Raw genomic sequence first — 67,641 nt, 5'->3', positions numbered from 1 at the left:
AGGTCAGCAGAGCTGCTCTAGAGCCTAAGAACCAGGTTAGCACAGCTGCTCTAGAGCCAGAAAACCAGGTCATCAGAGCTTCTGTAGAGCCAGAGAACCAGGTCAGCAGAGCTGCTGTAGAGCCAGAGAAACCACATCAGAAGAGCAGCTTTAGAGGGAGAGAACCAGGTCAGCAGAGCTGCTCTAGAGCCTAAGAACCAGGTCAGCACAGCTGCTCTAGAACCAGTGAACCAGGTCAGCAGATCTGCTTTAGAGCCAGAGAACTAGGTCAGAAGATCTGCTTTAGAGCCAGAGAACCAGGTCAGAAGAGCTCCTCTAGAGCCTGAGAACCAGGTCATTAGAGCTGCTGTAGAGCCAGAGAACCAGGTCAGCAGAGCTGCTGTAGAGCCAGAGAAATCAGGTCAGCAGAGCTGCTTTAGAGCCAGAGAACCATGTCAGTAGAGCTGCTCTAGAGCCTAAGAACCAGGTCGTCAGAGCTGCTCTAGAGCCAGAGAACCAGGTCAGCAGAGCTGCTCTAGAGCCAGAGAACCAGGTCAGCAGAGCTGCTGTAGAGCCAGAGAAACCAGGTCAGCAGAGCTGCTTTAAAAGGAGAGAACCAGGTCAGCAGAGCTGCTCTAGAGCCTAAGAACCAGGTCAGCACAGCTGCTATAGAGCCAGAGAGCCAGGTCAGCAGAGCTGCTTTAGAGCCTAAGAACCAGGTCAGCAGAGCTGCTCTAGAGCCTAAGAACCAGGTCAGCAGATCTGCTCTAGAGCCAGAGAACCAGGTCAGCAGAGCTGCTTTAGAGCCAGAGAACAATGTCAGAAGAGCTGTTTTAGAGCCTAAGAACCAAGTCAGCAGAGCTGCTCTTGAGCCAAAAAACCAGGTCAGCAGAGCTGCTTTTGAGGCAGAGAACCAGGTCATCAGAGCTGCTTTAGAGCCTAAGAACCAGGTCAGCAGAGCTGCTCTAGAGACTAAGAACAAGGTCAGAAGATCTGCTCTGGAGCTAGAGAACCAGGTCAGCAGAGCTGTTTTAGAGCCAGAGAACCAGGCCAGCAGAGCTGATCTAGAACCTGAGAGCCAGGTCAGCAGTGCTGCTCTAGAGGCAGAGAACCAGGTCAGCAGAGCTGCTTTAGAGCTAGAGAACCAGGGCAGCAGAGCTGCTCTCGAACCAGAGAACCAGGTCAGCAGAGCTGATTTAGAGCCATAGAACCAGGTCAGCAGAGCTGCTTTAGAGCCAGAGAACCAGGTCAGCCGAGCTGCTGTAGAGCCAGAGAAACCAGGTCAGCAGAGCTGCTTTAGAGGGAGAGAACCAGGTCAGGAGAGCTGCTTCAGAGGGAGAGAACCAGGTCAGCAGAGCTGCTCTAGAGCCTAGGAACCAGGTTAGCACAGCTGCTCTAGAGCCAGAGAACCAGGTCATCAGAGCTGCTGTAGAGCCAGAGAACCAGGTCAGCAGAGCTGCTGTAGAGCCAGAGAAACCACATCAGAAGAGCAGCTTTAGAGGGAGAGAACCAGGTCAGCAGAGCTGCTCTAGAGCCTAAGAACCAGGTCAGCACAGCTGCTCTAGAGCCAGTAAACCAGGTCAGCAGATCTGCTTTAGAGCCAGAGAACTAGGTCAGAAGAGCTGCTTTAGAGCCAGAGAACCAGGTCAGCACAGCTCCTCTAGAGCCTGAGAACCAGGTCATTAGAGCTGCTGTAGAGCCAGAGAACCAGGTCAGCAGAGCTGCTGTAGAGCCAGAGAAAGCAGGTCAGCAGAGCTGCTTTGGAGCCAGAGAACCAGGTCAGTAGAGCTGCTCTAGAGCCTAAAAACCAGGTCAGCAGAGCTGCTCTAGAGCCAGAGAACCAGGTCAGCCGAGCTGCTGTAGAGCCAGAGAAACCAGGTCAGCAGAGCTGCTCTAGAGGGAGAGAACCAGGTCAGCAGAGCTGCTCTAGAGCCTAAGAACCAGGTCAATAGAGCTACTCTAGAGCCAGAGAACAAGGTCAGCAGAGCTGTTTTAGAGCCACACAACCAGGTCAGCAGAGCTGCTCTAGAGGCAGACAACCAGGTCAGCAGAGCTGCTTTAGAGCCAGAGAACCAGGGCAGCAGACCTCCTCTAGAACCAGAGAACCATGTCAGCAGAGCTGCTGTAGAGCCAGAGAAACCAGGTCAGCAGTGCTGCTGTAGAGGGAGAGAACCAAGTCAGCAGAGCTGCTTTAGAGCCTAAGAACCAGGTCAGCAGAGCTGCTCTAGACCCAGTGAACCAGGTCAGCTGAGCTGCTGTAGAGCCAGAGAAAAAAGGTCAGCAGAGATGCTTTAGAGGGAGAGAACCAGGTCAGCAGAGCTGCTTTAGAGACAGAGAACCAGGTCAGCAGAGCTGCTCTAGAGCCAGAGTACCAGGTCAGCAGAGCTGCTGTAGAGCCAGAGAAACCAGGTCAGCAGAGCTGCTTTAGAGGGAGAGAACCAGGTCAGCAGAGCTGCTCTGGAGCCTAAGAACCAGGTCAGCAGAGCTGCTCTAGAGCCTAAGAACCAGGTCAATAGAGCTACTCTAGAGCCAGAGAACAAGGTCAGCAGAGCTGTTTTAGAGCCACACAACCAGGTCAGCAGAGATGCTCTAGAGCCTGAGAACCAGGTCAGCAGAGCTGCTCTAGAGGCAGAGAACCAGGTCAGCAGAGCTGCTTTAGAGCCAGAGAACCAGGGCAGCAGACCTCCTCTAGTACCAGAGAACCATGTCAGCAGAGCTGCTGTAGAGCCAGAGAAACCAGGTCAGCAGTGCTGCTGTAGAGGGAGAGAACCAAGTCAGCAGAGCTGCTTTAGAGCCTAAGAACCAGGTCAGCAGAGCTGCTCTAGACCCAGTGAACCAGGTCAGCTGAGCTGCTGTAGAGCCAGAGAAACCAGGCCAGCAGAGATGCTTTAGAGGGAGAGAACCAGGTCAGCAGAGCTGCTTTAGAGACAGAGAACCAGGTCAGCAGAGCTGCTCTAGAGCCAGAGAACCAGGTCAGCAGAGCTGCTGTAGAGCCAGAGAAACCAGGTCAGCAGAGCTGCTTTAGAGGGAGAGAACCAGGTCAGCAGAGCTGCTCTAGAGCCTAAGAACCAGGTCAGCACAGCTGCTATAGAGCCAGAGAGCCAGGTCAGCAGAGCTTATTTGGATCCTAAGAACCAGGTCAGCAGAGCTGTTCTAGAGCCTAAGAACCAGGTCAGCAGATCTGCTCTAGAGCCAGAGAACCAGGTCAGCAGAGCTGCTTTAGAGCCAGAGAACAATGTCAGAAGAGCTGTTTTAGAGCTTAAGAACCAAGTCAGCACAGCTGCTCTTGAGCCAGATAACCAGGTCAGGAGAGCTGCTTTTGAGGCAGAGAACCAGGTCATCAGAGCTGCTTTAGAGCCTAAGAACCAGGTCAGCAGAGCTGCTTTAGAGCCTAAGAACCAGGTCAGCAGAGCTGCTCTAGACCCAGTGAACCAGGTCAGCTGAGCTGCTGTAGAGCCAGAGAAACCAGGTCAGCAGAGCTGCTTTAGAGGGAGAGAACCAGGTCTGCAGAGCTGCTTTAGAGCCAGAGAACCAGGTCAGCAGAGCTGCTCTAGAGCCAGAGAACCAGGTCAGCAGAGCTGCTGTAGAGCCAGAGAAACCAGGTCAGCAGAGCTGCTTTAGAGGGAGAGAACCAGGTCAGCAGAGCTGCTCTAGAGCCTAAGAACCAGGTCAGCACAGCTGCTATAGAGCCAGAGAGCCAGGTCAGCAGAGCTGCTTTAGAGCAGTGTGGCTCACTGGTTAGAGCAGGCAGACCCTGAAGCAGAGGTCAGACCCGGGACCAGGGTTCAATTTCCGACGCGGCAGGGTCTTGAGCTCAAATGTCCATGGACTCGATAATTCTCGCTTCGCTGCCTGACCTAATCATGGGTTCACACTCTGCAACTCTGGGCATTAAGCTTGCTTAATCTCCACAACGGCCCCCGCGGCGGGATGCCTGGCTTTCACCTTGGGGATGCCCTGTAGGGGCTATCTCACAGGGAAAAGTTAGGACGGGTTCCCAAGGCAAGCGCGGAGATACCCCTTCGGGGGTCGATTCAGGAGCTATATAAGAAACATAATAATAATAATAATAACCAGGTCAGCAGAGCTGCTCTAGAACCTAAGAACCAGGTCAGCAGATCTGCTCTAGAGCCAGAGAACCAGGTCAGCAGAGCTGCTTTAGAGCCAGAGAACAATGTAAGAAGAGCTGTTTTAGAGCCTAAGAACCAAGCCAGCACAGCTGCTCTTGAGCCAGATAACCAGGTCAGCAGAGCTGCTTTTGAGGCAGAGAACCAGGTCATCAGAGCTGCTTTAGAGCCTAAGAACCAGGTCAGGAGAGCTGCTCTAGAGACTAAGAACAAGGTCAGCAGATCTGCTCTGGAGCTAGAGAACCAGGTCAGCAGAGCTGTTTTAGAGCCAGAGAACCAGGCCAGCAGAGCTGATCTAGAACCTGAGAACCAGGTCAGCAGAGCTGCTCTAGAGGCAGAGAACCAGGTCAGCAGAGCTGCTTTAGAGCTAGAGAACCAGGGCAGCAGAGCTGCTCTCGAACCAGAGAACCAGGTCAGCAGAGCTGATTTAGAGCCATAGAACCAGGTCAGCAGAGCTGCTTTAGAGCCACAGAACCAGGTCAGCCGAGCTGCTGTAGAGCCAGAGAAAACAGGTCAGCAGAGCTGCTTTAGAGGGAGAGAACAAGGTCAGGAGAGCTGCTTCAGAGGGAGAGAACCAGGTCAGCAGAGCTGCTCTAGAGCCTAAGAACCAGGTTAGCACAGCTGCTCTAGAGCCAGAGAACCAGGTCATCAGAGCTGCTGTAGAGCCAGAGAACCAGGTCAGCAGAGCTGCTGTAGAGCCAGAGAAAGCAGGTCAGCAGATCTGATTTAGAGCCAGAGAACCAGGTCAGTAGAGCTGCACTAGAGCCTAAGAACCAGGTCATTAGAGCTGCTGTAGAGCCAGAGAACCAGGTCATTAGAGCTGCTGTAGAGCCAGAGAACCAGGTCAGCAGATCTGATTTAGAGCCAGAGAACCAGGTCATCAGAGCTGCTCTAGAGCCAGAGAACCAGGTCATTAGAGCTGCTGTAGAGCCAGAGAACAAGGTCAGCAGAGCTGCTGTAGAGGCAGAGAAAGCAGGTCAGCAGAGCTGCTTTAGAGCCAGAGAACCAGGTCAGTAGAGCTGCTCTAGAGCCTAAGAACCAGGTCAGCAGAGCTGCTCTAGAGCCAGAGAACCAGGTCAGCCGAGCTACTGTAGAGCCAGAGAAACCAGGTTAGCAGAGCTGCTCTAGAGCCAGAGAACCAGGTCAGCCGAGCTGCTGTAGAGCCAGAGAACCAGGTCAGCAGAGCTGCTGTAGAGCCAGAGAAACCACATCAGAAGAGCAGCTTTAGAGGGAGAGAACCAGGTCAGCAGAGCTGCTCTAGAGCCTAAGAACCAGGTCAGCACAGCTGCTCTAGAGCCAGTGAACCAGGTCAGCAGATCTGCTTTAGGGCCAGAGAACTAGGTCAGAAGAGCTGCTTTAGAGCCAGAGAACCAGGTCAGCAGAGCTCCTCTAGAGCCTGAAAACCAGGTCTTTAGAGCTGCTGTAGAGCCAGAGAACCAGGTCAGCAGAGCTGCTGTAGAGCCAGAGAAAGCAGGTCAGCAGAGCTGCTTTAGAGCCAGAGAACCAGGTCAGTAGAGCTGCTCTAGAGCCTAAGAACCAGGTCATCAGAGCTGCTCTAGAGCCAGAGAACCAGGTCAGCAGAGCTGCTGTAGAGCCAGAGAAACCAGGTCAGCAGAGCTGCTCTAGAGGGAGATACCCAGGTCAGCAGAGCTGCTCTAGAGCCTAAGAACCAGGTCAGCACAGCTGCTCTAGAGCCAGAGAACCAGGTCAGCAGATCTGCTTTATAGCCAGAGAACTAGGTCAGCAGAGCTGCTTTTGAGCCAGAGAACCAGGTCAGCACAGCTGCTTTAGAGCCAGAGAACTAGGTCAGCAGAGCTGCTGTAGAGCCAGAGAACCAGGTCAGCACAGCTGCTCTAGAGCCTGAGAACCAGGTCATTAGAGCTGCTGTAGAGCCAGAGAACCAGGTCAGCAGAGCTGCTGTAGAGGCAGAGAAAGCAGGTCAGCAGAGCTGCGTTAGAGCCAGAGAACCAGGTCAGTAGAGCTGCTCTAGAGCCTAAGAACCAGGTCAGCAGAGCTGCTCTAGAGCCAGAGAACCAGGTCAGCCGAGCTGCTGTAGAGCCAGAGAAACCAGGTCAGCAGAGCTGCTTTAGAGGGAGAGAACCAGGTCAGGCGAGCTGCTTCAGAGGGAGAGAACCAGGTGAGCAGAGCTGCTCTAGAGCCTAAGAACCAGGTCAGCACAGCTGCTCTAGAGCCAGAGAACCAGGTCATCAGAGCTGCTGTAGAGCCAGAGAACCAGATCAGCAGAGCTGCTGTAGAGCCAGAGAAACCACATCAGAAGAGCAGCTTTAGAGGGAGACAACCAGGTCAGCAGAGCTGCTCTAGAGCCTAAGAACCAGGTCAGCACAGCTGCTCTTGAGCCAGATAACCAGGTCAGCCGAGCTGCTTTTGAGGCATAGAACCAGGTCATCAGATTTGCTTTAGAGCCTAAGAACCAGGTCAGCAGAGCTGCTCTAGGGACTAAGAACAAGGTTAGCAGATCTGCTCTGGAGCTAGAGAACCAGGTCAGCAGAGCTGTTTTAGAGCCAGAGAACCAGGCCAGCAGAGCTGATCTAGAACCTGAGAACCAGGTCAGCAGAGCTGCTCTAGAGGCAGAGAACCAGGTCAGCAGAGCTGCTTTAGAGCTAGAGAACCAGGGCAGCAGAGCTGCTCTCGAACCAGAGAACCAGGTCAGCAGAGCTGATTTAGAGCCATAGAACCAGGTCAGCAGAGCTGCTTTAGAGCCAGAGAACCAGGTCAGCCGAGCTGCTGTAGAGCCAGAGAAACCAGGTCAGCAGAGCTGCTTTAGAGGGAGAGAACCAGGTCAGGAGAGCTGCTTCAGAGGGAGAGAACCAGGTCAGCAGAGCTGCTCTAGAGCCTAAGAACCAGGTTAGCACAGCTGCTCTAGAGCCAGAGAACCAGGTCATCAGAGCTGCTGTAGAGCCAGAGAACCAGGTCAGCAGAGCTGCTGTAGAGCCCGAGAAACCACATCAGAAGAGCAGCTTTAGAGGGAGAGAACCAGGTCAGCAGAGCTGCTCTAGAGCCTGAGAACTAGGTCAGAAGAGCTGCTTTAGAGCCAGAGAACCAGGTCAGCAGAGCTCCTCTAGAGCCTGAGAACCAGGTCGTTAGAGCTGCTGTAGAGCCAGAGAACCAGGTCAGCAGAGCTGCTGTAGAGCCAGAGAAAGCAGGTCAACAGAGCTGCTTTAGAGCCAGAGAACCAGGTCAGTAGAGCTGCTCTAGAGCCTAAGAACCAGGTCATCAGAGCTGCTCTAGAGCCAGAGAACCAGGTCAGCAGAGCTGCTCTAGAGCCAGAGAACCAGGTCAGCAGAGCTGCTGTAGAGCCAGAGAAACCAGGTCAGCAGAGCTGCTTTAAAAGGAGAGAACCAGGTCAGCAGAGCTGCTCTAGAGCCTAAGAACCAGGTCAGCACAGCTGCTATAGAGCCAGAGAGCCAGGTCAGCAGAGCTGCTTTAGAGCCTAAGAACCAGGTCAGCAGAGCTGCTCTAGAGCCTAAGAACCAGGTCAGCAGATCTGCTCTAGAGCCAGAGAACCAGGTCAGCAGAGCTGCTTTAGAGCCAGAGAACAATGTCAGAAGAGCTGTTTTAGAGCCTAAGAACCAAGTCAGCACAGCTGCTCTTGAGCCAGATAACCAGGTCAGCAGAGCTGCTTTTGAGGCAGAGAACCAGGTCATCAGAGCTGCTTTAGAGCCTAAGAACCAGGTCAGCAGAGCTGCTCTAGAGACTAAGAACAAGGTCAGCAGATCTGCTCTGGAGCTAGAGAACCAGGTCAGCAGAGCTGTTTTAGAGCCAGAGAACCAGGCCAGCAGAGCTGATCTAGAACCTGAGAGCCAGGTCAGCAGTACTGCTCTAGAGGCAGAGAACCAGGTCAGCAGAGCTGTTGTAGAGCTAGAGAACCAGGGCAGCAGAGCTGCTCTCGAACCAGAGAAGCAGGTCAGCAGAGCTGATTTAGAGCCATAGAACCAGGTCAGCAGAGCTGCTTTAGAGCCAGAGAACCAGGTCAGCCGAGCTGCTGTAGAGCCAGAGAAAACAGGTCAGCAGAGCTGCTTTAGAGGAAGAGAACCAGGTCAGGAGAGCTGCTTCAGAGGGAGAGAACCAGGTCAGCAGAGCTGCTCTAGAGCCTAAGAACCAGGTTAGCACAGTTGCTCTAGAGCCAGAGAACCAGGTCATCAGAGCTGCTGTAGAGCCAGAGAACCAGGTCAGCAGAGCTGCTCTAGAGCCTAAGAACCAGGTTAGCACAGCTGCTCTAGAGCCAGAGAACCAGGTCAGCAGATCTGCTTTAGAGCCAGAGAACTAGGTCAGAAGAGCTGCTTTAGAGCCAGAGAACCAGGTCAGCAGAGCTCCTCTAGAGCCTGAGAACCAGGTCATTAGAGCTGCTGTAGAGCCAGAGAACCAGGTCAGAAGAGCTGCTGTAGAGCTAGAGAAAGCAGGTCAGCAGAGCTGCTTTAGAGCCAGAGAACCAGGTCATCAGATTTGCTTTAGAGCCTAAGAACCAGGTCAGCAGAGCTGCTCTAGAGACTAAGAACAAGGTCAGCAGATCTGCTCTGGAGCTAGAGAACCAGGTCAGCAGAGCTGTTTTAGAGCCAGAGAACCAGGCCAGCAGAGCTGATCTAGAACCTGAGAACCAGGTCAGCAGAGCTGCTCTAGAGGCAGAGAACCAGGTCAGCAGAGCTGCTTTAGAGCTAGAGAACCAAGGCAGCAGAGCTGCTCTCGAACCAGAGAACCAGGTCAGCAGAGCTGATTTAGAGCCATAGAACCAGGTCAGCAGAGCTGCTTTAGAGCCAGAGAACCAGGTCAGCCGAGCTGCTGTAGAGCCAGAGAAACCAGGTCAGCAGAGCTGCTTTAGAGGGAGAGAACCAGGTCAGGAGAGCTGCTTCAGAGGGAGAGAACCAGGTCAGCAGAGCTCCTCTAGAGCCTGAGAACCAGGTCATTAGAGCTGCTGTAGAGCCAGAGAACCAGGTCAGAAGAGCTGCTGTAGAGCTAGAGAAAGCAGGTCAGCAGAGCTGCTTTAGAGCCAGAGAACCAGGTCATCAGATTTGCTTTAGAGCCTAAGAACCAGGTCAGCAGAGCTGCTCTAGTGACTAAGAACAAGGTCAGCAGATCTGCTCTGGAGCTAGAGAACCAGGTCAGCAGAGCTGTTTTAGAGCCAGAGAACCAGGCCAGCAGAGCTGATCTAGAACCTGAGAACCAGGTCAGCAGAGCTGCTCTAGAGGCAGAGAACCAGGTCAGCAGAGCTGCTTTAGAGCTAGAGAACCAAGGCAGCAGAGCTGCTCTCGAACCAGAGAACCAGGTCAGCAGAGCTGATTTAGAGCCATAGAACCAGGTCAGCAGAGCTGCTTTAGAGCCAGAGAACCAGGTCAGCCGAGCTGCTGTAGAGCCAGAGAAACCAGGTCAGCAGAGCTGCTTTAGAGGGAGAGAACCAGGTCAGGAGAGCTGCTTCAGAGGGAGAGAACCAGGTCAGCAGAGCTGCTCTAGAGCCTAAGAACCAGGTTAGCACAGCTGCTCTAGAGCCAGAAAACCAGGTCATCAGAGCTGCTGTAGAGCCAGAGAACCAGGTCAGCAGAGCTGCTGTAGAGCCAGAGAAACCACATCAGAAGAGCAGCTTTAGAGGGAGAGAACCAGGTCAGCAGAGCTGCTCTAGAGCCTAAGAACCAGGTCAGCACAGCTGCTCTAGAACCAGTGAACCAGGTCAGCAGATCTGCTTTAGAGCCAGAGAACTAGGTCAGAAGAGCTGCTTTAGAGCCAGAGAACCAGGTCAGAAGAGCTCCTCTAGATCCTGAGAACCAGGTCATTAGAGCTGCTGTAGAGCCAGAGAACCAGGTCAGCAGAGCTGCTGTAGAGCCAGAGAAATCAGGTCAGCAGAGCTGCTTTAGAGCCAGAGAACCATGTCAGTAGAGCTGCTCTAGAGCCTAAGAACCAGGTCATCAGAGCTGCTCTAGAGCCAGAGAACCAGGTCAGCAGAGCTGCTCTAGAGCCAGAGAACCAGGTCAGCAGAGCTGCTGTAGAGCCAGAGAAACCAGGTCAGCAGAGCTGCTTTAAAAGGAGAGAACCAGGTCAGCAGAGCTGCTCTAGAGCCTAAGAACCAGGTCAGCACAGCTGCTATAGAGCCAGAGAGCCAGGTCAGCAGAGCTGCTTTAGAGCCTAAGAACCAGGTCAGCAGAGCTGCTCTAGAGCCTAAGAACCAGGTCAGCAGATCTGCTCTAGAGCCAGAGAACCAGGTCAGCAGAGCTGCTTTAGAGCCAGAGAACAATGTCAGAAGAGCTGTTTTAGAGCCTAAGAACCAAGTCAGCACAGCTGCTCTTGAGCCAGATAACCAGGTCAGCAGAGCTGCTTTTGAGGCAGAGAACCAGGTCATCAGAGCTGCTTTAGAGCCTAAGAACCAGGTCAGCAGAGCTGCTCTAGAGACTAAGAACAAGGTCAGAAGATCTGCTCTGGAGCTAGAGAACCAGGTCAGCAGAGCTGTTTTAGAGCCAGAGAACCAGGCCAGCAGAGCTGATCTAGAACCTGAGAGCCAGGTCAGCAGTGCTGCTCTAGAGGCAGAGAACCAGGTCAGCAGAGCTGCTTTAGAGCTAGAGAACCAGGGCAGCAGAGCTGCTCTCGAACCAGAGAACCAGGTCAGCAGAGCTGATTTAGAGCCATAGAACCAGGTCAGCAGAGCTGCTTTAGAGCCAGAGAACCAGGTCAGCCGAGCTGCTGTAGAGCCAGAGAAAACAGGTCAGCAGAGCTGCTTTAGAGGGAGAGAACCAGATCAGGAGAGCTGCTTCAGAGGGAGAGAACCAGGTCAGCAGAGCTGCTCTAGAGCCTAAGAACCAGGTTAGCACAGCTGCTCTAGAGCCAGAGAACCAGGTCATCAGAGCTGCTTTAGAGCCAGAGAATCAGGTCAGCAGAGCTGCTCTAGAGCCTAAGAACCAGGTTAGCACAGCTGTTCTAGAGCCAGAGAACTAGGTCAGCAGAGCTGCTGTAGAGCCAGAGAAAGCAGGTCAGCAGAGCTGCTTTAGAGCCAGAGAACCAGGTCAGTAGAGCTGCTCTAGAGCCTAAGAACCAGGTCATCAGAGCTGCTATAGAGCCAGAGAACCAGGTCAGCAGAGCTGCTGTAGAGCCAGAGAAACCAGGTCAGCAGAGCTGCTCTAGAGGGAGAGACCCAGGTCAGCAGAGATGCTCTAAAGTATAAGAACCAGGTCAGCACAGCTGCTCTAGAGCCAGAGAACCAGGTCAGCAGATCTGCTTTAGAGCCAGAGAACTAGGTCATTAGAGCTGCTGTAGAGCCAGAGAACCAGGTCAGCAGAGCTGCTTTAGAGCCAGAGAAAGTAGGTCAGCAGAGCTGCTTTAGAGCCAGAGAACCAGGTCAGTAGAGCTGCTCTAGAGCCTAAGAACCAGGTCATCAGAGCTGCTCTAGAGCCAGAGAACCAGGTCAGCAGAGCTGCTGTAGAGCCAGAGAAACCAGGTCAGCAGAGCTGCTCTAGAGGGAGATACCCAGGTCAGCAGAGCTGCTCTAGAGCCTAAGAACCAGGTCAGCACAGCTGCTCTAGAGCCAGAGAACCAGGTCAGCAGATCTGCTTTATAGCCAGAGAACTAGGTCAGCAGAGCTGCTTTTGAGCCAGAGAACCAGGTCAGCACAGCTGCTTTAGAGCCAGAGAACTAGGTCAGCAGAGCTGCTGTAGAGCCAGAGAACCAGGTCAGCACAGCTGCTCTAGAGCCTGAGAACCAGGTCATTAGAGCTGCTGTAGAGCCAGAGAACCAGGTCAGCAGAGCTGCTGTAGAGGCAGAGAAAGCAGGTCAGCAGAGCTGCGTTAGAGCCAGAGAACCAGGTCAGTAGAGCTGCTCTAGAGCCTAAGAACCAGGTCAGCAGAGCTGCTCTAGAGCCAGAGAACCAGGTCAGCCGAGCTGCTGTAGAGCCAGAGAAACCAGGTCAGCAGAGCTGCTTTAGAGGGAGAGAACCAGGTCAGGCGAGCTGCTTCAGAGGGAGAGAACCAGGTGAGCAGAGCTGCTCTAGAGCCTAAGAACCAGGTCAGCACAGCTGCTCTAGAGCCAGAGAACCAGGTCATCAGAGCTGCTGTAGAGCCAGAGAACCAGATCAGCAGAGCTGCTGTAGAGCCAGAGAAACCACATCAGAAGAGCAGCTTTAGAGGGAGACAACCAGGTCAGCAGAGCTGCTCTAGAGCCTAAGAACCAGGTCAGCACAGCTGCTCTTGAGCCAGATAACCAGGTCAGCCGAGCTGCTTTTGAGGCATAGAACCAGGTCATCAGATTTGCTTTAGAGCCTAAGAACCAGGTCAGCAGAGCTGCTCTAGGGACTAAGAACAAGGTTAGCAGATCTGCTCTGGAGCTAGAGAACCAGGTCAGCAGAGCTGTTTTAGAGCCAGAGAACCAGGCCAGCAGAGCTGATCTAGAACCTGAGAACCAGGTCAGCAGAGCTGCTCTAGAGGCAGAGAACCAGGTCAGCAGAGCTGCTTTAGAGCTAGAGAACCAGGGCAGCAGAGCTGCTCTCGAACCAGAGAACCAGGTCAGCAGAGCTGATTTAGAGCCATAGAACCAGGTCAGCAGAGCTGCTTTAGAGCCAGAGAACCAGGTCAGCCGAGCTGCTGTAGAGCCAGAGAAACCAGGTCAGCAGAGCTGCTTTAGAGGGAGAGAACCAGGTCAGGAGAGCTGCTTCAGAGGGAGAGAACCAGGTCAGCAGAGCTGCTCTAGAGCCTAAGAACCAGGTTAGCACAGCTGCTCTAGAGCCAGAGAACCAGGTCATCAGAGCTGCTGTAGAGCCAGAGAACCAGGTCAGCAGAGCTGCTGTAGAGCCCGAGAAACCACATCAGAAGAGCAGCTTTAGAGGGAGAGAACCAGGTCAGCAGAGCTGCTCTAGAGCCTGAGAACTAGGTCAGAAGAGCTGCTTTAGAGCCAGAGAACCAGGTCAGCAGAGCTCCTCTAGAGCCTGAGAACCAGGTCGTTAGAGCTGCTGTAGAGCCAGAGAACCAGGTCAGCAGAGCTGCTGTAGAGCCAGAGAAAGCAGGTCAACAGAGCTGCTTTAGAGCCAGAGAACCAGGTCAGTAGAGCTGCTCTAGAGCCTAAGAACCAGGTCATCAGAGCTGCTCTAGAGCCAGAGAACCAGGTCAGCAGAGCTGCTCTAGAGCCAGAGAACCAGGTCAGCAGAGCTGCTGTAGAGCCAGAGAAACCAGGTCAGCAGAGCTGCTTTAAAAGGAGAGAACCAGGTCAGCAGAGCTGCTCTAGAGCCTAAGAACCAGGTCAGCACAGCTGCTATAGAGCCAGAGAGCCAGGTCAGCAGAGCTGCTTTAGAGCCTAAGAACCAGGTCAGCAGAGCTGCTCTAGAGCCTAAGAACCAGGTCAGCAGATCTGCTCTAGAGCCAGAGAACCAGGTCAGCAGAGCTGCTTTAGAGCCAGAGAACAATGTCAGAAGAGCTGTTTTAGAGCCTAAGAACCAAGTCAGCACAGCTGCTCTTGAGCCAGATAACCAGGTCAGCAGAGCTGCTTTTGAGGCAGAGAACCAGGTCATCAGAGCTGCTTTAGAGCCTAAGAACCAGGTCAGCAGAGCTGCTCTAGAGACTAAGAACAAGGTCAGCAGATCTGCTCTGGAGCTAGAGAACCAGGTCAGCAGAGCTGTTTTAGAGCCAGAGAACCAGGCCAGCAGAGCTGATCTAGAACCTGAGAGCCAGGTCAGCAGTACTGCTCTAGAGGCAGAGAACCAGGTCAGCAGAGCTGTTGTAGAGCTAGAGAACCAGGGCAGCAGAGCTGCTCTCGAACCAGAGAAGCAGGTCAGCAGAGCTGATTTAGAGCCATAGAACCAGGTCAGCAGAGCTGCTTTAGAGCCAGAGAACCAGGTCAGCCGAGCTGCTGTAGAGCCAGAGAAAACAGGTCAGCAGAGCTGCTTTAGAGGAAGAGAACCAGGTCAGGAGAGCTGCTTCAGAGGGAGAGAACCAGGTCAGCAGAGCTGCTCTAGAGCCTAAGAACCAGGTTAGCACAGTTGCTCTAGAGCCAGAGAACCAGGTCATCAGAGCTGCTGTAGAGCCAGAGAACCAGGTCAGCAGAGCTGCTCTAGAGCCTAAGAACCAGGTTAGCACAGCTGCTCTAGAGCCAGAGAACCAGGTCAGCAGATCTGCTTTAGAGCCAGAGAACTAGGTCAGAAGAGCTGCTTTAGAGCCAGAGAACCAGGTCAGCAGAGCTCCTCTAGAGCCTGAGAACCAGGTCATTAGAGCTGCTGTAGAGCCAGAGAACCAGGTCAGAAGAGCTGCTGTAGAGCTAGAGAAAGCAGGTCAGCAGAGCTGCTTTAGAGCCAGAGAACCAGGTCATCAGATTTGCTTTAGAGCCTAAGAACCAGGTCAGCAGAGCTGCTCTAGAGACTAAGAACAAGGTCAGCAGATCTGCTCTGGAGCTAGAGAACCAGGTCAGCAGAGCTGTTTTAGAGCCAGAGAACCAGGCCAGCAGAGCTGATCTAGAACCTGAGAACCAGGTCAGCAGAGCTGCTCTAGAGGCAGAGAACCAGGTCAGCAGAGCTGCTTTAGAGCTAGAGAACCAAGGCAGCAGAGCTGCTCTCGAACCAGAGAACCAGGTCAGCAGAGCTGATTTAGAGCCATAGAACCAGGTCAGCAGAGCTGCTTTAGAGCCAGAGAACCAGGTCAGCCGAGCTGCTGTAGAGCCAGAGAAACCAGGTCAGCAGAGCTGCTTTAGAGGGAGAGAACCAGGTCAGGAGAGCTGCTTCAGAGGGAGAGAACCAGGTCAGCAGAGCTCCTCTAGAGCCTGAGAACCAGGTCATTAGAGCTGCTGTAGAGCCAGAGAACCAGGTCAGAAGAGCTGCTGTAGAGCTAGAGAAAGCAGGTCAGCAGAGCTGCTTTAGAGCCAGAGAACCAGGTCATCAGATTTGCTTTAGAGCCTAAGAACCAGGTCAGCAGAGCTGCTCTAGTGACTAAGAACAAGGTCAGCAGATCTGCTCTGGAGCTAGAGAACCAGGTCAGCAGAGCTGTTTTAGAGCCAGAGAACCAGGCCAGCAGAGCTGATCTAGAACCTGAGAACCAGGTCAGCAGAGCTGCTCTAGAGGCAGAGAACCAGGTCAGCAGAGCTGCTTTAGAGCTAGAGAACCAAGGCAGCAGAGCTGCTCTCGAACCAGAGAACCAGGTCAGCAGAGCTGATTTAGAGCCATAGAACCAGGTCAGCAGAGCTGCTTTAGAGCCAGAGAACCAGGTCAGCCGAGCTGCTGTAGAGCCAGAGAAACCAGGTCAGCAGAGCTGCTTTAGAGGGAGAGAACCAGGTCAGGAGAGCTGCTTCAGAGGGAGAGAACCAGGTCAGCAGAGCTGCTCTAGAGCCTAAGAACCAGGTTAGCACAGCTGCTCTAGAGCCAGAAAACCAGGTCATCAGAGCTGCTGTAGAGCCAGAGAACCAGGTCAGCAGAGCTGCTGTAGAGCCAGAGAAACCACATCAGAAGAGCAGCTTTAGAGGGAGAGAACCAGGTCAGCAGAGCTGCTCTAGAGCCTAAGAACCAGGTCAGCACAGCTGCTCTAGAACCAGTGAACCAGGTCAGCAGATCTGCTTTAGAGCCAGAGAACTAGGTCAGAAGAGCTGCTTTAGAGCCAGAGAACCAGGTCAGAAGAGCTCCTCTAGATCCTGAGAACCAGGTCATTAGAGCTGCTGTAGAGCCAGAGAACCAGGTCAGCAGAGCTGCTGTAGAGCCAGAGAAATCAGGTCAGCAGAGCTGCTTTAGAGCCAGAGAACCATGTCAGTAGAGCTGCTCTAGAGCCTAAGAACCAGGTCATCAGAGCTGCTCTAGAGCCAGAGAACCAGGTCAGCAGAGCTGCTCTAGAGCCAGAGAACCAGGTCAGCAGAGCTGCTGTAGAGCCAGAGAAACCAGGTCAGCAGAGCTGCTTTAAAAGGAGAGAACCAGGTCAGCAGAGCTGCTCTAGAGCCTAAGAACCAGGTCAGCACAGCTGCTATAGAGCCAGAGAGCCAGGTCAGCAGAGCTGCTTTAGAGCCTAAGAACCAGGTCAGCAGAGCTGCTCTAGAGCCTAAGAACCAGGTCAGCAGATCTGCTCTAGAGCCAGAGAACCAGGTCAGCAGAGCTGCTTTAGAGCCAGAGAACAATGTCAGAAGAGCTGTTTTAGAGCCTAAGAACCAAGTCAGCACAGCTGCTCTTGAGCCAGATAACCAGGTCAGCAGAGCTGCTTTTGAGGCAGAGAACCAGGTCATCAGAGCTGCTTTAGAGCCTAAGAACCAGGTCAGCAGAGCTGCTCTAGAGACTAAGAACAAGGTCAGAAGATCTGCTCTGGAGCTAGAGAACCAGGTCAGCAGAGCTGTTTTAGAGCCAGAGAACCAGGCCAGCAGAGCTGATCTAGAACCTGAGAGCCAGGTCAGCAGTGCTGCTCTAGAGGCAGAGAACCAGGTCAGCAGAGCTGCTTTAGAGCTAGAGAACCAGGGCAGCAGAGCTGCTCTCGAACCAGAGAACCAGGTCAGCAGAGCTGATTTAGAGCCATAGAACCAGGTCAGCAGAGCTGCTTTAGAGCCAGAGAACCAGGTCAGCCGAGCTGCTGTAGAGCCAGAGAAAACAGGTCAGCAGAGCTGCTTTAGAGGGAGAGAACCAGATCAGGAGAGCTGCTTCAGAGGGAGAGAACCAGGTCAGCAGAGCTGCTCTAGAGCCTAAGAACCAGGTTAGCACAGCTGCTCTAGAGCCAGAGAACCAGGTCATCAGAGCTGCTTTAGAGCCAGAGAATCAGGTCAGCAGAGCTGCTCTAGAGCCTAAGAACCAGGTTAGCACAGCTGTTCTAGAGCCAGAGAACTAGGTCAGCAGAGCTGCTGTAGAGCCAGAGAAAGCAGGTCAGCAGAGCTGCTTTAGAGCCAGAGAACCAGGTCAGTAGAGCTGCTCTAGAGCCTAAGAACCAGGTCATCAGAGCTGCTATAGAGCCAGAGAACCAGGTCAGCAGAGCTGCTGTAGAGCCAGAGAAACCAGGTCAGCAGAGCTGCTCTAGAGGGAGAGACCCAGGTCAGCAGAGATGCTCTAAAGTATAAGAACCAGGTCAGCACAGCTGCTCTAGAGCCAGAGAACCAGGTCAGCAGATCTGCTTTAGAGCCAGAGAACTAGGTCATTAGAGCTGCTGTAGAGCCAGAGAACCAGGTCAGCAGAGCTGCTTTAGAGCCAGAGAAAGTAGGTCAGCAGAGCTGCTTTAGAGCCAGAGAACCAGGTCAGTAGAGCTGCTCTAGAGCCTAAGAACCAGGTCATCAGAGCTGCTATAGAGCCAGAGAACCAGGTCAGCAGAGCTGCTCTAGAGCCAGAGAAACCAGGTCAGCAGAGCTGCTCTAGAGGGAGAGACCCAGGTCAGCAGAGCTGCTCTAAAGTATAAGAACCAGGTCAGCACAGCTGCTCTAGAGCCAGAGAACCAGGTCAGCAGATCTGCTTTAGAGCCAGAGAACTAGGTCAGCAGAGCTGCTTTTGAGCCAGAGAACCAGGTCAGCACAGCTGCTTTAGAGCCTGAGAACCAGGTCGTTAGAGCTGCTGTAGAGCCAGAGAACCAGGTCAGCAGAGCTGCTGTAGAGCCAGAGAAAGCAGGTCAGCAGAGCTGCTTTAGAGCCAGGGAACCAGGTCAGTAGAGCTGCTCTAGAGCCTAAGAACCAGGTCAGCAGAGCTGCTTTAGAGCCAGAGAACCAGGTCAGCCGAGCTACTGTAGAGCCAGAGAAACCAGGTTAGCAGAGCTGCTCTAGAGCCAGAGAACCAGGTCAGCCGAGCTGCTGTAGAGCCAGAGAAACCAGGTCATCAGAGCTGCTTTAGAGGGAGAGAACCAGGTCAGGAGAGCTGCGTCAGAGGGAGAGAACCAGGTCAGCAGAGCTGCTCTAGAGCCTAAGAACCAGGTCAGCACAGCTGCTCTAGAACCAGAGAACCAGGACAGCAGAGCTGCTGTAGAGCCAGGGAAACGAAGTCAGCAGAGCTGCTTTAGAGCCTAAGAACCAGGTCAGAAGAGCTGCTCTAGAGTCTAAAAACCAGGTCAGCAGATCTGCTCTAGAGCCAGAGAACCAGGTCAGCAGAGCTGCTTTAGAGCCAGAGAACAATGTCAGAAGAGCTGTTTTAGAGCCTAAGAACCAAGTCAGCACAGCTGCTCTTGAGCCAGATAACCAGGTCAGCAGAGCTGGTTTTGAGGCAGAGAACCAGGTCATCAGAGCTGCTTTAGAGCCTAAGAACCAGGTCAGCAGAGCTGCTCTAGAGACTAAGAACAAGGTCAGCAGATCTGCTCTGGAGCTAGAGAACCAGGTCAGCAGAGCTGTTTTAGAGCCAGAGAACCAGGCCAGCAGAGCTGATCTAGAACCTGAGAGCCAGGTCAGCAGTACTGCTCTAGAGGCAGAGAACCAGGTCAGCAGAGCTGCTGTAGAGCTAGAGAACCAGGGCAGCAGAGCTGCTCTCGAACCAGAGAAGCAGGTCAGCAGAGCTGATTTAGAGCCATAGAACCAGGTCAGCAGAGCTGCTTTAGAGCCAGAGAACCAGGTCAGCCGAGCTGCTGTAGAGCCAGAGAAAACAGGTCAGCAGAGCTGCTTTAGAGGGAGAGAACCAGCTCAGGAGAGCTGCTTCAGAGGGAGAGAACCAGGTCAGCAGAGCTGCTCTAGAGCCTAAGAACCAGGTTAGCACAGCTGCTCTAGAGCCAGAGAACCAGGTCATCAGAGCTGCTGTAGAGCCAGAGAACCAGGTCAGCAACGCTGCTCTAGAGCCTAAGAATCAGGTTAGCACAGCTGCTCTAGAGCCAGAGAACCAGGTCAGCAGATCTGCTATAGAGCCAGAGAACTAGGTCAGAAGAGCTGCTTTAGAGCCAGAGAACCAGGTCAGCAGAGCTCCTCTAGAGCCTGAGAACCAGGTCATTAGAGCTGCTGTAGAGCCAGAGAAACAGGTCAGAAGAGCTGCTGTAGAGCTAGAGAAAGCAGGTCAGCAGAGCTGCTTTAGAGCCAGAGAACCAGGTCATCAGATTTGCTTTAGAGCCTAAGAACCAGGTCAGCAGAGCTGCTCTATAGACTAAGAACAAGGTCAGCAGATCTGCTCTGGAGCTAGAGAACCAGGTCAGCAGAGCTGTTTTAGAGCCAGAGAACCAGCCCAGCAGAGCTGATCTAGAACCTGAGAACCAGGTCAGCAGAGCTGCTCTAGAGGCAGAGAACCAGGTCAGCAGAGCTGCTTTAGAGCTAGAGAACCAAGGCAGCAGAGCTGCTCTCGAAGCAGAGAACCAGGTCAGCAGAGCTGATTTAGAGCCATAGAACCAGGTCAGCAGAGCTGCTTTAGAGCCAGAGAACCAGGTCAGCCGAGCTGCTGTAGAGCCAGAGAAACCAGGTCAGCAGAGCTGCTTTAGAGGGAGAGAACCAGGTCAGGAGAGCTGCTTCAGAGGGAGAGAACCAGGTCAGCAGAGCTGCTCTAGAGCCTAAGAACCAGGTTAGCACAGCTGCTCTAGAGCCAGAGGACCAGGTCATCAGAGCTGCTGTAGAGCCAGAGAACCAGGTCAGCAGAGCTGCTGTAGAGCCAGAGAAACCACATCAGAAGAGCAGCTTTAGAGGGAGAGAACCAGGTCAGCAGAGCTGCTCTAGAGCCTAAGAACCAGGTCAGCACAGCTGCTCTAGAACCAGTGAACCAGGTCAGCAGATCTGCTTTAGAGCCAGAGAACTAGGTCAGAAGAGCTGCTTTAGAGCCAGAGAACCAGGTCAGCAGAGCTCCTCTAGAGCCTGAGAACCAGGTCATTAGAGCTGCTGTAGAGCCAGAGAACCAGGTCAGCAGAGCTGCTGTAGAGCCAGAGAAAGCAGGTCAGCAGAGCTGCTTTAGAGCCAGAGAACCAGGTCAGTAGAGCTGCTCTAGAGCCTAAGAACCAGGTCATCAGAGCTGCTCTAGAGCCAGAGAACCAGGTCAGCAGAGCTACTCTAGAGCCAGAGAACCAGGTCAGCAGAGCTGCTGTAGAGCCAGAGAAACCGGGTCAGCAGAGCTGCTTTAAAAGGAGAGAACCAGGTCAGCAGAGCTGCTCTAGAGCCTAAGAACCAGGTCAGCACAGCTGCTATAGAGCCAGAGAGCCAGGTCAGCAGAGCTGCTTTAGAGCCTAAGAACCAGGTCAGCAGAGCTGCTCTAGAGCCTAAGAACCAGGTCAGCAGATCTGCTCTAGAGCCAGAGAACCAGGTCAGCAGAGCTGCTTTAGAGCCAGAGAACAATGTCAGAAGAGCTGTTTTAGAGCCTAAGAACCAAGTCAGCACAGCTGCTCTTGAGCCAGATAACCAGGTCAGCAGAGCTGCTGTTGAGGCAGAGAACCAGGTCATCAGAGCTGCTTTAGAGCCTAAGAACCAGGTCAGCAGAGTTGCTCTAGAGACTAAGAACAAGGTCAGCAGATCTGCTCTGGAGCTAGAGAACCAGGTCAGCAGAGCTGTTTTAGAGCCAGAGAACCAGGCCAGCAGAGCTGATCGAGAACCTGAGAGCCAGGTCTGCAGTACTGCTCTAGAGGCAGAGAACCAGTTCAGCAGAGCTGCTGTAGAGCTAGAGAACCAGGGCAGCAGAGCTGCTCTCGAACCAGAGAAGCAGGTCAGCAGAGCTGATTTAGAGCCATAGAACCAGGTCAGCAGAGCTGCTTTAGAGTCAGAGAACCAGGTCAGCCGAGCTGCTGTAGAGCCAGAGAAAACAGGTCAGCAGAGCTGCTTTAGAGGAAGAGATCCAGGTCAGGAGAGCTGCTTCAGAGGGAGAGAACCAGGTCAGCAGAGCTGCTCTAGAGCCTAAGAACCAGGTTAGCACAGCTGCTCTAGAGCCAGAGAACCAGGTCATCAGAGCTGCTGTAGAGCCAGAGAACCAGGTCAGCAGAGCTGATCTAGAGCCTAAAAACCAGGTTAGCACAGCTGCTCTAGAGCCAGAGAACCAGGTCAGCAGATCTGCTTTAGAGCCAGAGAACTAGGTCAGAAGAGCTGCTTTAGAGCCAGAGAACCAGGTCAGCAGAGCTCCTCTAGAGCCTGAGAACCAGGTCATTAGAGCTGCTGTAGAGCCAGAGAACCAGGTTAGAAGAGCTGCTGTAGAGCTAGAGAAAGCAGGTCAGCAGAGCTGCTTTAGAGCCAAAGAACCAGGTCATCAGATTTGCTTTAGAGCCTAAGAACCAGGTCAGCAGAGCTGCTCTAGAGACTAAGAACAAGGTCAGCAGATCTGCTCTGGAGCTAGAGAACCAGGTCAGCAGAGCTGTTTTAGAGCCAGAGAACCAGGCCAGCAGAGCTGATCTAGAACCTGAGAACCAGGTCAGCAGAGCTGCTCTAGAGGCAGAGAACCAGGTCAGCAGAGCTGCTTTAGAGCTAGAGAACCAAGGCAGCAGAGCTGCTCTCGAACCAGAGAACCAGGTCAGCAGAGCTGATTTAGAGCCATAGAACCAGGTCAGCAGAGCTGCTTTAGAGCCAGAGAACCAGGTCAGCCGAGCTGCTGTAGAGCCAGAGAAACCAGGTCAGCAGAGCTGCTTTAGAGGGAGAGAACCAGGTCAGGAGAGCTGCTTCAGAGGGAGAGAACCAGGTCAGCAGAGCTGCTCTAGAGCCTAAGAACCAGGTTAGCACAGCTGCTCTAGAGCCAGAAAACCAGGTCATCAGAGCTGCTGTAGAGCCAGAGAACCAGGTCAGCAGAGCTGCTGTAGAGCCAGAGAAAGCAGGTCAGCAGAGCTGCTTTAGAGCCAGAGAACCAGGTCAGTAGAGCTGCTCTAGAGCCTAAGAACCAGGTCATCAGAGCTGCTATAGAGCCAGAGAACCAGGTCAGCAGAGCTGCTGTAGAGCCAGAGAAACCAGGTCAGCAGAGCTGCTCTAGAGGGAGAGACCCAGGTCAGCAGAGCTGCTCTAAAGTATAAGAACCAGGTCAGCACAGCTGCTCTAGAGCCAGAGAACCAGGTCAGCAGATCTGCTTTAGAGCCAGAGAACTAGGTCAGCAGAGCTGCTTTTGAGCCAGAGAACCAGGTCAGCACAGCTGCTTTATAGCCTGAGAACCAGGTCATTAGAGCTGCTGTAGAGCCAGAGAACCAGGTCAGCAGAGCTGCTGTAGAGCCAGAGAAAGCAGGTCAGCAGAGCAGCTTTAGAGCCAGGGAAACAGGTCAGTAGAGCTGCTCTAGAGCCTAAGAACCAGGTCAGCAGAGCTGCTCTAGAGCCAGAGAACCAGGTCAGCCGAGCTACTGTAGAGCCAGAGAAACCAGGTTAGCAGAGCTGCTCTAGAGCCAGAGAACCAGGTCAGCCGAGCTGCTGTAGAGCCAGAGAAACCAGGTCATCAGAGCTGCTTTAGAGGGAGAGAACCAGGTCAGGAGAGCTGCGTCAGAGGGAGAGAACCAGGTCAGCAGAGCTGCTCTAGAGCCTAAGAACCAGGTCAGCACAGCTGCTCTAGAACCAGAGAACCAGGTCAGCAGAGCTGCTGTAGAGCCAGAGAAACAAGGTCAGCAGAGCTGCTTTAGAGCCTAAGAACCAGGTCAGCAACGCTGCTCTAGAGCCTAAGAACCAGGTTAGCACAGCTGCTCTAGAGCCAGAGAACCAGGTCAGCAGATCTGCTATAGAGCCAGAGAACTAGGTCAGAAGAGCTGCTTTAGAGCCAGAGAACCAGGTCAGCAGAGCTCCTCTAGAGCCTGAGAACCAGGTCATTAGAGCTGCTGTAGAGCCAGAGAACCAGGTCAGAAGAGCTGCTGTAGAGCTAGAGAAAGCAGGTCAGCAGAGCTGCTTTAGAGCCAGAGAACCAGGTCATCAGATTTGCTTTAGAGCCTAAGAACCAGGTCAGCAGAGCTGCTCTAGAGACTAAGAACAAGGTCAGCAGATCTGCTCTGGAGCTAGAGAACCAGGTCAGCAGAGCTGTTTTAGAGCCAGAGAACCAGGCCAGCAGAGCTGATCTAGAACCTGAGAACCAGGTCAGCAGAGCTGCTCTAGAGGCAGAGAACCAGGTCAGCAGAGCTGCTTTAGAGCTAGAGAACCAAGGCAGCAGAGCTGCTCTCGAAGCAGAGAACCAGGTCAGCAGAGCTGATTTAGAGCCATAGAACCAGGTCAGCAGAGCTGCTTTAGAGCCAGAGAACCAGGTCAGCCGAGCTGCTGTAGAGCCAGAGAAACCAGGTCAGCAGAGCTGCTTTAGAGGGAGAGAACCAGGTCAGGAGAGCTGCTTCAGAGGGAGAGAACCAGGTCAGCAGAGCTGCTCTAGAGCCTAAGAACCAGGTAAGCACAGCTGCTCTAGAACCAGTGAACCAGGTCAGCAGATCTGCTTTAGAGCCAGAGAACTAGGTCAGAAGAGCTGCTTTAGAGCCAGAGAACCAGGTCAGCAGAGCTCCTCTAGAGCCTGAGAACCAGGTCATTAGAGCTGCTGTAGAGCCAGAGAACCAGGTCAGCAGAGCTGCTGTAGAGCCAGAGAAAGCAGGTCAGCAGAGCTGCTTTAGAGCCAGAGAACCAGGTCAGTAGAGCTGCTCTAGAGCCTAAGAACCAGGTCATCAGAGCTGCTCTAGAGCCAGAGAACCAGGTCAGCAGAGCTACTCTAGAGCCAGAGAACCAGGTCAGCAGAGCTGCTGTAACGCCAGAGAAACCGGGTCAGCAGAGCTGCTTTAAAAGGAGAGAACCAGGTCAGCAGAGCTGCTCTAGAGCCTAAGAACCATGTCAGCACAGCTGCTATAGAGCCAGAGAGCCAGGTCAGCAGAGCTGCTTTAGAGCCTAAGAACCAGGTCAGCAGAGCTGCTCTAGAGCCTAAGAACCAGGTCAGCAGATCTGCTCTAGAGCCAGAGAACCAGGTCAGCAGAGCTGCTTTAAAACCAGAGAACAATGTCAGAAGAGCTGTTTTAGAGCCTAAGAACCAAGTCAGCACAGCTGCTCTTGAGCCAGATAACCAGGTCAGCAGAGCTGCTTTTGAGGCAGAGAACCAGGTCATCAGAGCTGCTTTAGAGCCTAAGAACCAGGTCAGCAGAGCTGCTCTAGAGACTAAGAACAAGGTCAGCAGATCTGCTCTGGAGCTAGAGAACCAGGTCAGCAGAGCTGTTTTAGAGCCAGAGAACCAGGCCAGCAGAGCTGATCTAGAACCTGAGAGCCAGGTCAGCAGTACTGCTCTCGAGGCAGAGAACCAGGTCAGCAGAGCTGCTGTAGAGCTAGAGAACCAGGGCAGCAGAGCTGCTCTCGAAGCAGAGAAGCAGGTCAGCAGAGCTGATTTAGAGCCATAGAACCAGGTCAGCAGAGCTACTTTAGAGCCAGAGAACCAGGTCAGCCGAGCTGCTGTAGAGCCAGAGAAAACAGGTCAGCAGAGCTGCTTTAGAGGAAGAGAACCAGGTCAGGAGAGCTGCTTCAGAGGGAGAGAACCAGGTCAGCAGAGCTGCTCTAGAGCCTAAGAACCAGGTTAGCACTGCTGCTCTATTGCCAGAGAACCAGGTCATCAGAGCTGCTGTAGAGCCAGAGAACCAGGTCAGCAGAGCTGCTCTAGAGCCTAAGAACCAGGTTAGCACAGCTGCTCTAGAGCCAGAGAACCAGGTCAGCAGATCTGCTTTAGAGCCAGAGAACTAGGTCAGAAGAGCTGCTTTAGAGCCAGAGAACCAGGTCAGCAGAGCTCCTCTAGAGCCTGAGAACCAGGTCATTAGAGCTGCTGTAGAGCCAGAGAACCAGGTCAGAGGAGCTGCTGTAGAGCTAGAGAAAGCAGGTCAGCAGAGCTGCTTTAGAGCCAGAGAACAAGGTCATCAGATTTGCTTTAGAGCCTAAGAACCAGGTCAGCAGAGCTGCTCTAGAGACTAAGAACAAGGTCAGCAGATCTGCTCTGGAGCTAGAGAACCAGGTCAGCAGAGCTGTTTTAGAGCCAGAGAACCAGGCCAGCAGAGCTGATCTAGAACCTGAGAACCATGTCAGCAGAGCTGCTCTAGAGGCAGAGAACCAGGTCAGCAGAGCTGCTTTAGAGCTAGAGAACCAAGGCAGCAGAGCTGCTCTCGAACCAGAGAACCAGGTCAGCAGAGCTGATTTAGAGCCATAGAACCAGGTCAGCAGAGCTGCTTTAGAGCCAGAGAACCAGGTCAGCCGAGCTGCTGTAGAGCCAGAGAAACCAGGTCAGCAGAGCTGCTTTAGAGGGAGAGAACCAGGTCAGGAGAGCTGCTTCAGAGGGAGAGAACCAGGTCAGCAGAGCTGCTCTAGAGCCTAAGAACCAGGTTAGCACAGCTGCTCTAGAGCCAGAAAACCAGGTCATCAGAGCTGCTGTAGAGCCAGAGAACCAGGTCAGCAGAGCTGCTGTAGATCCAGAGAAACCACATCAGAAGAGCAGCTTTAGAGGGAGAGAACCAGGTCAGCAGAGCTGCTCTAGAGCCTAAGAACCAGGTCAGCACAGCTGCTCTAGAACCAGTGAACCAGGTCAGCAGATCTGCTTTAGAGCCAGAGAACTAGGTCAGAAGAGCTGTTTAGAGCCAGAGAACCAGGTCAGAAGAGCTCCTCTAGAGCCTGAGAACCAGGTCATTAGAGCTGCTGTAGAGCCAGAGAACCAGGTCAGCAGAGCTGCTGTAGAGCCAGAGAAAGCAGGTCAGCAGAGCTGCTTTAGAGCCAGAGAACCAGGTCAGTAGAGTTGCTCTAGAGCCTAAGAACCAGGTCATCAGAGCTGCTCTAGAGCCAGAGAACCAGGTCAGCAGAGCTGCTCTAGAGCCAGAGAACCAGGTCAGCAGAGCTGCTGTAGAGCCAGAGAAACCAGGTCAGCAGAGCTGCTTTAAAAGGAGAGAACCAGGTCAGCAGAGCGGCTCTAGAGCCTAAGAACCAGGTCAGCACAGCTGCTATAGAGCCAGAGAGCCAGGTCAGCAGAGCTGCTTTAGAGCCTAAGAACCAGGTCAGCAGAGCTGCTCTAGAGCCTAAGAACCAGGTCAGCAGATCTGCTCTAGAGCCAGAGAACCAGGTCAGCAGAGCTGCTTTAGAGCCAGAGAACAATGTCAGAAGAGCTGTTTTAGAGCCTAAGAACCAAGTCAGCACAGCTGCTCTTGAGCCAGATAACCAGGTCAGCAGAGCTGCTTTTGAGGCAGAGAACCAGGTCATCAGAGCTGCTTTAGAGCCTAAGAACCAGGTCAGCAGAGCTGCTCTAGAGACTAAGAACAAGGTCAGAAGATCTGCTCTGGAGCTAGAGAACCAGGTCAGCAGAGCTGTTTTAGAGCCAGAGAACCAGGCCAGCAGAGCTGATCTAGAACCTGAGAGCCAGGTCAGCAGTGCTGCTCTAGAGGCAGAGAACCAGGTCAGCAGAGCTGCTTTAGAGCTAGAGAACCAGGGCAGCAGAGCTGCTCTCGAACCAGAGAACCAGGTCAGCAGAGCTGATTTAGAGCCATAGAACCAGGTCAGCAGAGCTGCTTTAGAGCCAGAGAACCAGGTCAGCCGAGCTGCTGTAGAGCCAGAGAAAACAGGTCAGCAGAGCTGCTTTAGAGGGAGAGAACCAGATCAGGAGAGCTGCTTCAGAGGGAGAGAACCAGGTCAGCAGAGCTGCTCTAGAGCCTAAGAACCAGGTTAGCACAGCTGCTCTAGAGCCAGAGAACCAGGTCATCAGAGCTGCTTTAGAGCCAGAGAATCAGGTCAGCAGAGCTGCTCTAGAGCCTAAGAACCAGGTTAGCACAGCTGTTCTAGAGCCAGAGAACTAGGTCAGCAGAGCTGCTGTAGAGCCAGAGAAAGCAGGTCAGCAGAGCTGCTTTAGAGCCAGAGAACCAGGTCAGTAGAGCTGCTCTAGAGCCTAAGAACCAGGTCATCAGAGCTGCTATAGAGCCAGAGAACCAGGTCAGCAGAGCTGCTGTAGAGCCAGAGAAACCAGGTCAGCAGAGCTGCTCTAGAGGGAGAGACCCAGGTCAGCAGAGATGCTCTAAAGTATAAGAACCAGGTCAGCACAGCTGCTCTAGAGCCAGAGAACCAGGTCAGCAGATCTGCTTTAGAGCCAGAGAACTAGGTCATTAGAGCTGCTGTAGAGCCAGAGAACCAGGTCAGCAGAGCTGCTTTAGAGCCAGAGAAAGTAGGTCAGCAGAGCTGCTTTAGAGCCAGAGAACCAGGTCAGTAGAGCTGCTCTAGAGCCTAAGAACCAGGTCATCAGAGCTGCTATAGAGCCAGAGAACCAGGTCAGCAGAGCTGCTCTAGAGCCAGAGAAACCAGGTCAGCAGAGCTGCTCTAGAGGGAGAGACCCAGGTCAGCAGAGCTGCTCTAAAGTATAAGAACCAGGTCAGCACAGCTGCTCTAGAGCCAGAGAACCAGGTCAGCAGATCTGCTTTAGAGCCAGAGAACTAGGTCAGCAGAGCTGCTTTTGAGCCAGAGAACCAGGTCAGCACAGCTGCTTTAGAGCCTGAGAACCAGGTCGTTAGAGCTGCTGTAGAGCCAGAGAACCAGGTCAGCAGAGCTGCTGTAGAGCCAGAGAAAGCAGGTCAGCAGAGCTGCTTTAGAGCCAGGGAACCAGGTCAGTAGAGCTGCTCTAGAGCCTAAGAACCAGGTCAGCAGAGCTGCTTTAGAGCCAGAGAACCAGGTCAGCCGAGCTACTGTAGAGCCAGAGAAACCAGGTTAGCAGAGCTGCTCTAGAGCCAGAGAACCAGGTCAGCCGAGCTGCTGTAGAGCCAGAGAAACCAGGTCATCAGAGCTGCTTTAGAGGGAGAGAACCAGGTCAGGAGAGCTGCGTCAGAGGGAGAGAACCAGGTCAGCAGAGCTGCTCTAGAGCCTAAGAACCAGGTCAGCACAGCTGCTCTAGAACCAGAGAACCAGGACAGCAGAGCTGCTGTAGAGCCAGGGAAACGAAGTCAGCAGAGCTGCTCTAGAGCCTAAGAACCAGGTCAGCACAGCTGCTCTAGAACCAGAGAACCAGGACAGCAGAGCTGCTGTAGAGCCAGGGAAACGAAGTCAGCAGAGCTGCTTTAGAGCCTAAGAACCAGGTCAGAAGAGCTGCTCTAGAGTCTAAAAACCAGGTCAGCAGATCTGCTCTAGAGCCAGAGAACCAGGTCAGCAGAGCTGCTTTAGAGCCAGAGAACAATGTCAGAAGAGCTGTTTTAGAGCCTAAGAACCAAGTCAGCACAGCTGCTCTTGAGCCAGATAACCAGGTCAGCAGAGCTGGTTTTGAGGCAGAGAACCAGGTCATCAGAGCTGCTTTAGAGCCTAAGAACCAGGTCAGCAGAGCTGCTCTAGAGACTAAGAACAAGGTCAGCAGATCTGCTCTGGAGCTAGAGAACCAGGTCAGCAGAGCTGTTTTAGAGCCAGAGAACCAGGCCAGCAGAGCTGATCTAGAACCTGAGAGCCAGGTCAGCAGTACTGCTCTAGAGGCAGAGAACCAGGTCAGCAGAGCTGCTGTAGAGCTAGAGAACCAGGGCAGCAGAGCTGCTCTCGAACCAGAGAAGCAGGTCAGCAGAGCTGATTTAGAGCCATAGAACCAGGTCAGCAGAGCTGCTTTAGAGCCAGAGAACCAGGTCAGCCGAGCTGCTGTAGAGCCAGAGAAAACAGGTCAGCAGAGCTGCTTTAGAGGGAGAGAACCAGCTCAGGAGAGCTGCTTCAGAGGGAGAGAACCAGGTCAGCAGAGCTGCTCTAGAGCCTAAGAACCAGGTTAGCACAGCTGCTCTAGAGCCAGAGAACCAGGTCATCAGAGCTGCTGTAGAGCCAGAGAACCAGGTCAGCAACGCTGCTCTAGAGCCTAAGAATCAGGTTAGCACAGCTGCTCTAGAGCCAGAGAACCAGGTCAGCAGATCTGCTATAGAGCCAGAGAACTAGGTCAGAAGAGCTGCTTTAGAGCCAGAGAACCAGGTCAGCAGAGCTCCTCTAGAGCCTGAGAACCAGGTCATTAGAGCTGCTGTAGAGCCAGAGAAACAGGTCAGAAGAGCTGCTGTAGAGCTAGAGAAAGCAGGTCAGCAGAGCTGCTTTAGAGCCAGAGAACCAGGTCATCAGATTTGCTTTAGAGCCTAAGAACCAGGTCAGCAGAGCTGCTCTATAGACTAAGAACAAGGTCAGCAGATCTGCTCTGGAGCTAGAGAACCAGGTCAGCAGAGCTGTTTTAGAGCCAGAGAACCAGGCCAGCAGAGCTGATCTAGAACCTGAGAACCAGGTCAGCAGAGCTGCTCTAGAGGCAGAGAACCAGGTCAGCAGAGCTGCTTTAGAGCTAGAGAACCAAGGCAGCAGAGCTGCTCTCGAAGCAGAGAACCAGGTCAGCAGAGCTGATTTAGAGCCATAGAACCAGGTCAGCAGAGCTGCTTTAGAGCCAGAGAACCAGGTCAGCCGAGCTGCTGTAGAGCCAGAGAAACCAGGTCAGCAGAGCTGCTTTAGAGGGAGAGAACCAGGTCAGGAGAGCTGCTTCAGAGGGAGAGAACCAGGTCAGCAGAGCTGCTCTAGAGCCTAAGAACCAGGTTAGCACAGCTGCTCTAGAGCCAGAGGACCAGGTCATCAGAGCTGCTGTAGAGCCAGAGAACCAGGTCAGCAGAGCTGCTGTAGAGCCAGAGAAACCACATCAGAAGAGCAGCTTTAGAGGGAGAGAACCAGGTCAGCAGAGCTGCTCTAGAGCCTAAGAACCAGGTCAGCACAGCTGCTCTAGAACCAGTGAACCAGGTCAGCAGATCTGCTTTAGAGCCAGAGAACTAGGTCAGAAGAGCTGCTTTAGAGCCAGAGAACCAGGTCAGCAGAGCTCCTCTAGAGCCTGAGAACCAGGTCATTAGAGCTGCTGTAGAGCCAGAGAACCAGGTCAGCAGAGCTGCTGTAGAGCCAGAGAAAGCAGGTCAGCAGAGCTGCTTTAGAGCCAGAGAACCAGGTCAGTAGAGCTGCTCTAGAGCCTAAGAACCAGGTCATCAGAGCTGCTCTAGAGCCAGAGAACCAGGTCAGCAGAGCTACTCTAGAGCCAGAGAACCAGGTCAGCAGAGCTGCTGTAGAGCCAGAGAAACCGGGTCAGCAGAGCTGCTTTAAAAGGAGAGAACCAGGTCAGCAGAGCTGCTCTAGAGCCTAAGAACCAGGTCAGCACAGCTGCTATAGAGCCAGAGAGCCAGGTCAGCAGAGCTGCTTTAGAGCCTAAGAACCAGGTCAGCAGAGCTGCTCTAGAGCCTAAGAACCAGGTCAGCAGATCTGCTCTAGAGCCAGAGAACCAGGTCAGCAGAGCTGCTTTAGAGCCAGAGAACAATGTCAGAAGAGCTGTTTTAGAGCCTAAGAACCAAGTCAGCACAGCTGCTCTTGAGCCAGATAACCAGGTCAGCAGAGCTGCTGTTGAGGCAGAGAACCAGGTCATCAGAGCTGCTTTAGAGCCTAAGAACCAGGTCAGCAGAGTTGCTCTAGAGACTAAGAACAAGGTCAGCAGATCTGCTCTGGAGCTAGAGAACCAGGTCAGCAGAGCTGTTTTAGAGCCAGAGAACCAGGCCAGCAGAGCTGATCGAGAACCTGAGAGCCAGGTCTGCAGTACTGCTCTAGAGGCAGAGAACCAGTTCAGCAGAGCTGCTGTAGAGCTAGAGAACCAGGGCAGCAGAGCTGCTCTCGAACCAGAGAAGCAGGTCAGCAGAGCTGATTTAGAGCCATAGAACCAGGTCAGCAGAGCTGCTTTAGAGTCAGAGAACCAGGTCAGCCGAGCTGCTGTAGAGCCAGAGAAAACAGGTCAGCAGAGCTGCTTTAGAGGAAGAGATCCAGGTCAGGAGAGCTGCTTCAGAGGGAGAGAACCAGGTCAGCAGAGCTGCTCTAGAGCCTAAGAACCAGGTTAGCACAGCTGCTCTAGAGCCAGAGAACCAGGTCATCAGAGCTGCTGTAGAGCCAGAGAACCAGGTCAGCAGAGCTGATCTAGAGCCTAAAAACCAGGTTAGCACAGCTGCTCTAGAGCCAGAGAACCAGGTCAGCAGATCTGCTTTAGAGCCAGAGAACTAGGTCAGAAGAGCTGCTTTAGAGCCAGAGAACCAGGTCAGCAGAGCTCCTCTAGAGCCTGAGAACCAGGTCATTAGAGCTGCTGTAGAGCCAGAGAACCAGGTTAGAAGAGCTGCTGTAGAGCTAGAGAAAGCAGGTCAGCAGAGCTGCTTTAGAGCCAAAGAACCAGGTCATCAGATTTGCTTTAGAGCCTAAGAACCAGGTCAGCAGAGCTGCTCTAGAGACTAAGAACAAGGTCAGCAGATCTGCTCTGGAGCTAGAGAACCAGGTCAGCAGAGCTGTTTTAGAGCCAGAGAACCAGGCCAGCAGAGCTGATCTAGAACCTGAGAACCAGGTCAGCAGAGCTGCTCTAGAGGCAGAGAACCAGGTCAGCAGAGCTGCTTTAGAGCTAGAGAACCAAGGCAGCAGAGCTGCTCTCGAACCAGAGAACCAGGTCAGCAGAGCTGATTTAGAGCCATAGAACCAGGTCAGCAGAGCTGCTTTAGAGCCAGAGAACCAGGTCAGCCGAGCTGCTGTAGAGCCAGAGAAACCAGGTCAGCAGAGCTGCTTTAGAGGGAGAGAACCAGGTCAGGAGAGCTGCTTCAGAGGGAGAGAACCAGGTCAGCAGAGCTGCTCTAGAGCCTAAGAACCAGGTTAGCACAGCTGCTCTAGAGCCAGAAAACCAGGTCATCAGAGCTGCTGTAGAGCCAGAGAACCAGGTCAGCAGAGCTGCTGTAGAGCCAGAGAAAGCAGGTCAGCAGAGCTGCTTTAGAGCCAGAGAACCAGGTCAGTAGAGCTGCTCTAGAGCCTAAGAACCAGGTCATCAGAGCTGCTATAGAGCCAGAGAACCAGGTCAGCAGAGCTGCTGTAGAGCCAGAGAAACCAGGTCAGCAGAGCTGCTCTAGAGGGAGAGACCCAGGTCAGCAGAGCTGCTCTAAAGTATAAGAACCAGGTCAGCACAGCTGCTCTAGAGCCAGAGAACCAGGTCAGCAGATCTGCTTTAGAGCCAGAGAACTAGGTCAGCAGAGCTGCTTTTGAGCCAGAGAACCAGGTCAGCACAGCTGCTTTATAGCCTGAGAACCAGGTCATTAGAGCTGCTGTAGAGCCAGAGAACCAGGTCAGCAGAGCTGCTGTAGAGCCAGAGAAAGCAGGTCAGCAGAGCAGCTTTAGAGCCAGGGAAACAGGTCAGTAGAGCTGCTCTAGAGCCTAAGAACCAGGTCAGCAGAGCTGCTCTAGAGCCAGAGAACCAGGTCAGCCGAGCTACTGTAGAGCCAGAGAAACCAGGTTAGCAGAGCTGCTCTAGAGCCAGAGAACCAGGTCAGCCGAGCTGCTGTAGAGCCAGAGAAACCAGGTCATCAGAGCTGCTTTAGAGGGAGAGAACCAGGTCAGGAGAGCTGCGTCAGAGGGAGAGAACCAGGTCAGCAGAGCTGCTCTAGAGCCTAAGAACCAGGTCAGCACAGCTGCTCTAGAACCAGAGAACCAGGTCAGCAGAGCTGCTGTAGAGCCAGAGAAACAAGGTCAGCAGAGCTGCTTTAGAGCCTAAGAACCAGGTCAGCAACGCTGCTCTAGAGCCTAAGAACCAGGTTAGCACAGCTGCTCTAGAGCCAGAGAACCAGGTCAGCAGATCTGCTATAGAGCCAGAGAACTAGGTCAGAAGAGCTGCTTTAGAGCCAGAGAACCAGGTCAGCAGAGCTCCTCTAGAGCCTGAGAACCAGGTCATTAGAGCTGCTGTAGAGCCAGAGAACCAGGTCAGAAGAGCTGCTGTAGAGCTAGAGAAAGCAGGTCAGCAGAGCTGCTTTAGAGCCAGAGAACCAGGTCATCAGATTTGCTTTAGAGCCTAAGAACCAGGTCAGCAGAGCTGCTCTAGAGACTAAGAACAAGGTCAGCAGATCTGCTCTGGAGCTAGAGAACCAGGTCAGCAGAGCTGTTTTAGAGCCAGAGAACCAGGCCAGCAGAGCTGATCTAGAACCTGAGAACCAGGTCAGCAGAGCTGCTCTAGAGGCAGAGAACCAGGTCAGCAGAGCTGCTTTAGAGCTAGAGAACCAAGGCAGCAGAGCTGCTCTCGAAGCAGAGAACCAGGTCAGCAGAGCTGATTTAGAGCCATAGAACCAGGTCAGCAGAGCTGCTTTAGAGCCAGAGAACCAGGTCAGCCGAGCTGCTGTAGAGCCAGAGAAACCAGGTCAGCAGAGCTGCTTTAGAGGGAGAGAACCAGGTCAGGAGAGCTGCTTCAGAGGGAGAGAACCAGGTCAGCAGAGCTGCTCTAGAGCCTAAGAACCAGGTAAGCACAGCTGCTCTAGAACCAGTCAACCAGGTCAGCAGATCTGCTTTAGAGCCAGAGAACTAGGTCAGAAGAGCTGCTTTAGAGCCAGAGAACCAGGTCAGCAGAGCTCCTCTAGAGCCTGAGAACCAGGTCATTAGAGCTGCTGTAGAGCCAGAGAACCAGGTCAGCAGAGCTGCTGTAGAGCCAGAGAAAGCAGGTCAGCAGAGCTGCTTTAGAGCCAGAGAACCAGGTCAGTAGAGCTGCTCTAGAGCCTAAGAACCAGGTCATCAGAGCTGCTCTAGAGCCAGAGAACCAGGTCAGCAGAGCTACTCTAGAGCCAGAGAACCAGGTCAGCAGAGCTGCTGTAACGCCAGAGAAACCGGGTCAGCAGAGCTGCTTTAAAAGGAGAGAACCAGGTCAGCAGAGCTGCTCTAGAGCCTAAGAACCATGTCAGCACAGCTGCTATAGAGCCAGAGAGCCAGGTCAGCAGAGCTGCTTTAGAGCCTAAGAACCAGGTCAGCAGAGCTGCTCTAGAGCCTAAGAACCAGGTCAGCAGATCTGCTCTAGAGCCAGAGAACCAGGTCAGCAGAGCTGCTTTAAAACCAGAGAACAATGTCAGAAGAGCTGTTTTAGAGCCTAAGAACCAAGTCAGCACAGCTGCTCTTGAGCCAGATAACCAGGTCAGCAGAGCTGCTTTTGAGGCAGAGAACCAGGTCATCAGAGCTGCTTTAGAGCCTAAGAACCAGGTCAGCAGAGCTGCTCTAGAGACTAAGAACAAGGTCAGCAGATCTGCTCTGGAGCTAGAGAACCAGGTCAGCAGAGCTGTTTTAGAGCCAGAGAACCAGGCCAGCAGAGCTGATCTAGAACCTGAGAGCCAGGTCAGCAGTACTGCTCTCGAGGCAGAGAACCAGGTCAGCAGAGCTGCTGTAGAGCTAGAGAACCAGGGCAGCAGAGCTGCTCTCGAAGCAGAGAAGCAGGTCAGCAGAGCTGATTTAGAGCCATAGAACCAGGTCAGCAGAGCTACTTTAGAGCCAGAGAACCAGGTCAGCCGAGCTGCTGTAGAGCCAGAGAAAACAGGTCAGCAGAGCTGCTTTAGAGGAAGAGAACCAGGTCAGGAGAGCTGCTTCAGAGGGAGAGAACCAGGTCAGCAGAGCTGCTCTAGAGCCTAAGAACCAGGTTAGCACTGCTGCTCTATTGCCAGAGAACCAGGTCATCAGAGCTGCTGTAGAGCCAGAGAACCAGGTCAGCAGAGCTGCTCTAGAGCCTAAGAACCAGGTTAGCACAGCTGCTCTAGAGCCAGAGAACCAGGTCAGCAGATCTGCTTTAGAGCCAGAGAACTAGGTCAGAAGAGCTGCTTTAGAGCCAGAGAACCAGGTCAGCAGAGCTCCTCTAGAGCCTGAGAACCAGGTCATTAGAGCTGCTGTAGAGCCAGAGAACCAGGTCAGAGGAGCTGCTGTAGAGCTAGAGAAAGCAGGTCAGCAGAGCTGCTTTAGAGCCAGAGAACAAGGTCATCAGATTTGCTTTAGAGCCTAAGAACCAGGTCAGCAGAGCTGCTCTAGAGACTAAGAACAAGGTCAGCAGATCTGCTCTGGAGCTAGAGAACCAGGTCAGCAGAGCTGTTTTAGAGCCAGAGAACCAGGCCAGCAGAGCTGATCTAGAACCTGAGAACCATGTCAGCAGAGCTGCTCTAGAGGCAGAGAACCAGGTCAGCAGAGCTGCTTTAGAGCTAGAGAACCAAGGCAGCAGAGCTGCTCTCGAACCAGAGAACCAGGTCAGCAGAGCTGATTTAGAGCCATAGAACCAGGTCAGCAGAGCTGCTTTAGAGCCAGAGAACCAGGTCAGCCGAGCTGCTGTAGAGCCAGAGAAACCAGGTCAGCAGAGCTGCTTTAGAGGGAGAGAACCAGGTCAGGAGAGCTGCTTCAGAGGGAGAGAACCAGGTCAGCAGAGCTGCTCTAGAGCCTAAGAACCAGGTTAGCACAGCTGCTCTAGAGCCAGAAAACCAGGTCATCAGAGCTGCTGTAGAGCCAGAGAACCAGGTCAGCAGAGCTGCTGTAGATCCAGAGAAACCACATCAGAAGAGCAGCTTTAGAGGGAGAGAACCAGGTCAGCAGAGCTGCTCTAGAGCCTAAGAACCAGGTCAGCACAGCTGCTCTAGAACCAGTGAACCAGGTCAGCAGATCTGCTTTAGAGCCAGAGAACTAGGTCAGAAGAGCTGTTTAGAGCCAGAGAACCAGGTCAGAAGAGCTCCTCTAGAGCCTGAGAACCAGGTCATTAGAGCTGCTGTAGAGCCAGAGAACCAGGTCAGCAGAGCTGCTGTAGAGCCAGAGAAAGCAGGTCAGCAGAGCTGCTTTAGAGCCAGATAACCAGGTCAGTAGAGTTGCTCTAGAGCCTAAGAACCAGGTCATCAGAGCTGCTCTAGAGCCAGAGAACCAGGTCAGCAGAGCTGCTCTAGAGCCAGAGAACCAGGTCAGCAGAGCTGCTGTAGAGCCAGAGAAACCAGGTCAGCAGAGCTGCTTTAAAAGGAGAGAACCAGGTCAGCAGAGCGGCTCTAGAGCCTAAGAACCAGGTCAGCACAGCTGCTATAGAGCCAGAGAGCCAGGTCAGCAGAGCTGCTTTAGAGCCTAAGAACCAGGTCAGCAGAGTTGCTCTAGAGCCTAAGAACCAGGTCAGCAGATCTGCTCTAGAGCCAGCGAACCAGGTCAGCAGAGCTGCTTTAGAGCCAGAGAACAATGTCAGAAGAGCTGTTTTAGAGCCTAAGAACCAAGTCAGAACAGTTGCTCTTGAGCCAGATAACCAGGTCAGCAGAGCTGCTTTTGAGGCAGAGAACCAGGTCATCAGAGCTGCTTTAGAGCCTAAGAACCAGGTCAGCAGAGCTGCTCTAGAGACTATGAACAAGGTCAGCAGATCTGCTCTGGAGCTAGAGAACCAGGTCAGCAGAGCTGTTTTAGAGCCAGAGAAACAGGCCAGCAGAGCTGATCTAGAACCTGAGAGCCAGGTCAGCAGTACTGCTCTAGAGGCAAAGAACCAGGTCAGCAGAGCTGCTTTAGAGCTAGAGAACCAGGGCAGCAGAGCTGCTCTCGAACCAGAGAACCAGGTCAGCAGAGCTGATTTAGAACCATAGAACCAGGTCAGCAGAGCTGCTTTAGAGCCAGAGAACCAGGTCAGCCAAGCTGCTGTAGAGCCAGAGAAAACAGGTCAGCAGAGCTGCTTTAGAGGGAGAGAACCAGATCAGGAGAGCTGCTTCAGAGGGAGAGAACCAGGTCAGCAGAGCTGCTCTAGAGCCTAAGAACCAGGTTAGCACAGCTGCTCTAGAGCCAGAGAACCAGGTCATCAGAGCTGCTTTAGAGCCAGAGAATCAGGTCAGCAGAGCTGCTCTAGAGCCTAAGAACCAGGTTAGCACAGCTGCTCTAGAGCCAGAGAACCAGGTCAGCATATCTGCTTTAGAGCCAGAGAACTAGGTCAGAAGAGCTGCTTTAGAGCCAGAGAACCAGGTCAGCAGAGCTCCTCTAGAGCCAGAGAACCAGGTCAGCACAGCTGCTTTAGAGCCTGAGAACCAGGTCATTAGAGCTGCTGTAGAGCCAGAGAACCAGGTCAGCAGAGCTGCTGTAGAGCCAGAGAAAGCAGGTCAGCAGAGCTGCTTTAGAGCCAGAGAACCAGGTCAGTAGAGCTGCTCTAGAGCCTAAGAACCAGGTCAGCAGAGCTGCTCTAGAGCCAGAGAACCAGGTCAGCCGAGCTACTGTAGAGCCAGAGAAACCAGGTTAGCAGAGCTGCTCTAGAGCCAGAGAACCAGGTCAGCCGAGCTGCTGTAGAGCCAGAGAAACCAGGTCATCAGAGCTGCTTTAGAGGGAGAGAACCAGGTCAGGAGAGCTGCGTCAGAGGGAGAGAACCAGGTCAGCAGAGCTGCTCTAGAGCCTAAGAACCAGGTCAGCACAGCTGCTCTAGAGCCAGAGAACCAGGTCATCAGAGCTGCTGTAGAGCCAGAGAACAAGGTAAGCAGAGCTGCTGTAGAGCCAGAGAAATCACGTCAGAAGAGCAGCTTTAGAGGGAGACAACCAGGTCAGCAGAGCTGCTCTAGAGCCTAAGAACCAGGTCAGCACAGCTGCTCTTGAGCCAGATGACCAGGTAAGCAGAGCTGCTTTTGAGGCAGAGAACCAGGTCATCAGAGCTGCTGTAGAGCCTAAGAACCAGGTCAGCAGAGCTGCTCTAGAGACTAGGAACAAGGTCAGCAGATCTGCCCTGGAGCTAGAGAACCAGGTCAGCAGAGCTGTTTTAGAGCCAGAGAACCAGGCCAGCAGAGCTGATCTAGAACCTGAGAACCAGGTCAGCAGAGCTGCTCTAGAGGCAGAGAACCAGGTCAGCAGAGCTGCTTTAGAGCTAGAGAACCAAGGCAGCAGAGCTGCTCTCGAACCAGAGAACCAGGTCAGCAGAGCTGATTTAGAGCCATAGAACCAGGTCAGCAGAGCTGCTTTAGAGCCAGAGAACCAGGTCAGCCGAGCTGCTGTAGAGCCAGAGAAACCAGGTCAGCAGAGCTGCTTTAGAGGGAGAGAACCAGGTCAGGAGAGCTGCTTCAGAGGGAGAGAACCAGGTCAGCAGAGCTGCTCTAGAGCCTAAGAACCAGGTTAGCACAGCTGCTCTAGAGCCAGAGAACCAGGTCATCAGAGCTGCTGTAGAGCCAGAGAACCAGGTCAGCAGAGCTGCTGTAGAGCCAGAGAAACCACATCAGAAGAGCAGCTTTAGAGGGAGAGAACCAGGTCAGCAGAGCTGCTCTAGAGCCTAAGAACCAGGTCAGCAGATCTGCTCTAGAGCCAGCGAACCAGGTCAGCAGAGCTGCTTTAGAGCCAGAGAACAATGTCAGAAGAGCTGTTTTAGAGCCTAAGAACCAAGTCAGAACAGTTGCTCTTGAGCCAGATAACCAGGTCAGCAGAGCTGCTTTTGAGGCAGAGAACCAGGTCATCAGAGCTGCTTTAGAGCCTAAGAACCAGGTCAGCAGAGCTGCTCTAGAGACTATGAACAAGGTCAGCAGATCTGCTCTGGAGCTAGAGAACCAGGTCAGCAGAGCTGTTTTAGAGCCAGAGAAACAGGCCAGCAGAGCTGATCTAGAACCTGAGAGCCAGGTCAGCAGTACTGCTCTAGAGGCAAAGAACCAGGTCAGCAGAGCTGCTTTAGAGCTAGAGAACCAGGGCAGCAGAGCTGCTCTCGAACCAGAGAACCAGGTCAGCAGAGCTGATTTAGAACCATAGAACCAGGTCAGCAGAGCTGCTTTAGAGCCAGAGAACCAGGTCAGCCAAGCTGCTGTAGAGCCAGAGAAAACAGGTCAGCAGAGCTGCTTTAGAGGGAGAGAACCAGATCAGGAGAGCTGCTTCAGAGGGAGAGAACCAGGTCAGCAGAGCTGCTCTAGAGCCTAAGAACCAGGTTAGCACAGCTGCTCTAGAGCCAGAGAACCAGGTCATCAGAGCTGCTTTAGAGCCAGAGAATCAGGTCAGCAGAGCTGCTCTAGAGCCTAAGAACCAGGTTAGCACAGCTGCTCTAGAGCCAGAGAACCAGGTCAGCATATCTGCTTTAGAGCCAGAGAACTAGGTCAGAAGAGCTGCTTTAGAGCCAGAGAACCAGGTCAGCAGAGCTCCTCTAGAGCCAGAGAACCAGGTCAGCACAGCTGCTTTAGAGCCTGAGAACCAGGTCATTAGAGCTGCTGTAGAGCCAGAGAACCAGGTCAGCAGAGCTGCTGTAGAGCCAGAGAAAGCAGGTCAGCAGAGCTGCTTTAGAGCCAGAGAACCAGGTCAGTAGAGCTGCTCTAGAGCCTAAGAACCAGGTCAGCAGAGCTGCTCTAGAGCCAGAGAACCAGGTCAGCCGAGCTACTGTAGAGCCAGAGAAACCAGGTTAGCAGAGCTGCTCTAGAGCCAGAGAACCAGGTCAGCCGAGCTGCTGTAGAGCCAGAGAAACCAGGTCATCAGAGCTGCTTTAGAGGGAGAGAACCAGGTCAGGAGAGCTGCGTCAGAGGGAGAGAACCAGGTCAGCAGAGCTGCTCTAGAGCCTAAGAACCAGGTCAGCACAGCTGCTCTAGAGCCAGAGAACCAGGTCATCAGAGCTGCTGTAGAGCCAGAGAACAAGGTAAGCAGAGCTGCTGTAGAGCCAGAGAAATCACGTCAGAAGAGCAGCTTTAGAGGGAGACAACCAGGTCAGCAGAGCTGCTCTAGAGCCTAAGAACCAGGTCAGCACAGCTGCTCTTGAGCCAGATGACCAGGTAAGCAGAGCTGCTTTTGAGGCAGAGAACCAGGTCATCAGAGCTGCTGTAGAGCCTAAGAACCAGGTCAGCAGAGCTGCTCTAGAGACTAGGAACAAGGTCAGCAGATCTGCCCTGGAGCTAGAGAACCAGGTCAGCAGAGCTGTTTTAGAGCCAGAGAACCAGGCCAGCAGAGCTGATCTAGAACCTGAGAACCAGGTCAGCAGAGCTGCTCTAGAGGCAGAGAACCAGGTCAGCAGAGCTGCTTTAGAGCTAGAGAACCAAGGCAGCAGAGCTGCTCTCGAACCAGAGAACCAGGTCAGCAGAGCTGATTTAGAGCCATAGAACCAGGTCAGCAGAGCTGCTTTAGAGCCAGAGAACCAGGTCAGCCGAGCTGCTGTAGAGCCAGAGAAACCAGGTCAGCAGAGCTGCTTTAGAGGGAGAGAACCAGGTCAGGAGAGCTGCTTCAGAGGGAGAGAACCAGGTCAGCAGAGCTGCTCTAGAGCCTAAGAACCAGGTTAGCACAGCTGCTCTAGAGCCAGAGAACCAGGTCATCAGAGCTGCTGTAGAGCCAGAGAACCAGGTCAGCAGAGCTGCTGTAGAGCCAGAGAAACCACATCAGAAGAGCAGCTTTAGAGGGAGAGAACCAGGTCAGCAGAGCTGCTCTAGAGCCAGTAAACCAGGTCAGCAGATCTGCTTTAGAGCCAGAGAACTAGGTCAGAAGAGCTGCTTTAGAGCCAGAGAACCAGGTCAGCACAGCTCCTCTAGAGCCTGAGAACCAGGTCATTAGAGCTGCTGTAGAGCCAGAGAACCAGGTCAGCAGAGCTGCTGTAGAGCCAGAGAAAGCAGGTCAGCAGAGCTGCTTTGGAGCCAGAGAACCAGGTCAGTAGAGCTGCTCTAGAGCCTAAAAACCAGGTCAGCAGAGCTGCTCTAGAGCCAGAGAACCAGGTCAGCAGAGCTGCTTTAGAGCCTAAGAACCAGGTCAGCAGAGTTGCTCTAGAGCCTAAGAACCAGGTCAGCAGATCTGCTCTAGAGCCAGCGAACCAGGTCAGCAGAGCTGCTTTAGAGCCAGAGAACAATGTCAGAAGAGCTGTTTTAGAGCCTAAGAACCAAGTCAGAACAGTTGCTCTTGAGCCAGATAACCAGGTCAGCAGAGCTGCTTTTGAGGCAGAGAACCAGGTCATCAGAGCTGCTTTAGAGCCTAAGAACCAGGTCAGCAGAGCTGCTCTAGAGACTATGAACAAGGTCAGCAGATCTGCTCTGGAGCTAGAGAACCAGGTCAGCAGAGCTGTTTTAGAGCCAGAGAAACAGGCCAGCAGAGCTGATCTAGAACCTGAGAGCCAGGTCAGCAGTACTGCTCTAGAGGCAAAGAACCAGGTCAGCAGAGCTGCTTTAGAGCTAGAGAACCAGGGCAGCAGAGCTGCTCTCGAACCAGAGAACCAGGTCAGCAGAGCTGATTTAGAACCATAGAACCAGGTCAGCAGAGCTGCTTTAGAGCCAGAGAACCAGGTCAGCCAAGCTGCTGTAGAGCCAGAGAAAACAGGTCAGCAGAGCTGCTTTAGAGGGAGAGAACCAGATCAGGAGAGCTGCTTCAGAGGGAGAGAACCAGGTCAGCAGAGCTGCTCTAGAGCCTAAGAACCAGGTTAGCACAGCTGCTCTAGAGCCAGAGAACCAGGTCATCAGAGCTGCTTTAGAGCCAGAGAATCAGGTCAGCAGAGCTGCTCTAGAGCCTAAGAACCAGGTTAGCACAGCTGCTCTAGAGCCAGAGAACCAGGTCAGCATATCTGCTTTAGAGCCAGAGAACTAGGTCAGAAGAGCTGCTTTAGAGCCAGAGAACCAGGTCAGCAGAGCTCCTCTAGAGCCAGAGAACCAGGTCAGCACAGCTGCTTTAGAGCCTGAGAACCAGGTCATTAGAGCTGCTGTAGAGCCAGAGAACCAGGTCAGCAGAGCTGCTGTAGAGCCAGAGAAAGCAGGTCAGCAGAGCTGCTTTAGAGCCAGAGAACCAGGTCAGTAGAGCTGCTCTAGAGCCTAAGAACCAGGTCAGCAGAGCTGCTCTAGAGCCAGAGAACCAGGTCAGCCGAGCTACTGTAGAGCCAGAGAAACCAGGTTAGCAGAGCTGCTCTAGAGCCAGAGAACCAGGTCAGCCGAGCTGCTGTAGAGCCAGAGAAACCAGGTCATCAGAGCTGCTTTAGAGGGAGAGAACCAGGTCAGGAGAGCTGCGTCAGAGGGAGAGAACCAGGTCAGCAGAGCTGCTCTAGAGCCTAAGAACCAGGTCAGCACAGCTGCTCTAGAGCCAGAGAACCAGGTCATCAGAGCTGCTGTAGAGCCAGAGAACAAGGTAAGCAGAGCTGCTGTAGAGCCAGAGAAATCACGTCAGAAGAGCAGCTTTAGAGGGAGACAACCAGGTCAGCAGAGCTGCTCTAGAGCCTAAGAACCAGGTCAGCACAGCTGCTCTTGAGCCAGATGACCAGGTAAGCAGAGCTGCTTTTGAGGCAGAGAACCAGGTCATCAGAGCTGCTGTAGAGCCTAAGAACCAGGTCAGCAGAGCTGCTCTAGAGACTAGGAACAAGGTCAGCAGATCTGCCCTGGAGCTAGAGAACCAGGTCAGCAGAGCTGTTTTAGAGCCAGAGAACCAGGCCAGCAGAGCTGATCTAGAACCTGAGAACCAGGTCAGCAGAGCTGCTCTAGAGGCAGAGAACCAGGTCAGCAGAGCTGCTTTAGAGCTAGAGAACCAAGGCAGCAGAGCTGCTCTCGAACCAGAGAACCAGGTCAGCAGAGCTGATTTAGAGCCATAGAACCAGGTCAGCAGAGCTGCTTTAGAGCCAGAGAACCAGGTCAGCCGAGCTGCTGTAGAGCCAGAGAAACCAGGTCAGCAGAGCTGCTTTAGAGGGAGAGAACCAGGTCAGGAGAGCTGCTTCAGAGGGAGAGAACCAGGTCAGCAGAGCTGCTCTAGAGCCTAAGAACCAGGTTAGCACAGCTGCTCTAGAGCCAGAGAACCAGGTCATCAGAGCTGCTGTAGAGCCAGAGAACCAGGTCAGCAGAGCTGCTGTAGAGCCAGAGAAACCACATCAGAAGAGCAGCTTTAGAGGGAGAGAACCAGGTCAGCAGAGCTGCTCTAGAGCCTAAGAACCAGGTCAGCACAGCTGCTCTAGAGCCAGTAAACCAGGTCAGCAGATCTGCTTTAGAGCCAGAGAACTAGGTCAGAAGAGCTGCTTTAGAGCCAGAGAACCAGGTCAGCACAGCTCCTCTAGAGCCTGAGAACCAGGTCATTAGAGCTGCTGTAGAGCCAGAGAACCAGGTCAGCAGAGCTGCTGTAGAGCCAGAGAAAGCAGGTCAGCAGAGCTGCTTTGGAGCCAGAGAACCAGGTCAGTAGAGCTGCTCTAGAGCCTAAAAACCAGGTCAGCAGAGCTGCTCTAGAGCCAGAGAACCAGGTCAGCCGAGCTGCTGTAGAGCCAGAGAAACCAGGTCAGCAGAGCTGCTCTAGAGGGAGAGAACCAGGTCAGCAGAGCTGCTCTAGAGCCTAAGAACCAGGTCAATAGAGCTACTCTAGAGCCAGAGAACAAGGTCAGCAGAGCTGTTTTAGAGCCACACAACCAGGTCAGCAGAGATGCTCTAGAGCCTGAGAACCAGGTCAGCAGAGCTGCTCTAGAAGCAGAGAACCAGGTCAGCAGAGCTGCTTTAGAGCCAGAGAACCAGGGCAGCAGACCTCCTCTAGAACCAGAGAACCATGTCAGCAGAGCTGCTGTAGAGCCAGAGAAACCAGGTCAGCAGTGCTGCTGTAGAGGGAGAGAACCAAGTCAGCAGAGCTGCTTTAGAGCCTAAGAACCAGGTCAGCAGAGCTGCTCTAGACCCAGTGAACCAGGTCAGCTGAGCTGCTGTACAGCCAGAGAAACCAGGTCAGCAGAGATGCTTTAGAGGGAGAGAACCAGGTCAGCAGAGCTGCTTTAGAGCCAGAGAACCAGGTCAGCAGAGCTGCTCTAGAGCCAGAGAACCAGGTCAGCAGAGCCGCTGTAGAGCCAGAGAAACCAGGTCAGCAGAGCTGCTTTAGAGGGAGAGAACCAGGTCAGCAGAGCTGCTCTGGAGCCTAAGAACCAGGTCAGCAGAGCTGCTCTAGAGCCTAAGAACCAGGTCAATAGAGCTACTCTAGAGCCAGAGAACAAGGTCAGCAGAGCTGTTTTAGAGCCACACAACCAGGTCAGCAGAGATGCTCTAGAGCCTGAGAACCAGGTCAGCAGAGCTGCTCTAGAGGCAGAGAACCAGGTCAGCAGAGCTGCTTTAGAGCCAGAGAACCAGGGCAGCAGACCTCCTCTAGAACCAGAGAACCATGTCAGCAGAGCTGCTGTAGAGCCAGAGAAACCAGGTCAGCAGTGCTGCTGTAGAGGGAGAGAACCAAGTCAGCAGAGCTGCTTTAGAGCCTAAGAACCAGGTCAGCAGAGCTGCTCTAGACCCAGTGAACCAGGTCAGCTGAGCTGCTGTAGAGCCAGAGAAACCAGGTCAGCAGAGATGCTTTAGAGGGAGAGAACCAGGTCAGCAGAGCTGCTTTAGAGACAGAGAACCAGGTCAGCAGAGCTGCTCTAGAGCCAGAGAACCAGGTCAGCAGAGCTGCTGTAGAGCCAGAGAAACCAGGTCAGCAGAGCTGCTTTAGAGGGAGAGAACCAGGTCAGCAGAGCTGCTCTAGAGCCTAAGAACCAGGTCAGCACAGCTGCTATAGAGCCAGAGAGCCAGGTCAGCAGAGCTTATTTGGATCCTAAGAACCAGGTCAGCAGAGCTGTTCTAGAGCCTAAGAACCAGGTCAGCAGATCTGCTCTAGAGCCAGAGAACCAGGTCAGCAGAGCTGCTTTAGAGCCAGAGAACAATGTCAGAAGAGCTGTTTTAGAGCTTAAGAACCAAGTCAGCACAGCTGCTCTTGAGCCAGATAACCAGGTCAGGAGAGCTGCTTTTGAGGCAGAGAACCAGGTCATCAGAGCTGCTTTAGAGCCTAAGAACCAGGTCAGCAGAGCTGCTCTAGACCCAGTGAACCAGGTCAGCTGAGCTGCTGTAGAGCCAGAGAAACCAGGTCAGCAGAGCTGCTTTAGAGGGAGAGAACCAGGTCTGCAGAGCTGCTTTAGAGCTAGAGAACCAGGTCAGCAGAGCTGCTCTAGAGCCAGAGAACCAGGTCAGCAGAGCTGCTGTAGAGCCAGAGAAACCAGGTCAGCAGAGCTGCTTTAGAGGGAGAGAACCAGGTCAGCAGAGCTGCTCTAGAGCCTAAGAACCAGGTCAGCACAGCTGCTATAGAGCCAGAGAGCCAGGTCAGCAGAGCTGCTTTAGAGCAGTGTGGCTCACTGGTTAGAGCAGGCAGACCCTGAAGCAGAGGTCAGACCCGGGACCAGGGTTCAATTTCCGACGCGGCAGGGTCTTGAGCTCAAATGTCCATGGACTCGATAATTCTCGCTTCGCTGCCTGACCTAATCATGGGTTCACACTCTGCAACTCTGGGCATTAAGCTTGCTTAATCTCCACAACGGCCCCCGCGGCGGGATGCCTGGCTTTCACCTTGGGGATGTCCTGTAGGGGCTATCTCACAGGGAAAAGCCAGGACGGGTTCCCAAGGCAAGCGCGGAGATACCCCTTCGGGGGTCGATTCAGGCGCTATATAAGAAACATAATAATAATAATAATAACCAGGTCAGCAGAGCTGCTCTAGAACCTAAGAACCAGGTCAGCAGATCTGCTCTAGAGCCAGAGAACCAGGTCAGCAGAGCTGCTTTAGAGCCAGAGAACAATGTAAGAAGAGCTGTTTTAGAGCCTAAGAACCAAGCCAGCACAGCTGCTCTTGAGCCAGATAACCAGGTCAGCAGAGCTGCTTTTGAGGCAGAGAACCAGGTCATCAGAGCTGCTTTAGAGCCTAAGAACCAGGTCAGCAGAGCTGCTCTAGAGACTAAGAACAAGGTCAGCAGATCTGCTCTGGAGCTAGAGAACCAGGTCAGCAGAGCTGTTTTAGAGCCAGAGAACCAGGCCAGCAGAGCTGATCTAGAACCTGAGAACCAGGTCAGCAGAGCTGCTCTAGAGGCAGAGAACCAGGTCAGCAGAGCTGCTTTAGAGCTAGAGAACCAGGGCAGCAGAGCTGCTCTCGAACCAGAGAACCAGGTCAGCAGAGCTGATTTAGAGCCATAGAACCAGGTCAGCAGAGCTGCTTTAGAGCCACAGAACCAGGTCAGCCGAGCTGCTGTAGAGCCAGAGAAAACAGGTCAGCAGAGCTGCTTTAGAGGGAGAGAACCAGGTCAGGAGAGCTGCTTCAGAGGGAGAGAACCAGGTCAGCAGAGCTGCTCTAGAGCCTAAGAACCAGGTTAGCACAGCTGCTCTAGAGCCAGAGAATCAGGTCATCAGAGCTGCTGTAGAGCCAGAGAACCAGGTCAGCAGAGCTGCTGTAGAGCCAGAGAAAGCAGGTCAGCAGATCTGATTTAGAGCCAGAGAACCAGGTCAGTAGAGCTGCACTAGAGCCTAAGAACCAGGTCATTAGAGCTGCTGTAGAGCCAGAGAACCAGGTCATTAGAGCTGCTGTAGAGCCAGAGAACCAGGTCAGCAGATCTGATTTAGAGCCAGAAAACCAGGTCATCAGAGCTGCTCTAGAGCCAGAGAACCAGGTCATTAGAGCTGCTGTAGAGCCAGAGAACCAGGTCAGCAGAGCTGCTGTAGAGGCAGAGAAAGCAGGTCAGCAGAGCTGCTTTAGAGCCAGAGAACCAGGTCAGTAGAGCTGCTCTAGAGCCTAAGAACCAGGTCAGCAGAGCTGCTCTAGAGCCAGAGAACCAGGTCATTAGAGCTGCTGTAGAGCCAGAGAACCAGGTCAGCAGAGCTGCTGTAGAGGCAGAGAAAGCAGGTCAGCAGAGCTGCTTTAGAGCCAGAGAACCAGGTCAGTAGAGCTGCTCTAGAGCCTAAGAACCAGGTTAGCAGAGCTGCTCTAGAGCCAGAGAACCAGGTCAGCCGAGCTGCTGTAGAGCCAGAGAACCAGGTCAGCAGAGCTGCTGTAGAGCCAGAGAAACCACATCAGAAGAGCAGCTTTAGAGGGAGAGAACCAGGTCAGCAGAGCTGCTCTAGAGCCTAAGAACCAGGTCAGCACAGCTGCTCTAGAGCCAGTGAACCAGGTCAGCAGATCTGCTTTAGGGCCAGAGAACTAGGTCAGAAGAGCTGCTTTAGAGCCAGAGAACCAGGTCAGCAGAGCTCCTCTAGAGCCTGAAAACCAGGTCGTTAGAGCTGCTGTAGAGCCAGAGAACCAGGTCAGCAGAGCTGCTGTAGAGCCAGAGAAAGCAGGTCAGCAGAGCTGCTTTAGAGCCAGAGAACCAGGTCAGTAGAGCTGCTCTAGAGCCTAAGAACCAGGTCATCAGAGCTGCTCTAGAGCCAGAGAACCAGGTCAGCAGAGCTGCTGTAGAGCCAGAGAAACCAGGTCAGCAGAGCTGCTCTAGAGGGAGATACCCAGGTCAGCAGAGCTGCTCTAGAGCCTAAGAACCAGGTCAGCACAGCTGCTCTAGAGCCAGAGAACCAGGTCAGCAGATCTGCTTTATAGCCAGAAAACTAGGTCAGCAGAGCTGCTTTTGAGCCAGAGAACCAGGTCAGCACAGCTGCTTTAGAGCCAGAGAACTAGGTCAGCAGAGCTGCTGTAGAGCCAGAGAACCAGGTCAGCACAGCTGCTCTAGAGCCTGAGAACCAGGTCATTAGAGCTGCTGTAGAGCCAGAGAACCAGGTCAGCAGAGCTGCTGTAGAGGCAGAGAAAGCAGGTCAGCAGAGCTGCGTTAGAGCCAGAGAACCAGGTCAGTAGAGCTGCTCTAGAGCCTAAGAACCAGGTCAGCAGAGCTGCTCTAGAGCCAGAGAACCAGGTCAGCCGAGCTGCTGTAGAGCCAGAGAAACCAGGTCAGCAGAGCTGCTTTAGAGGGAGAGAACCAGGTCAGGCGAGCTGCTTCAGAGGGAGAGAACCAGGTCAGCAGAGCTGCTCTAGAGCCTAAGAACCAGGTCAGCACAGCTGCTCTAGAGCCAGAGAACCAGGTCATCAGAGCTGCTGTAGAGCCAGAGAACCAGATCAGCAGAGCTGCTGTAGAGCCAGAGAAACCACATCAGAAGAGCAGCTTTAGAGGGAGACAACCAGGTCAGCAGAGCTGCTCTAGAGCCTAAGAACCAGGTCAGCACAGCTGCTCTTGAGCCAGATAACCAGGTCAGCCGAGCTGCTTTTGAGGCATAGAACCAGGTCATCAGATTTGCTTTAGAGCCTAAGAACCAGGTCAGCAGAGCTGCTCTAGAGACTAAGAACAAGGTTAGCAGATCTGCTCTGGAGCTAGAGAACCAGGTCAGCAGAGCTGTTTTAGAGCCAGAGAACCAGGCCAGCAGAGCTGATCTAGAACCTGAGAACCAGGTCAGCAGAGCTGCTCTAGAGGCAGAGAACCAGGTCAGCAGAGCTGCTTTAGAGCTAGAGAACCAGGGCAGCAGAGCTGCTCTCGAACCAGAGAACCAGGTCAGCAGAGCTGATTTAGAGCCATAGAACCAGGTCAGCAGAGCTGCTTTAGAGCCAGAGAACCAGGTCAGCCGAGCTGCTGTAGAGCCAGAGAAACCAGGTCAGCAGAGCTGCTTTAGAGGGAGAGAACCAGGTCAGGAGAACTGCTTCAGAGAGAGAGAAGCAGGTCAGCAGAGCTGCTCTAGAGCCTAAGAACCAGGTTAGCACAGCTGCTCTAGAGCCAGAGAACCAGGTCATCATTGCTGCTTTAGAGCCAGAGAACCAGGTCAGCAGAGCTGCTGTAGAGCCAGAGAAACCACATCAGAAGAGCAGCTTTAGAGGGAGAGAAACCACATCAGAAGAGCAGCTTTAGAGGGAGAGAACCAGGTCAGCAGAGCTGCTTTAGAGCCAGAGAACCAGGGCAGCAGACCTCCTCTAGAACCAGAGAACCATGTCAGCAGAGCTGCTGTAGAGCCAGAGAAACCAGGTCAGCAGTGCTGCTGTAGAGGGAGAGAACCAAGTCAGCAGAGCTGCTTTAGAGCCTAAGAACCAGGTCAGCAGAGCTGCTCTAGACCCAGTGAACCAGGTCAGCTGAGCTGCTGTACAGCCAGAGAAACCAGGTCAGCAGAGATGCTTTAGAGGGAGAGAACCAGGTCAGCAGAGCTGCTTTAGAGCCAGAGAACCAGGTCAGCAGAGCTGCTCTAGAGCCAGAGAACCAGGTCAGCAGAGCCGCTGTAGAGCCAGAGAAACCAGGTCAGCAGAGCTGCTTTAGAGGGAGAGAACCAGGTCAGCAGAGCTGCTCTGGAGCCTAAGAACCAGGTCAGCAGAGCTGCTCTAGAGCCTAAGAACCAGGTCAATAGAGCTACTCTAGAGCCAGAGAACAAGGTCAGCAGAGCTGTTTTAGAGCCACACAACCAGGTCAGCAGAGATGCTCTAGAGCCTGAGAACCAGGTCAGCAGAGCTGCTCTAGAGGCAGAGAACCAGGTCAGCAGAGCTGCTTTAGAGCCAGAGAACCAGGGCAGCAGACCTCCTCTAGAACCAGAGAACCATGTCAGCAGAGCTGCTGTAGAGCCAGAGAAACCAGGTCAGCAGTGCTGCTGTAGAGGGAGAGAACCAAGTCAGCAGAGCTGCTTTAGAGCCTAAGAACCAGGTCAGCAGAGCTGCTCTAGACCCAGTGAACCAGGTCAGCTGAGCTGCTGTAGAGCCAGAGAAACCAGGTCAGCAGAGATGCTTTAGAGGGAGAGAACCAGGTCAGCAGAGCTGCTTTAGAGACAGAGAACCAGGTCAGCAGAGCTGCTCTAGAGCCAGAGAACCAGGTCAGCAGAGCTGCTGTAGAGCCAGAGAAACCAGGTCAGCAGAGCTGCTTTAGAGGGAGAGAACCAGGTCAGCAGAGCTGCTCTAGAGCCTAAGAACCAGGTCAGCACAGCTGCTATAGAGCCAGAGAGCCAGGTCAGCAGAGCTTATTTGGATCCTAAGAACCAGGTCAGCAGAGCTGTTCTAGAGCCTAAGAACCAGGTCAGCAGATCTGCTCTAGAGCCAGAGAACCAGGTCAGCAGAGCTGCTTTAGAGCCAGAGAACAATGTCAGAAGAGCTGTTTTAGAGCTTAAGAACCAAGTCAGCACAGCTGCTCTTGAGCCAGATAACCAGGTCAGGAGAGCTGCTTTTGAGGCAGAGAACCAGGTCATCAGAGCTGCTTTAGAGCCTAAGAACCAGGTCAGCAGAGCTGCTCTAGACCCAGTGAACCAGGTCAGCTGAGCTGCTGTAGAGCCAGAGAAACCAGGTCAGCAGAGCTGCTTTAGAGGGAGAGAACCAGGTCTGCAGAGCTGCTTTAGAGCCAGAGAACCAGGTCAGCAGAGCTGCTCTAGAGCCAGAGAACCAGGTCAGCAGAGCTGCTGTAGAGCCAGAGAAACCAGGTCAGCAGAGCTGCTTTAGAGGGAGAGAACCAGGTCAGCAGAGCTGCTCTAGAGCCTAAGAACCAGGTCAGCACAGCTGCTATAGAGCCAGAGAGCCAGGTCAGCAGAGCTGCTTTAGAGCAGTGTGGCTCACTGGTTAGAGCAGGCAGACCCTGAAGCAGAGGTCAGACCCGGGACCAGGGTTCAATTTCCGACGCGGCAGGGTCTTGAGCTCAAATGTCCATGGACTCGATAATTCTCGCTTCGCTGCCTGACCTAATCATGGGTTCACACTCTGCAACTCTGGGCATTAAGCTTGCTTAATCTCCACAACGGCCCCCGCGGCGGGATGCCTGGCTTTCACCTTGGGGATGTCCTGTAGGGGCTATCTCACAGGGAAAAGCCAGGACGGGTTCCCAAGGCAAGCGCGGAGATACCCCTTCGGGGGTCGATTCAGGCGCTATATAAGAAACATAATAATAATAATAATAACCAGGTCAGCAGAGCTGCTCTAGAACCTAAGAACCAGGTCAGCAGATCTGCTCTAGAGCCAGAGAACCAGGTCAGCAGAGCTGCTTTAGAGCCAGAGAACAATGTAAGAAGAGCTGTTTTAGAGCCTAAGAACCAAGCCAGCACAGCTGCTCTTGAGCCAGATAACCAGGTCAGCAGAGCTGCTTTTGAGGCAGAGAACCAGGTCATCAGAGCTGCTTTAGAGCCTAAGAACCAGGTCAGCAGAGCTGCTCTAGAGACTAAGAACAAGGTCAGCAGATCTGCTCTGGAGCTAGAGAACCAGGTCAGCAGAGCTGTTTTAGAGCCAGAGAACCAGGCCAGCAGAGCTGATCTAGAACCTGAGAACCAGGTCAGCAGAGCTGCTCTAGAGGCAGAGAACCAGGTCAGCAGAGCTGCTTTAGAGCTAGAGAACCAGGGCAGCAGAGCTGCTCTCGAACCAGAGAACCAGGTCAGCAGAGCTGATTTAGAGCCATAGAACCAGGTCAGCAGAGCTGCTTTAGAGCCACAGAACCAGGTCAGCCGAGCTGCTGTAGAGCCAGAGAAAACAGGTCAGCAGAGCTGCTTTAGAGGGAGAGAACCAGGTCAGGAGAGCTGCTTCAGAGGGAGAGAACCAGGTCAGCAGAGCTGCTCTAGAGCCTAAGAACCAGGTTAGCACAGCTGCTCTAGAGCCAGAGAATCAGGTCATCAGAGCTGCTGTAGAGCCAGAGAACCAGGTCAGCAGAGCTGCTGTAGAGCCAGAGAAAGCAGGTCAGCAGATCTGATTTAGAGCCAGAGAACCAGGTCAGTAGAGCTGCACTAGAGCCTAAGAACCAGGTCATTAGAGCTGCTGTAGAGCCAGAGAACCAGGTCATTAGAGCTGCTGTAGAGCCAGAGAACCAGGTCAGCAGATCTGATTTAGAGCCAGAAAACCAGGTCATCAGAGCTGCTCTAGAGCCAGAGAACCAGGTCATTAGAGCTGCTGTAGAGCCAGAGAACCAGGTCAGCAGAGCTGCTGTAGAGGCAGAGAAAGCAGGTCAGCAGAGCTGCTTTAGAGCCAGAGAACCAGGTCAGTAGAGCTGCTCTAGAGCCTAAGAACCAGGTCAGCAGAGCTGCTCTAGAGCCAGAGAACCAGGTCAGCCGAGCTACTGTAGAGCCAGAGAAACCAGGTTAGCAGAGCTGCTCTAGAGCCAGAGAACCAGGTCAGCCGAGCTGCTGTAGAGCCAGAGAACCAGGTCAGCAGAGCTGCTGTAGAGCCAGAGAAACCACATCAGAAGAGCAGCTTTAGAGGGAGAGAACCAGGTCAGCAGAGCTGCTCTAGAGCCTAAGAACCAGGTCAGCACAGCTGCTCTAGAGCCAGTGAACCAGGTCAGCAGATCTGCTTTAGGGCCAGAGAACTAGGTCAGAAGAGCTGCTTTAGAGCCAGAGAACCAGGTCAGCAGAGCTCCTCTAGAGCCTGAAAACCAGGTCGTTAGAGCTGCTGTAGAGCCAGAGAACCAGGTCAGCAGAGCTGCTGTAGAGCCAGAGAAAGCAGGTCAGCAGAGCTGCTTTAGAGCCAGAGAACCAGGTCAGTAGAGCTGCTCTAGAGCCTAAGAACCAGGTCATCAGAGCTGCTCTAGAGCCAGAGAACCAGGTCAGCAGAGCTGCTGTAGAGCCAGAGAAACCAGGTCAGCAGAGCTGCTCTAGAGGGAGATACCCAGGTCAGCAGAGCTGCTCTAGAGCCTAAGAACCAGGTCAGCACAGCTGCTCTAGAGCCAGAGAACCAGGTCAGCAGATCTGCTTTATAGCCAGAAAACTAGGTCAGCAGAGCTGCTTTTGAGCCAGAGAACCAGGTCAGCACAGCTGCTTTAGAGCCAGAGAACTAGGTCAGCAGAGCTGCTGTAGAGCCAGAGAACCAGGTCAGCACAGCTGCTCTAGAGCCTGAGAACCAGGTCATTAGAGCTGCTGTAGAGCCAGAGAACCAGGTCAGCAGAGCTGCTGTAGAGGCAGAGAAAGCAGGTCAGCAGAGCTGCGTTAGAGCCAGAGAACCAGGTCAGTAGAGCTGCTCTAGAGCCTAAGAACCAGGTCAGCAGAGCTGCTCTAGAGCCAGAGAACCAGGTCAGCCGAGCTGCTGTAGAGCCAGAGAAACCAGGTCAGCAGAGCTGCTTTAGAGGGAGAGAACCAGGTCAGGCGAGCTGCTTCAGAGGGAGAGAACCAGGTCAGCAGAGCTGCTCTAGAGCCTAAGAACCAGGTCAGCACAGCTGCTCTAGAGCCAGAGAACCAGGTCATCAGAGCTGCTGTAGAGCCAGAGAACCAGATCAGCAGAGCTGCTGTAGAGCCAGAGAAACCACATCAGAAGAGCAGCTTTAGAGGGAGACAACCAGGTCAGCAGAGCTGCTCTAGAGCCTAAGAACCAGGTCAGCACAGCTGCTCTTGAGCCAGATAACCAGGTCAGCCGAGCTGCTTTTGAGGCATAGAACCAGGTCATCAGATTTGCTTTAGAGCCTAAGAACCAGGTCAGCAGAGCTGCTCTAGAGACTAAGAACAAGGTTAGCAGATCTGCTCTGGAGCTAGAGAACCAGGTCAGCAGAGCTGTTTTAGAGCCAGAGAACCAGGCCAGCAGAGCTGATCTAGAACCTGAGAACCAGGTCAGCAGAGCTGCTCTAGAGGCAGAGAACCAGGTCAGCAGAGCTGCTTTAGAGCTAGAGAACCAGGGCAGCAGAGCTGCTCTCGAACCAGAGAACCAGGTCAGCAGAGCTGATTTAGAGCCATAGAACCAGGTCAGCAGAGCTGCTTTAGAGCCAGAGAACCAGGTCAGCCGAGCTGCTGTAGAGCCAGAGAAACCAGGTCAGCAGAGCTGCTTTAGAGGGAGAGAACCAGGTCAGGAGAACTGCTTCAGAGAGAGAGAAGCAGGTCAGCAGAGCTGCTCTAGAGCCTAAGAACCAGGTTAGCACAGCTGCTCTAGAGCCAGAGAACCAGGTCATCATTGCTGCTTTAGAGCCAGAGAACCAGGTCAGCAGAGCTGCTGTAGAGCCAGAGAAACCACATCAGAAGAGCAGCTTTAGAGGGAGAGAAACCACATCAGAAGAGCAGCTTTAGAGGGAGAGAACCAGGTCAGCACAGCTGCTCTAGAGCCAGTGAACCAGGTCAGCAGATCTGCTTTAGAGCCAGAGAACTAGGTCAGAAGAGCTGCTTTAGAGCCAGAGAACCAGGTCAGCACAGCTCCTCTAGAGCCTGAGAACCAGGTCATTAGAGCTGCTGTAGAGCCATTGAACCACGTCAACAGAGCTGCTGTAGAGCCAGAGAAAGCAGGTCAGCAGAGCTGCTTTAGAGCCAGAGAACCAGGTCAGTAGAGCTGCTCTAGAGCCTAAGAACCAGGTCATCAGAGCTGCTCTAGAGCCAGAGAACCAGGTCAGCAGAGCTGCTGTAGAGCCAGAGAAACCAGGTCAGCAGAGCAGCTTTAGAGGGAGACAACCAGGTCAGCAGAGCTGCTCTAGAGCCTAAGAACCAGGTCAGCACAGCTGCTCTTGAGCCAGATAACCAGGTCAGCCGAGCTGCTTTTGAGGCATAGAACCAGGTCATCAGATTTGCTTTAGAGCCCAAGAACCAGGTCAGCAGAGCTGCTCTAGAGACTAAGAACAAGGTTAGCAGATCTGCTCTGGAGCTAGAGAACCAGGTCAGCAGAGCTGTTTTAGTGCCAGAGAACCAGGCCAGCAGAGCTGATCTAGAACCTGAGAACCAGGTCAACAGAGCTGCTCTAGAGGCAGAGAACCAGGTCAGCAGAGCTGCTTTCGAGCTAGAGAACCAAGGCAGCAGAGCTGCTCTCGAACCAGAGAACCGGGTCAGCAGAGCTGATTTAGAGCCATAGAACCAGGTCAGCAGAGCTGCTTTAGAGGGAGAGAACCAGGTCAGGAGAGCTGCTTCAGAGGGAGAGAACCAGGTCAGCAGAGCTGCTCTAGAGCCTAAGAACCAGGTTAGCACAGCTGCTCTAGAGCCAGAGAACCAGGTAATCAGAGCTGCTGTAGAGCCAGAGAACCAGGTCAGCAGAGCTGCTGTAGAGCCAGAGAAACCACATCAGAAGAGCAGCTTTAGAGGGAGAGAACCAGGTCAGCACAGCTGCTCTAGAGCCAGTGAACCAGGTCAGCAGATCTGCTTTAGAGCCAGAGAACTAGGTCAGAAGAGCTGCTTTAGAGCCAGAGAACCAGGTCAGCACAGCTCCTCTAGAGCCTGAGAACCAGGTCATTAGAGCTGCTGTAGAGCCAGAGAACCAGGTCAGCAGAGCTGCTGTAGAGCCAGAGAAAGCAGGTCAGCAGAGCTGCTTTAGAGCCAGAGAACCAGGTCAGTAGAGCTGCTCTAGAGCCTAAAAACCAGGTCAGCAGAGCTGCTCTAGAGCCTAAGAACCAGGTCAGCACAGCTGCTCTTGAGGCAGATAACCAGGTCAGTCGAGCTGCTTTTGAGGCATAGAACCAGGTCATCAGATTTGCTTTAGAGCGTAAGAACCAGGTCAGCAGAGCTGCTCTAGAGACTAAGAACAAGGTTAGCAGATCTGCTCTGGAGCTAGAGAACCAGGTCAGCAGAGCTGTTTTAGAGCCAGAGAACCAGGCCAGCAGAGCTGATCTAGAACCTGAGAACCAGGTCAGCAGAGCTGCTCTAGAGGCAGAGAACCAGGTCAGCAGAGCTGCTTTAGAGCTAGAGAACCAAGGCAGCAGAGCTGCTCTCGAACCAGAGAACCAGGTCAGCAGAGCTGATTTAGAGCCATAGAACCAGGTCAGCAGAGCTGCTTTAGAGTCAGAGAACCAGGTCAGCAGATCTGCTGTAGAGCCAGAGAAACCAGGTCAGCAGAGCTGCTTTAGAGGGAGAGAACCAGGTCAGGAGAGCTGCTTCAGAGGGAGAGAACCAGGTCAGCAGAGCTGCTCTAGAGCCTAAGAACCAGGTTAGCACAGCTGCTCTAGAGCCAGAGAACCAGGTCATCAGAGCTGCTGTAGAGCCACAGAAACCACATCAGAAGAGCAGCTTTAGAGGGAGAGAACCAGGTCAGCACAGCTGCTCTAGAGCCAGTGAACCAGGTCAGCAGATCTGCTTTAGAGCCAGAGAACTAGGTCAGAAGAGCTGCTTTAGAGCCAGAGAACCAGGTCAGCACAGCTCCTCTAGAGCCTGAGAACCAGGTCATTAGAGCTGCTGTAGAGTCAAAGAACCAGGTCAGCAGAGCTGCTGTAGAGCCAGAGAAAGCAGGTCAGCAGAGCTGCTTTAGAGACAGAGAACCAGGTCAGTAGAGCTGCTCTAGAGCCTAAAAACCAGGTCAGCAGAGCTGCTCTAGAGCCAGAGAACCAGGTGAGCCGAGCTGCTGTAGAGCCAGAGAAACCAGGTCAGCAGAGCTGCTCTAGAGGGAGAGAACCAGGTCAGCAGAGCTGCTCTAGAGCCTAAGAACCAGGTCAACAGAGCTACTCTAGAGCCAGAGAACAAGGTCAGCAGAGCTGCTTTAGAGCCAGAGAACTAGGTCAGCAGAGCTGTTTTAGAGCCAGACAACCAGGCCAGCAGAGATGCTCTAGAGCCTGAGAACCAGGTCAGCAGAGCTGCTCTAGAGGCAGAGAACCAGGTCAGCAGAGCTTCTTTAGAGCCAGAGAACCAGGGCAGCAGACCTCCTCTAGAACCAGAGAACCAAGTCAGCAGAGCTGCTGTAGAGCCAGAGAAACCAGGTCAGCAGTGCTGCTGTAGAGAGAGAGAACCAGGTCAGCAGAGCTGCTTTAGAGCCTAAGAACCAGGTCAGCAGAGCTGCTCTAGACCCAGTGAACCAGGTCAGCTGAGCTGCTGTAGAGCCAGAGAAACCAGGTCAGCAGAGATGCTTTAGAGGGAGAGAACCAGGTCAGCAGAGCTGCTTTAGAGCCAGAGAACCAGGTCAGCAGAGCTGCTCTAGAGCCAGAGAACCAGGTCAGCAGAGCTGCCATAGAGCCAAAGAAACCAGGTCAGCAGAGCTGCTTTAGAGGGAGAGAACCAGGTCAGCAGAGCTGCTCTAGAGCCTAAGAACCAGGTCAGCACAGCTGCTATAGAGCCAGAGAGCCAGGTCAACAGAGCTGCTTTAGAGCCTAAGAACCAGGTCAGCAGAGCTGCTCTAGAGCCTAAGAACCAGGTCAGCAGATCTGCTCTAGAGCCAGAGAACCAGGTCAGCAGAGCTGCTTTAGAGCCAGAGAACAATGTCAGAAGAGCCGTTTTAGAGCCTAAGAACCAAGTCAGCACAGCTGCTCTTGAGCCAGATAACCAGGTCAATAGAGCTGCTTTTGAGGCAGAGAACCAGGTCAGCAGAGCTGCTCTAGAGACTAAGAACAAGGTCAGCAGATCTGCTTTGGAGCTAGAGAACCAGGTCAGCAGAGCTGTTTTAGAGCCAGAGAACCAGGCCAGCAGAGCTGATCTAGAACCTGAGAACCAGGTCAGCAGAGCTGCTCTAGAGGCAGAGAACCAGGTCAGCAGAGCTGCTTTAGAGCTAGAGAACCAGGGCAGCAGAGCTGCTCTCGAACCAGAGAACCAGGTCAGCAGAGCTGATTTAGAGCCATAGAACCAGGTCAGCAGAGCTGCTTTAGAGCCAGAGAACCAGGTCAGCCGAGCTGCTGTAGAGCCAGAGAAACCAGGTCAGCAGAGCTGCTTTAGAGGGAGAGAACCAGGTCAGGAGAGCTGCTTCAGAGAGAGAAGCAGGTCAGCAGAGCTGCTCTAGAGCCTAAGAACCAGGTTAGCACAGCTGCTCTAGAGCCAGAGAACCAGGTCATCAGAGCTGCTTTAGAGCCAGAGAACCAGGTCAGCAGAGCTGCTGTTGAGCCAGAGAAACCACATCAGAAGAGCAGCTTTAGAGGGAGAGAACCAGGTCAGCAGAGCTGCTCTAGAGCCTAAGAATCAGGTCAGCACAGCTGCTCTAGAGCCAGTGAACCAGGTCATTAGAGCTGCTGTAGAGCCAGAGAACCAGGTCAGCAGAGCTGCTGTAGAGCCAGAGAAAGCAGGTCAGCAGAGCTGCTTTAGAGCCAGAGAACCAGGTCAGTAGAGCTGCTCTAGAGCCTAAGAACCAGGTCATCAGAGCTGCTCTAGAGCCAGAGAACCAGGTCAGCAGAGCTGCTGTAGAGGCAGAGAAACCAGGTCAGCAGAGCTGCTCTAGAGGGAGAGATCCAGGTCAGCAGAGCTGCTCTAGAGCCTAAGAACCAGGTCAGCACAGCTGCTCTAGAGCCAGAGAACCAGGTCAGCAGATCTGCTTTAGAGCCAGAGAACTAGGTCTGCAGAGCTGCTTTTGAGCCAGAGAACCAGGTCAGCACAGCTCCTCTAGAGCCTGAGAACCAGGTCATTAGAGCTGCTGTAGAGTCAGAGAACCAGGTCAGCAGAGCTGCTGTAGAGCCAGAGAAAGCAGGTCAGCAGAGCTGCTTTAGAGACAGAGAACCAGGTCAGTAGAGCTGCTCTAGAGCCTAAAAACCAGGTCAGCAGAGCTGCTCTAGAGCCAGAGAACCAGGTGAGCCGAGTTGCTGTAGAGCCAGAGAAACCAGGTCAGCAGAGCTGCTCTAGAGGGAGAGAACCAGGTCAGCAGAGCTGCTCTAGAGCCTAAGAACCAGGTCAACAGAGCTACTCTAGAGCCAGAGAACAAGGTCAGCAGAGCTGCTTTAGAGCCAGAGAACTAGGTCAGCAGAGCTGTTTTAGAGCCAGACAACCAGGCCAGCAGAGATGCTCTAGAGCCTGAGAACCAGGTCAGCAGAGCTGCTCTAGAGGCAGAGAACCAGGTCAGCAGAGCTGCTTTAGAGCCAGAGAACCAGGGCAGCAGACCTCCTCTAGAACCAGAGAACCAGGTCAGCAGAGCTGCTGTAGAGCCAGAGAAACCAGGTCAGCAGTGCTGCTGTAGAGGGAGAGAACCAGGTCAGCAGAGCTGCTTTAGAGCCTAAGAACCAGGTCAGCAGAGCTGCTCTAGACCCAGTGAACCAGGTCTGCTGAGCTGCTGTAGAGCCAGAGAAACCAGGTCAGCAGAGATGCTTTAGAGGGAGAGAACCAGGTCAGCAGAGCTGCTTTAGAGCCAGAGAACCAGGTCAGCAGAGCTGCCGTAGAGCCAGAGAAACCAGGTCAGCAGAGCTGCTTTAGAGGGAGAGAACCAGGTCAGCAGAGTTGCTCTAGAGCCTAAGAACCAGGTCAGCACAGCTGCTATAGAGCCAGAGAGCCAGGTCAACAGAGCTGCTTTAGAGCCTAAGAACCAGGTCAGCAGAGCTGCTCTAGAGCCTAAGAACCAGGTCAGCAGATCTGCTCTAGAGCCAGAGAACCAGGTCAGCAGAGCTGCTTTAGAGCCAGAGAACAATGTCAGAAGAGCCGTTTTAGAGCCTAAGAACCAAGTCAGCACAGCTGCTCTTGAGCCAGATAACCAGGTCAATAGAGCTGCTTTTGAGGCAGAGAACCAGGTCAGCAGAGCTGCTCTAGAGACTAAGAACAAGGTCAGCAGATCTGCTCTGGAGCTAGAGAACCAGGTCAGCAGAGCTGTTTTAGAGCCAGAGAACCAGGCCAGCAGAGCTGATCTAGAACCTGAGAACCAGGTCAGCAGAGCTGCTTTAGAGGCAGAGAACCAGGTCAGCAGAGCTGCTTTAGAGCTAGAGAACCAGGGCAGCAGAGCTGCTCTCGAACCAGAGAACCAGGTCAGCAGAGCTGATTTAGAGCCATAGAACCAGGTCAGCAGAGCTGCTTTAGAGCCAGAGAACCAGGTCAGCCGAGCTGCTGTAGAGCCAGAGAAACCAGGTCAGCAGAGCTGCTTTAGAGGGAGAGAACCAGGTCAGGAGAGCTGCTTCAGAGAGAGAGAAGCAGGTCAGCAGAGCTGCTCTAGAGCCTAAGAACCAGGTTAGCACAGCTGCTCTAGAGCCAGAGAACCAGGTCATCAGAGCTGCTTTAGAGCCAGAGAACCAGGTCAGCAGAGCTGCTGTAGAGCCAGAGAAACCACACCAGAAGAGCAGCTTTAGAGGGAGAGAACCAGGTCAGCAGAGCTGCTCTAGAGCCTAAGAATCAGGTCAGCACAGCTGCTCTAGAGCCAGTGAACCAGGTCATTAGAGCTGCTGTAGAGCCAGAGAACCAGGTCAGCAGAGCTGCTGTAGAGCCAGAGAAAGCAGGTCAGCAGAGCTGCTTTAGAGCCAGAGAACCAGGTCAGTAGAGCTGCTCTAGAGCCTGAGAACCAGGTCATCAGAGCTGCTCTAGAGCCAGAGAACCAGGTCAGCAGAGCTGCTGTAGAGCCAGAGAAACCAGGTCAGCAGAGCTGCTCTAGAGGGAGAGATCCAGGTCAGCAGAGCTGCTCTAGAGCCTAAGAACCAGGTCAGCACAGCTGCTCTAGAGCCAGAGAAACCAGGTCAGCAGTGCTGCTGTAGAGGGAGAGAACCAGGTCAGCAGAGCTGCTTTAGAGCCTAAGAACCAGGTCAGCAGAGCTGCTCTAGACCCAGTGAACCAGGTCTGCTGAGCTGCTGTAGAGCCAGAGAAACCAGGTCAGCAGAGATGCTTTAGAGGGAGAGAACCAGGTCAGCAGAGCTGCTTAGGAGCCAGAGAACCAGGTCAGCAGAGCTGCTCTATAGCCAGAGAACCAGGTCAGCAGAGCTGCCGTAGAGCCAGAGAAACCAGGTCAGCAGAGCTGCTTTAGAGGGAGAGAACCAGGTCAGCAGAGCTGCTCTAGAGCCTAAGAACCAGGTCAGCACAGCTGCTATAGAGCCAGAGAGCCAGGTCAACAGACCTGCTTTAGAGCCTAAGAACCAGGTCAGCAGAGCTGCTCTAGAGCCTAAGAACCAGGTCAGCAGATCTGCTCTAGAGCCAGAGAACCAGGTCAGCAGAGCTGCTTTAGAGCCAGAGAACAATGTCAGAAGAGCCGTTTTAGAGCCTAAGAACCAAGTCAGCACAGCTGCTCTTGAGCCAGATAACCAGGTCAATAGAGCTGCTTTTGAGGCAGAGAACCAGGTCAGCAGAGCTGCTCTAGAGACTAAGAACAAGGTCAGCAGATCTGCTCTGGGGCTAGAGAACCAGGTCAGCAGAGCTGTTTTAGAGCCAGAGAACCAGGCCAGCAGAGCTGATCTAGAACCTGAGAACCAGGTCAGCAGAGCTGCTCTAGAGGCAGAGAACCAGGTCAGCAGAGCTGCTTTAGAGCTAGAGAACCAGGGCAGCAGAGCTGCTCTCGAACCAGAGAACCAGGTCAGCAGAGCTGATTTAGAGCCATACAACCAGGTCAGCAGAGCTGCTTTAGAGCCAGAGAACCAGGTCAACCGAGCTGCTGTAGAGCCAGAGAAACCAGGTCAGCAGAGCTGCTTTAGAGGGAGAGAACCAGGTCAGGAGAGCTGCTTCAGAGAGAGAGAAGCAGGTCAGCAGAGCTGCTCTAGAGCCTAAGAACCAGGTTAGCACAGCTGCCCTAGAGCCAGAGAACCAGGTCATCAGAGCTGCTTTAGAGCCAGAGAACCAGGTCAGCAGAGCTGCTGTAGAGCCAGAGAAACCACATCAGAAGAGCAGCTTTAGAGGGAGAGAAATAGGTCAGCAGAGCTGCTCTAGAGCCTAAGAATCAGGTCAGCACAGCTGCTCTAGAGCCAGTGAACCAGGTCATTAGAGCTGCTGTAGAGCCAGAGAAAGCAGGTCAGCAGAGCTGCTTTAGAGCCAGAGAACCAGGTCATCAGAGCTGCTTTAGAGCCAGAGAACCAGGTCAGCAGAGCTGCTGTAGAGCCAGAGAAACCACATCAGAAGAGCAGCTTTAGAGGGAGAGAACCAGGTCAGCAGAGCTGCTCTAGAGCCTAAGAATCAGGTCAGCACAGCTGCTCTAGAGCCAGAGAACCAGGTCAGCAGAGCTGCTGTAGAGCCAGAGAAAGCAGGTCAGCAGAGCTGCTTTAGAGCCAGAGAACCAGGTCAGTAGAGCTGCTCTAGAGCCTAAGAACCAGGTCATCAGAGCTGCTCTAGAGCCAGAGAACCAGGTCAGCAGAGCTGCTGTAGAGCCAGAGAAACCAGGTCAGCAGAGCTGCTCTAGAGGGAGAGATCCAGGTCAGCAGAGCTGCTCTAGAGCCTAAGAACCAGGTCAGCACAGCTGCTCTAGAGCCAGAGAACCAGGTCAGCAGATCTGCTTTAGAGCCAGAGAACTAGGTCAGCAGAGCTGCTTTTGAGCCAGAGAACCAGGTCAGCAGAGCTGCTCTAGAGGCAGAGAACCAGGTCAGCAGAGCTGCTTTAGAGCTAGAGAACCAGGGCAGCAGAGCTGCTCTCGAACCAGAGAACCAGGTCAGCAGAGCTGATTTAGAGCCATAGAACCAGGTCAGCAGAGCTGCTTTAGAGCCAGACAACCAGGTCAGGAGAGCTGCTTCAGAGGGAGAGAACCAGGTCAGCAGAGCTGCTCTAGAGCCTAAGAACCAAATGTAAATATAAATGTAAATGTCAAGGTACTTATAGAGCGCACTGTCACCAGACGGACACCTTGCGGTGTCACCTTTTGCGGTTTCCTGGCACTGATACTCATACCGCTGTGGAACCCCTCCTGGCTTTCCCTGTGAAGTGTCCACTCCTGGGCACCCCCAGGGTGAAGCCAGGCATCCTTAGCGCTGTTGGGGCCGGTGTGGAGGCTAAGCAAGCTATTGCCCAGAGTTGCAGCGTGGGGCCCATGATTAGAATAGGCACCGAGGCGAGAATAGACAGGTCTGAGGAAATTGAGCCCGAGCCCCGCCGAGGCAGGAATCGAACCCTGGTCCCTGGCCAGAACTCTGCTTCAGGGTCTGCCGCTCTAACCATTGAGCCACACTCCTCCACAAACCCACAAGAACCAGGTTAGCACAGCTGCTCTAGAGCCAGAGAACCAGGTTATCAGAGCTGCTGTAGAGCCAGAGAACCAGGTCAGCAGAGCTGCTGTAGAGCCAGATAAACCACATCAGAAGAGCAGCTTTAGAGGGAGAGAACCAGGTCAGCAGAGCTGCTCTAGAGCCTAAGAACCAGGTCAGCACAGCTGCTCTAGAGCCAGTGAACCAGGTCAGCAGATCTGCTTTAGAGCCAGAGAACAAGGTCAGCAGAGCTCCTCTAGAGCCTGACAACCAGGTCATTAGAGCTGCTGTAGAGCCAGAGAACCAGGTCAGTAGAGCTGCTCTAGAGCCAAAGAACCAGATCAGCAGAGCTGCTGTAGAGCCAGAGAAACGAGGTCAGCAGAGCTGCTCTAGAGGGAGATACCCAGGTCAGCAGAGCTGCTCTAGAGCCTAAGAACCAGGTCAGCACAGCTGCTCTAGAGCCAGAGAACCAGGTCAGCAGATCTGATTTAGAGCCAGAGAACTAGGTCAGCAGAGCTGCTTTTGAGCCAGAGAACCAGGTCAGCACAGCTGCTCTAGAGCCTGAGAACCAGGTCATTAGAGCTGCTGTAGAGCCAGAGAACCAGGTCATTAGAGCTGCTGTAGAGCCAGAGAAAGCAGGTCAGCAGAGCTGCTTTAGAGCCAGAGAACCAGGTCAGTAGAGCTGCTCTAGAGCCTAAGAACCAGGTCAGCAGAGCTGCTCTAGAGCCAGAGAACCAGGTCAGCCGAGCTACTGTAGAGCCAGAGAAACAAGGTCAGCAGAGTTGCTCTAGAGCCAGAGAACCAGGTCAGCCGAGCTGCTGTAGAGCCAGAGAAACCAGGTCAGCAGAGCTGCTTTAGAGGGAGAGAATCAGGTCAGGAGAGCTGCTTCAGAGGGAGAGAACCAGGTCAGCAGAGCTGCTCTAGAGCCTAAGAACCAGGTCAGCACAGCTGCTCTAGAGCCAGAGAACCAGGTCATCAGAGCTGCTGTAGAGCCAGAGAACCAGGTCAGCAGAGCTGCTGTAGAGCCAGAGAAACCACGTCAGAAGAGCAGCTTTAGAGGGAGACAACCAGGTCAGCAGAGCTGCTCTAGAGCCAGAGAACCAGGTCATCAGAGCTGCTCTAGAGCCAGTGAATCAGGTCAGCAGATCTGCTTTAGAGCCAGAGAACTAGGTCAGAAGAGCTGCTTTACGGCCAGAGAACCAGGTCAGCAGAGCTCCTCTAGAGCCTGAGAACCAGGTCATTAGAGCTGCTGTAGAGCCAGAGAACAAGGTCAGCAGAGCTGCTGTAGAGCCAGAGAAAGCAGGTCAGCAGAGCTGCTTTAGAGCCAGAGAACCAGGTCAGTAGAGCTGCTCTGAAGCCTAAGAAGCAGGTCAGCAGAGCTGCTCTAGAGCCAGAGAACCAGATCAGCCGAGCTGCTGTAGAGCCAGAGAAACCAGGTCAGCAGAGCTGCTCTAGAGGGAGAGACCCAGGTCAGCAGAGCTGCTCTAGAGCCTAAGAACCAGGTCAACAGAGCTACTCTAGAGCCAGAGAACAAGGTCAGCAGAGCTGCTTTAGAGCCAGAGAACTAGGTGAGCAGAGCTGTTTTAGAGCCAGACAACCAGGTCAGCAGAGATGCTCTAGAGCCTGAGAACCAGGTCAGCAGAGCTGCTCTAGAGGCAGAGAACCAGGTCAGCAGAGCTGCTTTAGAGCCAGAGAACCATGGCAGCAGACCTCCTCTAGAACCAGAGAACCAGGTCAGCAGAGCTGCTGTAGAGCCAGAGAAACCAGGTCAGCAGTGCTGCTGTAGAGGGAGAGAAAAAGGTCAGCAGAGCTGCTATAGAGCCCCAGAACCAGGTCAGCAGAGCTGCTCTAGACCCAGTGAACCAGGTCAGCTGAGCTGCTGTAGAGCCAGAGAACCCAGGTCAGCAGAGCTGCTTTAGAGCCAGAGAACCAGGTCAGCAGAGCTGCTGTAGAGCCAGAGAAACCACATCAGAAGAGCAGCTTTAGAGGGAGAGAACCAGGTCAGCAGAGCTCCTCTAGAGCCTAAGAATCAGGTCAGCACAGCTGCTCTAGAGCCAGTGAACCAGGTCATTAGAGCTGCTGTAGAGCCAGAGAACCAGGTCAGCAGAGCTGCTGTAGAGCCAGAGAAAGCAGGTCAGCAGAGCTGCTTTAGAGCCAGAGAACCAGGTCAGTAGAGCTGCTCTAGAGCCTAAGAACCAGGTCATCAGAGCTGCTCTAGAGCCAGAGAACCAGGTCAGCAGAGCTGCTGTAGAGCCAGAGAAACCAGGTCAGCAGAGCTGCTCTAGAGGGAGAGATCCAGGTCAGCAGAGCTGCTCTAGAGCCTAAGAACCAGGTCAGCACAGCTGCTCTAGAGCCAGAGAACCAGGTCAGCAGATCTGCTCTAGAGGCAGAGAACCAGGTCAGCAGAGCTGCTTTAGAGCTAGAGAACCAGGGCAGCAGAGCTGCTCTCGAACCAGAGAACCAGGTCAGCAGAGCTGATTTAGAGCCATAGAACCAGGTCAGCAGAGCTGCTTTAGAGCCAGACAACCAGGTCAGGAGAGCTGCTTCAGAGGGAGAGAACCAGGTCAGCAGAGCTGCTCTAGAGCCTAAGAACCAAATGTAAATATAAATGTAAATGTCAAGGTACTTATAGAGCGCACTGTCACCAGACGGACACCTTGCGGTGTCACCTTTTGCGGTTTCCTGGCGCTGATACTCATACCGCTGTGGAACCCCTCCTGGCTTTCCCTGTGAAGTGTCCACTCCTGGGCACCCCCAGGGTGAAGCCAGGCATCCTTAGCGCTGTTGGGGCCGGTGTGGAGGCTAAGCAAGCTATTGCCCAGAGTTGCAGCGTGGGGCCCATGATTAGAATAGGCACCGAGGCGAGAATAGACAGGTCCGAGGAAATTGAGCCCGAGCCCCGCCGAGGCAGGAATCGAACCCTGGTCCCTGGCCAGAACTCTGCTTCAGGGTCTGCCGCTCTAACCATTGAGCCACACTCCTCCACAAACCCACAAGAACCAGGTTAGCACAGCTGCTCTAGAGCCAGAGAACCAGGTTATCAGAGCTGCTGTAGAGCCAGAGAACCAGGTCAGCAGAGCTGCTGTAGAGCCAGATAAACCACATCAGAAGAGCAGCTTTAGAGGGAGAGAACCAGGTCAGCAGAGCTGCTCTAGAGCCTAAGAACCAGGTCAGCACAGCTGCTCTAGAGCCAGTGAACCAGGTCAGCCGAGCTACTCTAGAGCCAGAGAACCAGGTCAGCAGAGCTGCCGTAGAGCCAGAGAAACCAGGTCAGCAGAGCTGCTTTAGAGGGAGAGAACCAGGTCAGCAGAGCTGCTCTAGAGCCTAAGAACCAGGTCAGCACAGCTGCTCTAGAGCCAGAGAACCAGGTCAGCAGATCTGATTTAGAGCCAGAGAACTAGGTCAGCAGAGCTGCTTTTGAGCCAGAGAACCAGGTCAGCACAGCTGCTCTAGAGCCTGAGAACCAGGTCATTAGAGCTGCTGTAGAGCCAGAGAACCAGGTCAGCAGAGCTGCTGTAGAGCCAGAGAAAGCAGGTCAGCAGAGCTGCTTTAGAGCCAGAGAACCAGGTCAGTAGAGCTGCTCTAGAGCCTAAGAACCAGGTCAGCAGAGCTGCTCTAGAGCCAGAGAACCAGGTCAGCCGAGCTACTGTAGAGCCAGAGAAACAAGGTCAGCAGAGTTGCTCTAGAGCCAGAGAACCAGGTCAGCCGAGCTGCTGTAGAGCCAGAGAAACCAGGTCAGCAGAGCTGCTTTAGAGGGAGAGAATCAGGTCAGGAGAGCTGCTTCAGAGGGAGAGATCCAGGTCAGCAGAGCTGCTCTAGAGCCTAAGAACCAGGTCAGCACAGCTGCTCTAGAGCCAGCGAACCAGGTCATCAGAGCTGCTGTAGAGCCAGAGAACCAGGTCAGCAGAGCTGCTGTAGAGCCAGAGAAACCACGTCAGAAGAGCAGCTTTAGAGGGAGACAACCAGGTCAGCAGAGCTGCTCTAGAGCCAGAGAACCAGGTCATCAGAGCTGCTCTAGAGCCAGTGAACCAGGTCAGCAGATCTGCTTTAGAGCCAGAGAACTAGGTCAGAAGAGCTGCTTTACGGCCAGAGAACCAGGTCAGCAGAGCTCCTCTAGAGCCTGAGAACCAGGTCATTAGAGCTGCTGTAGAGCCAGAGAACCAGGTCAGCAGAGCTGCTGTAGAGCCAGAGAAAGCAGGTCAGCAGAGCTGCTCTAGAGGGAGAGACCCAGGTCAGCATAGCTGCTCTAGAGTCTAAGAACCAGGTCAACAGAGCTACTCTAGAGCCAGAGAACAAGGTCAGCAGAGCTGCTTTAGAGCCAGAGAACTAGGTGAGCAGAGCTATTTTAGAGCCAGACAACCAGGTCAGCAGAGATGCTCTAGAGCCTGAGAACCAGGTCAGCAGAGCTGCTCTAGAGGCAGAGAACCAGGTCAGCAGAGCTGCTTTAGAGCCAGAGAACCATGGCAGCAGACCTCCTCTAGAACCAGAGAACCAGGTCAGCAGAGCTGCTGTAGAGCCAGAGAAACCAGGTCAGCAGTGCTGCTGTAGAGGGAGAGAACCAGGTCAGCAGAGCTGCTATAGAGCCCCAGAACCAGGTCAGCAGAGCTGCTCTAGACCCAGTGAACCAGGTCAGCTGAGCTGCTGTAGAGCCAGAGAACCCAGGTCAGCAGAGCTGCTTAAGAGGGAGAGAACAAGGTCAGCAGAGCTGCTTTAGAGGGAGAGAATCAGGTCAGGAGAGCTGCTTCAGAGGGAGAGAACCAGGTCAGCAGAGCTGCTCTAGAGCCTAAGAACCAGGTCAGTTCAGCTGCTCTAGAGCCAGAGAACCAGGTCATTAGAGCTGCTGTAGAGCCAGATAAACCAGGTCAGCAGAGATGCTTTAGAGGGAGAGAACCAGGTCAGCAGAGCTGCTTTAGAGCCAGAGAACCAGGTCAGCAGAGCTGCTCTAGAGCCAGAGAACCAGGTCAGCAGAGCTGCCGTAGAGCCAGAGAAACCAGGTCAGCAGAGCTGCTTTAGAGGGAGAGAACCAGGTCAGCAGAGCTGCTCTAGAGCCTAAGAACCAGGTCAGCACAGCTGCTATAGAGCCAGAGAGCCAGGTCAATAGAGCTGCTTTAGAGCCTGAGAACCAGGTCAGCAGAGCTGCTCTAGAGCCTAAGAACCAGGTCAGCAGATCTGCTCTAGAGCCAGAGAACCAGGTCAGCAGAGCTGCTTTAGAGCCAGAGACAATGTCAGAAGAGCTGTTTTAGAGCCTAAGAACCAAGTCAGCACAGCTGCTCTTGAGCCAGATAACCAGGTCAACAGAGCTGCTTTTGAGGCAGAGAACCAGGTCAGCAGAGCTGCTCTAGAGACTAAGAACAAGGTCAGCAGATCTGCTCTGGAGCTAGAGAACCAGGTCAGCAGAGCTGTTTTAGAGCCAGAGAACCAGGCCAGCAGAGCTGATCTAGAACCTGAGAACCAGGTCAGCAGAGCTGCTCTAGAGGCAGAGAACCAGGTCAGCAGAGCTGCTTTAGAGCTAGAGAACCAGGGCAGCAGAGCTGCTCTCGAACCAGAGAACCAGGTCAGCAGAGCTGATTTAGAGCCATAGAACCAGGTCAGCAGAGCTGCTTTAGAGCCAGAGAACCAGGTCAGCCGAGCTGCTGTAGAGCCAGAGAAACCATGTCAGCAGAGCTGCTTTAGAGGGAGAGAACCAGGTCAGGAGAGCTGCTTCAGAGAGAGAGAAGCAGGTCAGCAGAGCTGCTCTAGAGCCTAAGAACCAGGTTAGCACAGCTG

Source organism: Triturus cristatus, chromosome 1_1 (genome assembly GCF_964204655.1).
Source record: "Triturus cristatus chromosome 1_1, aTriCri1.1, whole genome shotgun sequence".
NCBI classification, from domain to species: Eukaryota; Metazoa; Chordata; class Amphibia; order Caudata; family Salamandridae; genus Triturus; species Triturus cristatus.
This window is presented reverse-complemented; position numbering follows the sequence as displayed.